This window comes from Somniosus microcephalus, chromosome 4 (genome assembly GCF_052327205.1).
Source record: "Somniosus microcephalus isolate GS21.2 chromosome 4, FLI_Smic_1.0, whole genome shotgun sequence".
Lineage (NCBI taxonomy): Eukaryota > Metazoa > Chordata > Chondrichthyes > Squaliformes > Somniosidae > Somniosus > Somniosus microcephalus.
The window spans coordinates 33,997,237-34,069,325 of NC_140990.1; the positions used below are offsets into that span (position 1 = coordinate 33,997,237).

The 72,089-nt window shown below is 46.4% G+C and overlaps 1 protein-coding gene across 1 annotated transcript; it reads left to right on the forward strand.

Annotated features, from left to right (window-relative positions):
- Nucleotides 1-22,019: 22,019 nt before the first annotated feature.
- On the forward strand, nt 22,020-24,078 carry LOC147118592 (uncharacterized). The gene is made up of 2 exons (XM_085984489.1): nt 22,020-22,124; nt 23,040-24,078. Exon 2 carries the CDS (start codon nt 23,317-23,319, stop codon nt 23,821-23,823), a length of 507 nt encoding a protein of 168 aa, XP_085840615.1. The 5' UTR covers nt 22,020-22,124; nt 23,040-23,316; the 3' UTR covers nt 23,824-24,078.
- The last annotated feature ends 48,011 nt before the right edge of the window (nt 24,079-72,089 follow it).

A 72,089-nucleotide genomic window follows, 5' to 3' on the forward strand; every position in this document is an offset into this window, starting at 1 on the left:
TTATAAATGTAAATTGTTATTGGTGTACAGAGTACTCTGTTGAAATTTAGTGAAATGATCGATAACCAAGGAAGATCATTTCTTTGTTTGGTTCTGTTAGTTTTCATAGAATCATGGAAAAGTACAGCACCAAGGAGGCCATTCGGCCAGTCGTGCCTGTGCTGGCTCTTAGAATGAGCACTCGTGCTTAGTCTCACATCCCTGCTTGTTGTCCGTAACCCTGTAAGATCCTCATCCTCAAGTACCCGCCCAACTCCCTTTTAAAATAATTTCAGGAAGAGCGTTCCAGATCCTGACAACTCTGAGTTTTATTCAATTGTTACCACAGTTACCTTCTGTGAAGGTTTAATAATAAACGCATTTTGCTGTGAAAGCAATTAAAACATTCCTAGTATATAAATAGACAGATGTGTCAAAATATTAAAATTGTGGGAGGGAGGGAGGGCAGTGCTCGCCCAGGGCCCAATAAACAATGGAATTCTTGTTTCCCAACCCAATGCTCAGAAGATGAAGTCCCAGAGCTGCCTCTGGCTCGGTTCCACCTGCCCTATTCTGACAAGCTAAGGTGTTGGACAGTGCACTGTGATTGCCCAGTGGGCAGAAAATAGCAAATCTAGAAATATGACCAAAATAACACATTTTAACCCCAAAGCTGTAAATCCCCATCCCACACACTCTCCCTCCTCCCTGTGCTGAAATCCAAACCCATCGCACCATCTCCAACATTTCTTTCCTCCACTCCCAGTTTTCCCCCTCCCTCTACTCTGGTTGGGTTCAGTTCCACACCCGCTGTGTGCAGAGTGAGAATAAAATCAATGAGTCAATGATTGTCTCTCCTGGTCACTGGGACCCTGAAGCCCCGCCCACTCTCTGTTCCTGTACCAAGATGGCAGCACATGCGCGTATGGGGACAATAGCCTAGTGGTAATGTCACTGGACTAGTAATCCAGAGGCCTGGACTAATGATCTGGAGACGTGAGTTGAAATCCCACCACAGCAGCTGGGGAATTTAAATTCAGTTAATTCAATAAATCTGGAACAAAAAGCTAATATCAGTAATGGTGACCATGAAACTATCGGATTGTCGTAAAAGCCCATCTGCTTCACTAATGTCCTTTCGGGAAGGAAATCTGCTGTCCTTACCCGGTCTGGCCTATATGTGACTTCAGACCCACAGCAATGTGGTTGACTCTTAACCGCCCTCTGAAATGGCCCAGCGAGTCACTCAGTTGTAACAAACCGCGACGACCTTCACCACTCGGACTGCTGCGGTTCAAGGCGGCGGCTCACCACCACCTTCTCCACGGCAACTAGTGATGGGCAATAAATGCCGGCCTTGCCAGCGACGCCACATCCCAGAAACAAATTTTAAAAATCCCTCCCTGCCCAAGATGGCGGCCAGTGACCCCTCTGATCCGGGCGGCCGGGCCTGTCCCCGCGGGTAAACCCGGGGCCTGTGGGCTCTTATTCGGGGCCTGAGGCCTACACCGGGTGTTTGTGAAGCTTCCCGACCCACCCGCGGCTCCAATTCCTCCTTCTGTCACCGGGAGAAAGCCTCACAGCCGCCGCCCCGCAGCTAGATGAACCCCGGGGACTGTTATTCGGGCCTAAGGCAGCAGCCCCTTTATTATAAAGCCGGCCTTGTGGTTTATTCTCCTACCGCGCCCGCCCTCTCCTACCGCGTCCGCTCTGTCCCGACCATCATCTTCCTTCAGGCGGGCCAGGAACCCGGCACTACTGCGCCTGCGCACCGGGGCCCCGTCACTCACAACCGCGCGGCATTCTGGGTACCCACAGCCGCCATCGAGGATGTGTAGCAATTCCTGATAATTGATTCCTTTTTACGCATCAGCGGCCTATCCTCTAAATAATATGACGGGTCTTGGGTGAATGGAATGGTTGAGGAACAGAAGAGGTGCATTTGGACCAGGAAGTGAGGCAAGGAAAACATATTAAAAATTATTTCATGGGATGTGGGCATCACTGGCAAGACCAGCATTTATTGGCCATCCCTAATTGCCCTTGAGAAGGTGGTAGTGAGCCGCCTTCTTGAACCGCTGCAGTCTGTGTGGTGGAGGTACTCCCACAGTGCTGTTCGGGAGGGAGTTCCCGGATTTTGACCCAGCGACGATGAAGGAACAGCGATATATTTCCAAGACATGATGGTGTGTGACTTGGAGGGGATGGTATTCCCATGCTCCTGCTGCCCTTATCCTTCTAGGTGAAAGATGTTGCAGGTTTGGGAGGTTCTGCTGAAGAAGCCTTGGTGAGTTATATATTAAAAAATAACCTGGTCGTTGACCTCTGCACCCCCGTTGACATCACAGTTACTATTGAGACTGGGCACTTTAGGGATCAGTGATAGACGTGAGGACTGTGGTCAGGGTGATACAGTCAGAGGTTGGGGTTAGGGATTACGTTAATGATTCGGGTTAGGATCTTACACTTAGGCTACCAAAGCTAGGAGAGGCTCTCTGGAAGATATGGGGAGCTGGGATTTGTCCATGAGGGTAACCAAATTTATGAGAACTTAAAAATTCCAGAGTAAGACAGGAGAAATGGCCCAAAAATGGAACAATCAGTAGCAGGAAATCCATTAGTCTCCTCTTATCATGGAAAAACCAAGGAATTGACACACTGTTTAAAACAAAGTTGATTTATTTGGCATATATCCAGAATCAGCATCACTGAAACAGATTATCTGGTCATTATCACATTGCTGTTTGTGGGAGCTTGCTGTGCCCAAATTGGCTGTCGCATTTCCTGCATTACATAGAAACATAGAAACACAGAAGATAGGAGCATGAGTAGGCCATTCGGCCCCTCGAGCCTGCTCCGCCATTCAATGAGATCATGGCTGATCATCCAAATTCAGTACCCTGTCCCTGCCTTCTCCCCATATCCCTTGATCCCTTTAGCCTTAAGAAATATATCTAACTCCTTCTTGAATATATTTAATGAATTGGCCTCAACTGCCTTCTGTGGTAGAGAATTCCACAGGTTCACCACTCTCTGGGTGAAAAAAATTCCTCATTTCAGTCCTAAATAGCTTACCCCTTATCCTTAGACTGACCCCTGGTTACAACAGTGATTACAGTTCAAAAAAAAAAGTATTTCATTGGCTGTAAAGCACTTTGGGATGTCCGGTGGTCGTGAAAGCCGCTATATAAATGTAAGTCTTTTAATATTTAATTCCACCCCAGTTAGAAGGGTTATTAACACCAGCAGAGTGAACATGGTTCAGTCCTGGATGTGATTAACAGCAGAAAAACAGCAGAATCCAACCCCTGCTGTCACACATGAACTCGCTGGTGTGCCAGCAGGTTGGATGACTGGGAGAATTCCTTCGCACACACGGAGCAGATGAATGGCCTCCCCCTCGTGTGAACACACTCGTGTGCCATAAGGTTGGATGAATGCCTGAACCTCTTCCCACAGTGAGAGCAACTAAAAGGTCTCTCGTCAGTGTGAACTCGCTGGTGTCTAATCAGATCTGCAACACATTTAAATCTGTTTCCACAGTCAGTGCAGTTAAAAGGTCTCTCGTCAGTGTGAACTCGCTGGTGTTTACTCAGCTCACCAGCACTTTTAAAGCTGTTCCCACAGACAGAGCATTGAAAAGGCCACTCCCCAGTGTGAACACGCTGGTGTTCAGTGAGATTCGATGAGTGCTTGAATCTCTTTTCGCAGTGAGAGCAACTGAATAGTCTCACTTCAGTGTGAACTCACTGGTGTCTAATCAGTCCCTCAGAGCTTTTAAAGTTGTTCTCACAGACAGAGCATTTGAAAGGTTTCTCATCAGTCTGAACTCTCTGGTGTCTTATCAGGTGACATGGCCAAGTGAATTCCTTCCCACACATGGAACAGGTGAACGGCCTCTCCCCAGTGTGACTGCATTGATGAGTTTTCAGCTGGGTTGGGGAACTGAATCCCTTCCCACAGTCCCCACATTTCCACTGTTTCTCCGTGGTGCGGGTATCCTTGTATCGCTCCAGGTTGGACGATCAGTTGAAGCCTCGTCCACACACAAAACACGTGTACGGTTTCTCCCCGCTGTGAATGGTGTGATGTTTTTTCAGGCTGTGTAACTGGTTAAAGCTCTTTCCACAGTTAGTACACTGGAACACTCTCACTCGGGTGTATGTGTGTGTCTCGGTGCTTTTCCAGTCACACTGATGTTTGAAATCTTTTCCCACAGACAGAACAGACAAACATTTCTCCTTCCACATTCAAAGGCTGATGATATTCAGGTCCTGATGAATGGAGTGACTCTGTCAGATCTTGACGTGATGTTTGGTTTGAGTTTCCTGACTGTGATTCCTGCCCATCTAATACCCTGTAAAAGGAGTTTACAAAAGTCATCACTAAGTGCAGGAAAGAAATTCAGAACAGACAATTCTAGTTTCTATGGAACATTGTTGTCTCTCTTGTTCCCCCAAAGCTGTAAATCCCCGTCCCACACACTATCCCTCCTCCCTGTGCTGAAATCCAAACCCATCGCACCATCGCCAACATTTCTTTCCTCCACTCCCAGTTTTCCCCCTCCCTCTACTCTGGTTGGGTTCAGTTCTACACCCGCTGTGTGCAGAGTGAGAATAAAATCAATGAGTCAATGATTGTCTCTCCTGGTCACTGGGACCCTGAAGCCCCGCCCACACTCTGTTCCCACCCAAATTAACCGTGCGTGCGCCGTGTCCCGGCCCTGTACAAGATGGCGGCCAGTGACCCCGCTGACCCGGGCGGCCGGGCCTGTCACCGCGGGACAAACACTGGGCCTGTGGGCTCTTATTCGGGGCCTGAGGCCTACACCAAGTGTTTATGAAGCTTCCCAGCCCACCCGTGGGTCCAATTCCTCCCCAAGCCCACAATCTCCTACCGCCACCCGCTGCCATATCTTCTGTTTCAGAACTGCACCATCACTGGCACTGCGCATGCTCAGAGCACACCCCAGTCCTGCGCCTGCGCACTGGGCTCCTGTTGTCATTGACAGGGCATTTTCTGCTGCGCGGGGGATTCTGGGGAACCATCCTGCCATTGAAAGCCCCAATTAGTGAGCGAACCTTTTTTAAATCATTCCATCGAGATTGGGGCCGGAGAGGCAATAAACAAAATCAATTAATAAATCATACAGAAACCCACATGCCCAGGCCCTCCACCATCGTGCGAAGTACGCTGGCCGCCACTTTTCAGTTACCAACTCCTACCTCAGGCCCCGCGCAATCTGGTTTAATTGCTAAATATTTACTAACTGTGTTTTCTAACTTCAGTGCAGACCTGTTATTTAGAGGGAAACTTTCGAGGCACCATTTTTTGTGCCCTACATAAGAAGCTGTTAATGGCTTTAATAAGCCATTGTGACTGCCCTTGACATCAAGGCAGCATTTGATCGAGTGTGGCATCAAGGAGCCCTAGCAAAACTGAAGTCAATGGGAACATAAGAACATAAGAAATAGGAGCAAGAGCAGGCCAATCGGCCCCCCGAGCCCGCTCCACCATTCAATAAGATCATGGCTGATCTGATCCTAACCTCAAATCTTCTATCACTCTGCATCCACCCGAACCCATGTGATCTCCCGGGAGAGGCGAAAAACCAGATAAAGACCCAATGGCCAATTTGGGAGAAAAAAATCTGGGAAATTCCTCTCTGACCCATCTAGGCGATCGAAATTCTTCCAGGAGATCACTCTGTCCCTATATTTTCTACAGTACTTACCTTCTGTAAAGGCGATCTCCACCCCAGCCAGGAACAGGAATAAAACCATCTCCTGAAATCTAACACAGAATTAGAACACAGTAGGAGCAGAACAAGGCTACACGGCCCCTGGGCCCACTCCACTACCCACAGGGCCATGACCATTCTGAACCTAGACTCATGTCCAACTTCCTGCCCGCTCCCCGTAACCCTTAATTCCCTTTACTTCTAGGAAACTATCTATTTCTGTTTTAAATTTATTTAATGATGTAGCTTCCACAGCTTTCTGGGGCAGCAAATTCCACAAACCTACCACCCTCTGAGTGAAGAAGTTTCTCCTCATCTCAGTTTTGAATGAGCAGCCCCTTATTTTAAGATTATGCCCCCTAGTTCTAGTTTCACCCATCATTGGGAACATCCTCACCGCATCCACCCGATCAAGCCCCTTCACAATCTTATATGTTTCAATAAGATCGCCTCTCATTCTTCTGAACTCCAATGAGTAGAGTCCCAATCTACTCAACCTCTCCTCATATGACCACCCCCTCATCCCCGGGATTAACCGAGTGAACCTTCTTTGTACTGACTCGAGAGCAAGTATGTCTTTTCTTAAGTATGGACACCAAAACTGTATGCAGTATTCCAGGTGCGGTCTCACCAATACCTTGTACAACTGAAGCAATACCTCCCTGTTTTTATATTCCATCCCCCTAGCAATAAAAGCCAACATTCCATTGGCCTTCTTAATCACTTGCTGCACCTGCATACTAACTTTTTGAGTTTCGTGCACCAGGACCCCCAGATCACTTTGTACTACAGTACTTTCCAGTTTCTTGCCATTAAGATAATAACTTGCTCTATGATTTTTCCTGCCAAAGTGCATAACCTCACACTTTCCAGTATTTTATTCCAATCAAGGGGAAAACTCTCCATTGGTTGGAATCATACCTAGCACAAAGGAAGTTGGCTGTGGTTGTTGGAGGTCATTCATCTCAATCACATGACATCACTGCAGGAGTTCCTCAGGGCAGTGTCCTAGGCCCAACCATCTTCAGCTGTTTCATCAATGACCTTCCCTCCATCATAAGGTCAGAAGTGGGGATGTTCGCTGATGATTGCACACTGTTCAGCACCATTCGAGACTCGTCAGATACTGACGCAGTCCGTGTCCATATGCAGCAAGACCTGGACAACATTCAGACTTGGGCTGACAAGTGGCAAGTAACATTCGCACCACACAAGTGCCAGGCAATGACCATCTCCAAAAAGCGAGACTCTAACCATCTCCCCTTGACATTCAATGGCATTACCATCGCTGAATCCCCCACTATCAACATCCTGGGGGTTACCATTGATCAGAAACTGAACTGGACCAGCCATATAAATATTGTGGCTACAAGAGCAGGCCAGAGGCTGGGAATTCTGCGGTGAGTGTCTCACCTCCTGACTCCCCAAAGCCTTTCCACAAGGCACAAGTCAGGAGTGTGATGGAATACTCTCCACTTGCCTGGATGAGTGCAGCTCCAACAACACTCAAGAAGCTCAACACCATTCAGGATAAAGCAGCCCGCTTGATTGGCACTCCATCCACCACCTTCAACATTCACTCCCTCCACCACCGGCGCACCGTGGCTGCAGTGTGTACCATCTACAAGATGCATTGCAGCAACTCGCCAAAGCTGCTTCAACAGCACCTTCCAAACCCGCGACCTCTACCACTTAGAAGGACAAGGGCAGCAGATGCATGGGAACATCACCACCTACAAGTTCCCCTCCAAGCCACACACATAAGAACATAAGAAATAGGAGCAGGAGTTGGCCAATCAGCCCCTCGAGCCTGCTCCGCCATTCAATAAGATCACGGCTGATCTGATCCTAACCGCCAATCTACTATCACAGAACCATCTCCTGAATCTAACAGAATTAGACACACGAAATAGGAGCAGGATCAGGCTACACGGCCCCTGGGCCCGCTCCGCTACCCACAGGGCCATGACTGATCCGAACCTAGACTCATGTCCAAATTCCTGCCCGCTCCCCGTAACCCTTAATTCCCTTTACTTCTAGGAAACTGTCTATTTCTGTTTTAAATTTATGTAATGATGTAGCTTCTACAGCTTTTTGGGGCAGCATATTCCATGGACCTACCACCCTCTGAGTGAAGTAGTTCCTCCTCATCTCAGGTTTGAAAGAGCAGCCCCTTATTCTAAGACTATGCCCCCTAGTTCTAGTTTCACCCATCATCGGGAACATCCTCCCCGCATCCACCCGATCCAACCCCTTCACAATCTTATATGTTCCAATAAGATCGCCTCTCATTCTTCTGAACTCCAATGAGTAGAGTCCCAATCTACTCAACCTCTCCTCATATGTCCATCCCCTCATCCCCGGGATTAACCGAGTGAACCTTTTTTGGACTGACTTGAGAGCGAGTATGTCCTTTCTTAAGTATGGACACCAAAACTGTACGCAGTATTCCAGGTGCGGTCTCATCAATACCTTGTACAACTGAAGCAATACCTCCCTATTTTTATATTCTATCCCCCTAGCAATGAAAGCCAACATTCCATTGACCTTCTTAATCACTTGCTGCACCTGCATACTAACCTTTTGAGTTTCGTGCACCAGGACCCCCAGATCCCTTTGTACTTCAGTACTTTCCAGTTTCTTGCCATTAAGATAATAACTTGCTCTACGATTTTTCCTGCCAAAGTGCATAACCTCACACTTTCCAGTATTGTATTCCATCTGCCAAATCTCTGCCCACTTACTTAGCCTGTCTATGTCCCCTTGCAGGTTTTTTATGTCCTCCTCACTCACTACTTTCCCTCCCATCTTAGTATCATCTGCAAACTTTGATATGTTACACTCGGTCCCCTCCTCCAAATCGTTAATATAGATTGCAAAGAGTTGGGGACCCAGAACTGACCCCTGCGGAACACCACTAGTTACTGATTGCCAGTCTGAGAATGAACCATTTATCCCAACTCTCTGCCTTCTGTTAGATAGCCAATCCTCTATCCATGCCAGAATATTACCCTCAATCCCATGATTTTTTATCTTAAGCAATAATCTTTTGTGTGGCATCTTGTCAAATGCCTTCTGGATGTCTAAATACACTACGTCCACTGGTTCCCCTTTATCCACACTATATGTTACTTCCTCAAAGAACTCCAGCAAATTTGTCAAACATGACTTCCCCTTCATAAAACCATGCTGACTTTGTCCTATTAAATTATGATTATCCAAATGTCCTGTTACTGTCTCCTTAATAATGGACTAAAATTTTACCTACCACAGATGTTAGGCTAGCCGGTCTATAGTTTCCAGCCTTCTGTCTACTGCCCTTTTTAAATAAGGGTGTTACATTAGCAGTTTTCCAGTCTGCCGGGACTTTGCCGAGTCCAGGGAGTTTTGGAAAATTATTTCCAATGCATCCACAATCCCTACAGCCACTTCCCTCAAGACCCTAGGATGTAAGCCATCAGGTCCAGGTGATTTATCCACCTTGAGTCCCATTATTTTACCGAGTACCACTTCCTTCGTGATTTTGATCGTGTTTAGCTCCTCCCCCCCTTTAGCCCCCTGTTTGTCCAGTGTTGGGATATTCTTAGTGTCTTCTACTGTAAAGACTGATATAAAATATTGATTCAGTGTTTTTGCCATCTCCATATTTCCCACCATTAATTTCCCGGTCTCATCCTCTAAGGGACCAACATTTACTTTAGCCACCCTTTTTCTTTTTATATAACTATAAAAACTCTTACTATCTGTTTTTATATTTTTTGCTAATTTACTTTCATAATCTATTTTCGCTTTCTTAATCAATCTTTTTGTTATTTTTTGCTGTCTTTTAAAGTTTTCCCAATCCTCTATCCTCCCACTAGATTTGGCTACCTTATATGCCCTTGTTTTTAGTCGAATACTATCCTTAATTTCTTTACTTAGCCACGGATGGCTGTCTTTTCTTTTACACCCTTTTCTTCTCAGTGGAATATATATTTTTTGGAAGTTGTAAAATAACTCCTTAAATGTACACCACTGATCATGTATCGTCTTACCCTTTAATCTATTTTCCCAATCCACTCTACTCAATTCCGCTCTCATACCTTCATAGTCTCCTTTATTCAAGCTTAGCACGCTTGTTTGAGATCCAACCTTCTCACCCTCTAATTGAATATGGAATTCAACCATGTTATGGTCACTCATTCCAACGGGATCCTTTACTAGGACATTTTTAATTAATCCTGTCTCGTTACACAGGACCAGATCTAAGGTTGCTTGCCCCCTGGTCGGTTCAGTTACATACTGCTCAAGAAACCCACCCCTAATACACTCAATGAACTCATCCTCAAGGCAGCCCTTCCAATTTGATTTGTCCAATTAATATGATAGTTAATGTAAAGTATGTGTCTATACTTAATTCAATAATGAAGAGACAGCTTGGAAGATTCAACGTAGGTCTTTACTTCATACCAACAGGCGGGAACTGAGGGGAAATCAGTGCCCACAATACTATTTATACCCCTATGGCCAGGGGTGGTACTACGGTTTCACTACGCCCTGCAAAGTAGTGCTGCCCTGGCCATAGGTCTAAAGCAACATACATATTACATACACAACATTCCTCCCCTTTTAATTAAAACGTACCCGTGCAATTAAGTCAATGGATGCCCCATAATTAGGGCTAATAACATTTGGTAACACAATCTGCATAACATATTTACATCAAGAGTTGTCTACTTATATACATATAAGCAGAAACAGGTTATAGATTCAGTCTCTGAGGAGGCCTCCTGTCTCGACTAGGATAACGTCTTTCTCTAGTCGGTCTCGGTGTAGGCGGCGGTACTTCCGCCACCCCTTCATCGCTGGACTCGTCGGTGTCTGATGGCACATCCTGTGCCGTGGAGATCACTGGAGTGCTGAACTCCTCGCAATCCTGAGACCTCTGTAACGACGAGCTGGGCTGTGATTCCGCTGTAATAATGTGCTGAGACGTTTGAGGTAGTGAATCAGTTGGGTTTCTGGACTCCACAAGTTGATCAGCATGTCGTCTGATTATGCCTTCCCCTGTCTCAACTGTGTACATCAAGGGTCCCTGGCGGGCTTTGATTGTACCAGACCGCCACTTTTCCTTCCTATAATCATGGGCCAACACTTGCTGCCCCACCTCGAAGCTCCGTGTCTGTCTGTCAGGGGCCCTACGAAATACTCGGTTTTCCACATCTCTCCGAATGTTTGGTTTGAGCAATTCAAGGCGAGACCTTAACCTTCTATTAAAGAACATGACGGCGGGGGCCTGGTTGGTCACCGTATGTGCAGCATTACGGTATGCGAATAGGAAGTTGTCCACCTTGTGTTGTAGTGGCAACCTTTTCTCTCCCATCGCCTTGATGGCCTTTTTAAACATCTGTACAAATCGCTCTGCCAGCCCATTTGTAGCCGGATGATATGGTGCGGACGTATAATGTCGCACTCCATTCCTTTTTAGGAATGCTTGAAATTTTTCTGCCACAAATTGTGGCCCATTGTCCGAACAGACTTGCTCGGGCACCCCGTTTCGGGCAAAAATGGTCCTTAAGACTGCGACCGCCTTTTCGGCTGTCGTTGATGACATCTTTATGACTTCCGGCCATTTTGAATGGGCGTCCACTACAATGAGGAACATCGCATCCAGGAATTGGCCAGTGAAGTCCACGTGGATCCTTTGCCACGGCGTTGAGGGCCACTCCCACGGATGTAGTGGGGCTTGTGGTGGTACGTTCTGTACCATCTGGCATCCTTGGCACGCTTTTGCTACTTCCTCAATGTCCCTGTCAATGCCGGGCCACCAGACGTAGGCTCTGGCGAGGCTTTTCATTTTGACACCCCCCAGATGACCTTCATGTAAGTCCTGCAACACTTTATGTTGTAATTTTTGAGGGACCACTACCCTGGCTCCGCACATCAATGTGCCCCGGCAGACGGACAACTGGTCCTTCCTTGCCGAAAACGCCGGCAATGATGCGTCACCCTGCGCCGGCCAGCCTTTCACGGTTAGTTCGTAAACCCTTGCCAATGTCGGGTCGTTCCGTGTTTCCCGCTCGATACATTGGCTGGTGATGGGCAAGTGTTCCATAGCAGCCGTATGATATATTTCCACGGGGTCCTGTACTATCTCTTCGATCTCGGTAGGCAAGGGTAGCCGCGACAGGCCATCCGCATTGCCATGCTGTTTGGTACCCTTATATTCGATAAGGTACTGGTGTGCTCCTAAGAACAGTGACCATCTCTGTAGCCTTTGGGCCGTCATCAGGAGCACCCCTTTTGTTGGATTAAATATCGACACCAACAGTTGATGATCCGTCAGTAGTGTGAAACGTTGCCCATGCAGGTAGTGGTGGAATTTTTTTACACCCCACACCAGACTGAGGGCCTCCCTGTCGATTTGCGCATAGTTTCTTTCGGCTGTAGTTAACGACCTTGAGGCAAATGCTATTGGCCTCTCCGTCCCGTTGGGAAATTTGTGTGACAACACTGCCCCTATACCGTACGGGGAGGCGTCACATGCCAACCTCATTGGCATTTTTGGGTCAAAGTGTGCGAGCACTTCCTTTGATGTGATGAGTTGTTTACCCTTTTTAAAAGCAGCCTCACACGTTTTGTCCCAATTCCAGGAGATTCCCTTTTGTACCAATGAATTTAGTGGATGTAAAATGGACGATAAGTTCGGGAGGAACTTATGGTAATAGTTTATAAGGCCTAAGAATGATCGTAACTGAGATACATTCTCAGGGGGCGGGGCCTTCACTACTGCCTTGATCTTTTCCGAGGACTTATGCAGGCCTTCCTTATCTATAATGTGACCACAGTATGAGATACGTTCCTGGAAAAACTCACATTTCTACTTGTTCACCCTGAGTCCGTATTGTTGTAACCGCAGAAGTACTCGCTCCAGGTTAGCGAGGTGGTCGTTATCCATTTGTCCTGTCACCAGGATGTCATCCAGGTAGCATTGCGTTCCTGGAATGCCCTGTAGGACCTGTTCCATGGTCCTCTGCCATATTGCTGGGGCGGACGCCACACCAAATACCAGGCGATTGTACTGGTACAATCCCTTGTGTGTGTTAATCGTTAGGAGCTTTTTCGAGTCCTGCTCCACCTCCATCTGTAAATAAGCTTGACAAAGGTCAATCTTCGTAAAGTGTCTACCCCCAGCTAACGATGCGAATATGTCTTCTATCCGCGGCAGCGGATACTGTACCGTGTGCAGGACTGGGTTAATAGTTATCTTAAAATCCCCGCAAATGCGAACCTTCTTTGGTTCCCCCGGTGTGTTATTTGCAGATTTCTTTATAACTGGGACGATGGGCATGGCCCACTCGCTCCACTCAATCTTTGTAAGGACACCTGCACTCTCTAAGGCATCCAGTTCTGCTTCCACCGCTGGCTGAATGGCATAAGGCACAGGTCTGGCCTTACAAAACTTGGGGTTTGCGTCTTGAGCAATAGTTATTTTTGCTCTAATGTCCTTTAAGGTCCCCAGCCCTTGTTGGAACACCTCTGGCATTTTTGCCAATAGTTTCGACAGCCTGCTTGCTTGTAATGGTTGTATCATCCGTGGTGGTCTCTACTTTTAACTCGTGTATCGACTTCCAGTCAAAGTGGATTTTTCTTATCCATTCCCTACCCAAAAGTGGTGGTCCACCGTTTGGTAGGACGTATAAATAAAGTCCTGGCACTTTTCTGCCGTTGTATTTAACTGTTACTTGCATTTTTCCCTTCGGGTAAACTTTTTGTCCAGTATATGTTTTTAATTTAATTTCCGTATCCTTTAAGGGAATGCTTTTGAACAGCCTGTTATAATCTTGTTCATTAATTACTGATAGGGCTGAACCCGTGTCCAGCTCCATATTAACTTTGACGCCTGCTACCATCATTTTAACCCACATTGTGCTGTGGTCCTCCGTTTTGTCTACACCATATAACTTGAGACATCCTAGACCTTTAGGCTCTGCTTTTGTGCCTTCCTGTGACTCGTCTGAGCTACTGTCAGACATCTTATGTATTGTTGTCCTTGCCTTGGTACTGCTCGGATTGCCCCCACAATTGGGTTTCGTACCAGACCGACAAACTTTCGCTATATGCCCCTTTTTCTCACACTGCCGGCATATTTTATCACGAAACCAACAATTACTTTGGTCGTGGGTGGTTTTGCCACAACGGTAGCATTTACCTTTGTGAAGTGTCACATCATGGGTGTCATAGCCGGTTGTGTTTTGTCGTATTTGGGCCGCACCCTGTGCTGCTGCTTCATGGGGAGATGCTATTTCAATCGCCTGATCTAGGCTGAGCTGTTTCTTGGCTAGCAACCGTTTACGTGTATTCTCATTTAACATGCCACAGACAAATCTGTCTCTGATCGCTTCCGTCAATATGGCTCCAAACTGGCAATGTTTGGACAACCTTCTGAGCTCAGCTAAATATGCTGCCTGTGACTCATCATTCCTTTGGTCGCGTCTGTAGAAGCGGTACCTTTCCGCTATAAATGGTGGCTTAGGGTTTAAATGTTCCCTTAACGTAGCAACAATTTGGGCGTACGTTTTGTCCGCTAGCTTTTCTGGAGTAAGAAGATTTCTCAGCAGCCCGTATGTTTTTGGCCCCATGAAATTTAATAAGGTTGCTACCTTTTGGTCATCTTCCACCTTGTTCACTATGCAATAAAGTTCATGCCTTTCGATATAGGCCTCCCATTCTTCTGTGTCCTCCACAAATGGTGCCAACCACCCGTCTTTAGACATTTTTAACTGTAGTGCTGGTCGATTTCTCTTGGTCGCCGCTGGGCTCTGCACCTCTCGAGTGTTGGTCGATTTCTCTTGGTCACCGCTGGGCTCTGCACCTCTCGAGTGTTGGTCGATTTCTCTTGGTCGCCGCTGGGCTCTGCACCTCTCGAGTGTTGGTCGATTTCGCTTGGTCGCCGCTGGGCTGTGTACCTCTCGCACTTGGAGTGTTGGTCGATTTCCCTTGGTCGCCGCTGGACCGTGCAGGCTGGTCTCTCTCCGTACTGCTGCCGTTCCTTTGTTGCACCGTGTACTGGTGAGTTCGAACGTTACTCATCGCCAGTGTAAAGTATGTGTCTATACTTAATTCAATAATGAAGAGACAGCTTGGAAGATTCAACGTAGGTCTTTACTTCATACCAACAGGCGGGAACTGAGGGGAAATCAGTGCCCACAGTACTATTTATACCCCTATGGCCAGGGGTGGTACTACGGTATCACTACGCCCTACAAAGTAGTGCTGCCCTGGCCATAGGTCTAAAGCAACATACATATTACATACACAACAGTTAAAATCCCCCATAATTATAGATGTTCCCTTATTACAAGCCTCAACTATTTCCTGATTGATATACCGTCCAACAGAGTTGCCACTGTTCGGAGACCTATAGACTACGCCCACTAGTGCTTTTTTCCCCTTATTATTCCTTATCTCCACCCAAACTGTTTCATTATCCTGATCTTTTGACCCAATATCATTTCTCTGTATTACGGTGATTCCTTCCTTTATTAACATAGCCACCCCACCTCCCCTTCCTTCCTGCCTGTCCTTCCTGATCGTTAAATAACCTGGTATGTTTAATTCCCAGGCATTGTCACCCTGCAGCCATTTTTCTGTAATGGCCACAAGATTATACCCATATGTAGTTATTTGTGCCATTAACTCATCTATTTTGTTACGAATGCTACGTGCATTCAGATAGAGAACTTTCAAATATGTTTTGTGACACTTAGTTCCTGCTTTTGCCCTTTTTATTACTTTACCTTTTACTCCATACCTTCTGCCCCTTCCTGACACGCTCTGGTTTTTAATTTCCCCACTGCTACCCAAGTCTATGACCTTCTCTGTTGTCATTTTTATTATTTGCTCTCTAGGAACCTCCCCCCGACTAGTTAGTTTAAAGCCCTCTCTACAGCCCTAGTTATATGATCCGCCAGGACTCTAGTCCCAGCACTGGCCAAGTGAAGCCCGTCCCAACGGAACAGCTCCCTCCTGCCCCAGTACTGGTGCCAGTGTCCCAGGAAGCAAAACCCATTTCTCCCACACCAGTCTTTGAGCCACGCATTTAACTCTCTAATTTTATTTGTCCTAGCCAAATTCGCTCGTGGCTCAGGTAATAATCCAGAGATTATTACCCTTGTGGTTCTGCTTTTTAATTTGGCCCCTAGCTGCTCAAACTCCCTCAGCAGTACCTCCTTCCTTGTCCTATCTATGTCGTTGGTACCAACATGGACCACGACAACTGGATCCTCCCCTTCCCACTCCAAGTTTCTCTCCAGTCCAGAGGAGATGTCCTTAACCCTGGCACCGGGCAGGCAACACAGCCTTCAGGACTCTCGCTCTCGGCTGCAGAGAACTCTATCTATCCCCCTAACAATACTATCCCCTACCACTACAACATTTCTTTTAACTCCCCCCACTTGAATGGCCCCCCGATCCACGGTGCTGTGGCCAGGTTGCTCAGCCTCCCCGCAGTCCCTGCTCCCATCCTCACAGGGAGTAAGATCCTCGAACCTGTTGGACAAGTGCAAGGGCTGCGGCTCCTCCAACACTACCTCCTGGATCCCCGTACCTGCCTCACTTCTAGTCACACCATCCTGACCCTGGCCACGGACTACATCTGAATTAATTAATCTAATTGGTGTGACTACCTCCTGATACACAAGAGTCCAGGTAACTCTCCCCCTCCCTGATGTGTCTCAGTGTTTGAAGCTCGGACTCCAGCTCTTCAACACGGAGCCGGAATTCCTCGAGCAGCCAACACTTACTGCAAATGTGATCACCGTGAGCATCAATGGTGTCCACCAGCTCCCACATATTGCAGCAGCAACACATCACCTGATCTCCCATTCTATGTAATTAAATTTATTAATATTATTCTTAAATACCCTCTGCCCCGATTCTAGATGATGAATATCACACCTTAGAAACTATAAACCAAAGAGATTTAAGCTCAAAAAGGGAGAAATACTCACCAACCAATCACTTACCTGCTTTCTGTTGACATCACACTTGGATTACTTTTTACCTCTCTCCTTCCCTCTGAGTTCCCAGACTGGAGACTGGTAAACCTTACCTGGTCTCTGGGGCCTTTTATAGCCCCGCTCTGCCGCTCAGGATTCCCGCCGACGCTGTGAGGCCTTACCTGGTCTCTGGGACTTTATAGCCCCGCTGCTGCCGCTGAGTTCCCGCCGATGCACTGGGGCCTTACCTGGTCTCTGGGACTTTTACAGCCCTGCTGCTGCCGCTGAAACACCCGCCGACGCACTGAGGCCTTACCTGAGTCTCTGGGACTTTTATAGCCCCGCTGCTGCCGTTGAAACACCCACCGACGCACTGAGGCCTTACCTGGTTTCTGGGACTTTTATAGCCCCGCTGCTGCCGCTGAAACACCCGCCGATGCACTGAGGCCTTACCTGGTCTCTGAGACTTTTATAGCCCCGCTGCGGCCGCTGAAACACCCGCCAACGCACTGAGGCCTTACCTGGGTCTCTGGGACTTTTATAGCCCCGCTGCTGCCGCTGAAACACCCGCCGATGCTGTGAGGCCTTACCTGGTCTCTGGGACTTTTATAGCCCCGCTCTGCCGCTGAGTTCCCGCCGACGCACTGAGGCCTTACCTGGTCTCTGGGACTTTTATAGCCCCGCTGCTGCCACTGAAACACCCGCCGACACCATCCTGACTTGGACCTGTATCGCCGCTCCTTCACTGTCGCTGGGCCAAAATCCTGGAACTCCCTTCCTAACAGCATTGTGGGTGTACCTATACCATATGGACTGCAGTGGTTCAAGAAGGCGGCTCACCACCATCTTCTCAAGGGCAATTAGGGATGGGCACTAAATGCAGGCCTAGCCAGCGACGCCCACATCCCATCAATGAATTAAAAAAATAATAATAAGCTGGCAGCAATTTTTTTCAAGGTGGAAAGAGGTGAAAAACGCCACTAGCGATCCACCAAAACACACGGGACAGAGAAATCCACTTCATCAGCGCATCTGCCACAATATCGATCCCCTCCAACATTGATGCAACATGTCTGCAGTATATACAGTCTACAAGATGACCAAGGTCAGGCTGTGTGGGGTCAACGGTCAGGTAACAGAATGGATGGAAAGACGGCCACAAAACAGAAATCAGAGGGTAGGATTTAAGGGTGTGGGTTAATGCTCGGGCCTATGGGGCCTTCCCCCAGGGATGGATTGATGTTCGGGACGACAGGATCCTTACCCAGGAAGTGGATTAATGCTCAGGCCGAGGGAGCTCTTCCCCGGTGGCGGTGGATTAATGCTCGGCCCTAGGGAGCTCTTCCCCGGGGGCGGTGGATTAATGCTCGGGCCTCCGAGACACTTATCCAGGGGTGGATTAATGCTCAGGACTACAGGATCGTTACCCAGGAAGTGGATTAATGCTCGGGGCTACAGGATCCTTACCCAGGAAGTGGGTTAATGCTCGGGCCTGGGGAGCCTTTACCCAGGGGGTGGGTTGATGCTCGGGCCTAGGGAGCCTTTACCCAGTGGGTGGATTAATGCGCGAGCCTCCGAGACACTTATCCAGGGGTGGGTTAATGCTCGGGCCTAGGGAACCCTTACCCAGGAAGTGGATTAATGCTCGGGCCGAGGGAGCCCTTACCCAGGAAGTGGGTTAATGCTCGGGCCTAGGGAGCCCTTACCCAGGAAGTGGATTAATGCTCGGGCTGAGGGAGCCTTTCCCCGGGGGCGGTGGATTAATGCTCGGGCCTACGAGGCCCCCGCCACTCTCTCATTCCCGAGCAACCACCTCCATCCCTTTCCTGCCGACTGTCTGAGGCTGAACCAGACTGTTCACAACCTCGACATCCCATTTGACCCTGAGCTGAGCTGCCGACCACATATTCTCTCTGTTACCAACACCTCCTCCTTCCACCTCCATAACATTACCTAACTCCGCCTCTGCCTCCGCCCATCTGCTGCTAAAACCCTCATCCCTGCCTTTGTTGCCTCCAGACTCGACTATACCAATGCTCTCCTAGTCAGCCTCCCATCTTTCACCCTCCGTAAGCTTCAGCTCCTCCAAAACTCTGCTGCCCCTCCCCTGACTCTCACCAAGTCTCGTTCACCCATCACGCCTGTGCTCACCCACCTACACTGGCTCCCTGTCCGGCAACACCTCAAATTTAAAACATTCATCCTTGTTTTCAATTCCCTCCATGACCTTGCTCCACCCCATCTCTAAAACCTCCTCCAGCCCTACAACCCTCCAAAATATCTGTGCTCCTCTAATTCTGGCCTCTTGTGCATCCCCGATTTTTATTGCTCCACTATTGGCGGCCGTGCCTTCAGCTGCTGAGGCCGCAGGTCTGGAATTCAGAAAACCTACCTGCCTCTCTCCTTCTTTAAGATGATCCTTAAAAACTATCTCTTTGACCAAGATTTTTGCCTGTCCTAATATCTCCTTACGTGGTTTGGTGCCATATTTTCTCTGATAACGTTCTTGTGAAGAGCATGGGAACATTTTAAGGCAGTAAAGGTGCTATATAAATGCAAGTGGTTGTTGTTGACTCAGGAGCAGGTAGAGAAGGATCATCCACTCGACACTTCTGACTGAAGAAAGTTACAAATGATTCGGCCTTGTCTTTTGCACTTATATGATGGTCTCCTCCTGTTAGTTGCATAATTGTCCACTCCCATTCGTGACTAGATGTGGCAGGACTGCAGAGCTTTGATCTGATGCTTTGATTGTGGGATTGCTGGGCTCTGTCTATAGCATGCTGCTTCCTCTGTTTAGCATGCATGTAGTCCTGTGTTTCAGCTTCACCAAGTTGGCTTCTCATTTTCAGGTACACCGGGTGCTGTTCCCAGCATGCACTTCTGCACTCCTCTTTGAATCAGGGTTGGTCCTCTGGTTTGATGATGATAGAGGAGTGAGGGGTATGCTGGGCCATGAAGTTATAAGAACGTAAGAATTAGGAGCAGGAGTGGGCCATACGGCCCTTAGAGCCTGCTCCACAATTCAATAAGATCATGGCTGATCATCGACCTCAACTCCACTTTCCCGCCCGAACCCCATATCCTTTGATTCCCCTAGAGTCCAAAAACCTATCTATCTCAGCCTTGAATATACTCAACGACTCAGCATTCACAGCCCTCTGGGATAGAGAATTCCAAAGATTCACAACCCTCTGAGTAAAGAAATTCCTCCTCATCTCAGTCTTAAATGGCCGACCCCTTATCCTGAGAATCTGCCCCCTAGTTCTAGACTCTCCAGCCAGTGGAAACAAGCTGTCAGCATCTACCCTGCCAATCCCCCTCAGAATATTATATGTTTCAATGTGATCACCTCTCATTCTTCTAAACTCCAGAGAGTATAAGCCCAATCTACTCAATCTCTCTTCATATAACAACCCTCTCATCCCAGAGATCAATCTAGTGAACCTTCATTGCACCAGCTCTAAGGCATGTATGTCCTTTCTCAGATAAGGAGACCAAAACTGTGCACAGTACTCCAGGTGTGGTCTCACCAGAGCCCTGTACAATTGTAATAAAACTTCCTTACTCTTGTACGCCAACTCCCTTGCAATAATGGCCAACATGCCATTTGCCTTCCTAATTGTTTGCTGTACCTGCAAGCTAACTTTTATAGAATCATGGAATGGTTACAGCACAGAAGGAGGCCATTCAGCCCATCGAGCCCATGCCGGCTCTCTGCAAGAACACCTCAGCTAGTTCCACTCCCCCGCCCTTTCCCCGTAGCACTGCAATTTTTTTTCTTTCAGGTACTTATCCAATTCCTGATTGAAAGCAGTGATTGAATCTGCCTCCACCACCCTTTCAGGCAGTGCATTCCAGATCCTAACCACTCAGAGTCATAATGGCACAGAAGGAGGCCATTCGGCCCATCGAGTCCGTGCCGGCTCTCTGTAGAGCAATCCAGTCAGTCCCATTTCCCCGCTCTATCCCCGTAACCCTGCAAGTTTATTTCCCTCAGGTGCTGATCCAGTCTCCCTTTGAAAACATTGAGTGTCTCCACTTCCACCACTTCCGTTGCTGTGTAAATAAAGTTTTCCCTCATGTCGCATTTGGTTCTTTTGCCAATCACCTTAAATCTGTGTCCTCTGCTTCTCGACCCTTCTGCCAATGGGAACAGTTTCTCTCTATCTACTCTGTCGAGCACCCTCATGACTTCCTGTGTTTCCTGGACGAGGACAACGAAATCTCTCTGAACACCAACATTTAATAGTTTCTCACCATTTAAAAAATATTCTGTTTCTCGATTCTTCCTACCAAAGTGAATAACCTCACATTTCCTCACATTATATTCCATCTGCCACCTTATTGCCCACTCACCTGTTTATATCCCTTTGTGTCCTCCTCACAGCTTACTTTCCCAGTTGCAGTTTGTGGTGGAATACATTCTGCAACTGCTGATTGCCCACAGCGCCTCGTGGCTGCCCAGTTTTGAGCTGTTAGGTCTATGTCACTTAGCACAGTGGTAGTGCCACACAATACAATGGAGGGTGTCCTCAGTGTGAAGACTTGGTCTCCACAAGGACCAACTTGGTATCATCTGCAACATGCCTCCAATTTTTGAGTCCATATAATGGTGAACAACATGGGTCCCAGCACGGATCTTCTCACTTTATGCCAGTCCGAGAAACTTCCCTTAGCTCTTACTCTCTGATTTCTGTTCTGTAGCCATCTTTTCACCAAAACATGCTACTTGGCCCTTGACTCCACACGGTCTGACCTTTGACTCCACACAATCTGACTTTTGGTCATCTTGTAGACCGTACACACTGCAGACAAAGTGCACCAGTGATGGAGGGGATCGATATTGAGTCCTGTGGCAAGTGTGCTGCTGAAGTGGACTTCTCTGTCCCGTGTGTTTTGATGGATCGCTAGTGGCGATTTTCACCTATTTCCACCTTGAAAAAAAAATTGCTGCCAGCTTATTAAAGCCATTAACAGCTTCTCAGGTAAGACTTACAAAAGAATGGGCCTCGCAAGTTTCCCCCTGAATAACAGGGCTGCACTGAAGTTAGAAAACACAGTTAGTAAACATTTAGCAATTAAACCGGACTGGACGAGGCCTGAGGCACGAGTTGGTAACTGAAAATCGGCGGCCAGCGTACTTCACATGATGGCGGAGGGCCCGGGCATGTGGATTTCTGTATAATTTATTAATTTTGTTGATTGCCCCACCGGCCCCAATATCGAAGGGATGATAAAAAAATGTGCTGTTGACCAATTGCGGGTTCAATGGCGGTGTGTTTACCCAGAATCACCCGCGGGGCAGAAAGTGCCCTATCAATGACCACTGGAGCCCAGTACGCAGACGCGGAACTGGACGGTGCTCTGAGCATGCGCAGTGCGGCGGCGCTGGTCTGAAGCGGAAGAGACGGTTCCGGGAGGCGGTAGGATTATGATATTATTTTAAAAGGCAGCTGGGCGGGTACTTGAGGATGAGGATCTTACAGGGTTACGGACAACAAGCAGGGATGTGGGACTAAGCTCGACTGCTCATTTTAAGAGCCAGCACAGGCCCGACGGGCCGAATGGCCTCCTTCGTGATGTACGCTTCCATGATTCTATGAAAACTAACACAACCAAACAAAAAAATGATCTTCCTTGGTTATTGATCATTTCACTAACTTTAAACAGAGTACTCTATACACCAACAACTTACATTTATATAGCACCATTAAAACATCCCAAGGCGCTTCTCAGTAACGCAGTCAGACAATAATCGACACACATACTTTGTGGTCCAGTGCACTGGCACAAAGTTCCTTCACAACTGTAACAATTTTGTTGTGGTTGCTGTGAAGGCTGCGCTCACTCTGCTCGTACACCTGGTCTCCAAAGGAGGCAAAACAGGACTAATACTGCTGAGCTCAGCTCTTTTTGATCAGAAAATATCAACTGTTTAGCCTCGCCAGGAAATGCACAAAAGAGGCAGCAGTGCTGATTGGCTGCCCAGGAAAGTCCTATTTAGATTAAACTCCTTCACCCAGAGAGTGCTGAGAATGTGGAACTTGCTGCCACAGGGAGTAGTTGAGGCGAAGAGCAGGGATGTATTTAAGGGGAAGCTGGATAAACACATGGGAGAATGGGATAGAAGGAGATGCTGATAGGGTGAGATGAAGAGAGATGGGAGGAGGCTTGTGTGGAGCATAAACACCGCATGGACCAGTTGGGCCGAATGGCCTGTTTCTGTGCTGTAAAATCTATGTAATTCTATGTAATAATAAAGGAAAGAATGTTCTATAGAAACTAGAATTATCTGTTCTGCATTTTACAGTGATGACTTTTGTAAACTACTTTTACAGGGAATATCATCAGCCTTTGAATATGGAAGGGGAAATGCTTGTCTGTCCTGTCTGTGGGAAAAGATTTCAAACATCAGTGTGACTGGAAAAGCACCGAGACACACAGACCCGAGTGAGAGTGTTCCAGTGCACTGACTGTGGAAAGAGCTTTAACCAGTTACACAGCCTGAAAATGCATTGCAACATTCACAGCGGGGAGAAACCGTACACGTGTTGTGTGTGTGGACGAGGCTTCAACTGATCATCCAACCTGGAAAGACACAAGGACACCCGAACCATGGAGCAACCGTGGAAATGTGGGGACTGTGGGAAGGGATTCAATTACCCGTCCCAACTGGAAACTCATCGACGCAGTCACACTGGGGAGAGGCCGTTCACCTGCTCCATGTGTGAGAAGGGATTCACTCACTCATCCAGTCTGCTGAGACACCAGCGAATTCACACTGGGGAGAGGCCGTTCACCTGCCCAGTGTGTGAGAAGGGACTCACTAATTCCTCCGACCTTCTGAAACACCGGCGCATTCACACTGTGGAGAGGCCATTCACCTGCTCCGTGTGTGGGAAAGGATTAATTCGGTCATTCCACCTTCTGACACACCAGCGAGTTCACACTGGGGAGATGCCATTCACCTGCTACGTGTGTGGGAAGGGATTCACTTGCTCGTCCAGTCTCCAGACATACCAGTATGTTCACACTGAGGAGAGGCCGTTCACCTGCTCCGTGTGTGGGAAGGGATTCACTCGGTCATCCAACCTGCTGAGACACCAGCGAGTTCACATGTGATTGCAGGGGTTGGATTCTGCTGTTATTGCTGCTGTTAATCACATCCAGGACTGAACCATGTTGATTCTGACAGTTGGGGTTTGTTTCTGCTGATGTTAATAACCGCTATAATTGGGCTGGAGTTTAATATTCTGGATATATAGCTGATTGACTTGTCGGGGCTGCAGTGTTCGTTTAAGAACCGCTGTCTGATCTTTCCCCTTACTTTCTGATGAGAGCCCCTGAATTATTTTACAATAAAATTATGAACTTTTACTTCAATCCTAAATTGATCTTTGGTACAAAATCTACAATTCAGTGTCTGAAAGGTTCCACTGATTAACATCCCCAATTGGAAAGTGCTGCTTAATCCTTGCTGACAATTCTTACTGACTTGCACATTACACACAGTGGCACCTCCATTATCCACCAGAAAGAAGGGGAATGGGAATTGGTGGAGAATCGAGAGTCCCCAAGTGTTGCCCCTCCTGTCTGGTACAGCAATCCCCTCAGCACGGGAATGGAGACAAGTCCAGTTATAGTGACGGGATGAGCTAAAGGTATTTACTCAGACGGGCGGAAGGTGGGAAGTGGTGTTCCACGGGGATCGGTGCTGGGACCCCTGTTGTTCATCATTTACATGAATGATTTGGACTTGGGAATCAGAAGTACAATTTCAAAATTTGCAGATGACACTAAATTGGGTGGTGTAGTTAATACTGAGGAAGACTGTGATAACATCCTTGTAGAATTATTCAGTTGTGTTCAGTAAATAGCAGCATCTTTTAATTTGCTTTGACTGATCACATCACTATATAGTTACGTGAAAAACAGAAATCATTAAAAGCTCCCAATTTGAGAATTGTCAGATTCAAACTCAACTTCTTCCAAGTACAATCTAACATTTCAAAAATTGTAATGGATGTAGGCAAGATATTAGGACTGTTGTCTAACACAATCCAAACACAGTGACACACAGACAGATGGGCAGGTGTAGCTTCACAGCGAATCCTTTCAAGCCTTACTAAAAAGTGGCAGACTGGCAATCCATTGTTCACTAATGGAGTTGTGATCTTTGTAAATTAAGAAAGGAAATGCATGGAAATGTGTCAAAGAGTTGATTAACAGAGTGGGGCACCATCTCCCTTTGATTTCTATTTCTGACACCAGGCAACAGAAAAAGGTCATTACAACATGACATAAACAGACTCTTCAGGTGTGAGACATCAGACTTCAGAACAACACGTCTGCCAGCTCTGGCCACAAAGCTCAGTACAGTCAACCTTTCAGCAGCTGCAGCCCTGATTAAATAACTAGTAGTTTAACATGTCTAGTAGAGCTTTTGTATCAAAATAGAAGAAATGTATTTGTGACACACACACAATTAATAATTACATCACAATGTGATTGTGAGGATCGATTATCGCCTCTTGATACCTTCCGTGCCCACCATTCGAGGAAGGTATCAAGTGAACCGGTGGACACCGCCTGCTCTCTCTCCAGGGCCACCTGGGCAGGGACAAGACCACGGGAGAGAGGCAGGCAGCCAGAGTGACCCCCCCATGAGCCCCGCCTATCCTGGACCTACAAATTGCTGTTTTCACCAGGCCCAAGAGCAGGTCCAGGAGAAGATCCTCCAACTTACCCACCCCCCTCCGCACCGGGCAGCCAAAGATTAGGAGCGTGGGGCTAAAGTGTAACCAAGAGTTGAGGAGCAGCCCCTTCAGGTAACTATACAGGGGCTGGAACCTCTCACACTGAATATATACACGGCCCATGGAGCCTCTAGGCCACAGAAAACACATCTGGCCTTGGAGTCCGGAAAGGAGTTTAAAAACTGTTTAGCGACAGCTCCCTGCAACAGTCTCCACCCCAGATCCTCAATGGTGCAGGGAAGGACCCCCGCGTAGAGAGCCCTCCACTGGGGAACCTCGCCTCCGCCGGACAGCAAGATGACCCGCCCGTCTGATTGACATTGGCCAATAAACTAAATTAATCAATAAATGATACAGAAACCCGAGTCCCCGGGTCCTCAGCCCTGGTGTGAAGTACGCTGGCCCCCAATTTTCCATTACTGACTCGCACCTCAGGCCCCGCCCAGTCTGGTTTAATTACTAAATGTTTTCTAACTCGGGCTCAGGCCTGTCATTGTGAGGGAAACAAGGCCTCATTTATTGGTGTGTCCCACCCGAGCGGCTGTTAATGGCTTTAATAAACTGGCAGCAAGGTTGTTTTAAAGGTGGAAAGTGGTGAAAAACACCACTTGCGATGCCTCAAAACTCACGGACAGAGAAATCCACTTCATCAGCGCCCCTGCCACAGGACTCAATATCCACCCCCTCCACCACTGGTGCACTGTGTCTGCAGTATGTACGGTCTACAAGATGACCACGGTCAGGTCGTGTGGAGTCAAAGGTCAGGCAGCAGAATGGATGGAAAGATCGCAACAAACTTCCCTTAACTCCAACCCTCTGATTTCTGTTTTGTAGCCATCTTTCCATCCATTCTGCTGCCTGGCCCTTCACTCCACACGGCCTGACCTGGGTCATCTTGTCTATCTTACAAACTGTTTATGGATAGCAAGCTGGTTACAAAACAGGAAACAGAGAGTAGGGGTTGGGAGTAGCTACTCAGACGGGCAAAAGGTGGGAAGTGGTGTTCCACAGGGATCGGTGCTGGGATCATTGTTGTTCACCATTTACACAAACGATTTGGACTTGGGAATCGAATTTAAAAATTTGTCGATGACACCAAATTGGGAGGTAGAGTTAATTAATAGGATTACACAGGATATTCGGCCCAACCAGTCCATGCTGGTGTTTATGCTCCACTCGAGCCTCCTCCCGTCTTTCCTCATCTAAATCTATCAGCGTAACCCTCTATTCCCTTCTCCCTCATATGCTGTCCAGCCTCCCCTTAAATGCATCGATACTATTTGCCTCAACCACTCCCTGTGGTAGCGAGTTCCACATTCTCACCACTCTCTGGGTAAAGAAGTTTCTCCTCAATTCCCTATTGGATTTCTTGGTGACTATCCTATATTGATGGCCTCTAGTTATGCTCTTCCCCACAAGTGGAAATTCTCTCTGTATCCACTCTATCAAAACCTTTCATAATTTTAAAGACCTCTATTAGGTCACCCCTGAGCCTTCTATTTTCAGGAGAAAAGAGACCCAGCCTGTTCATCCTTTCCTGACCTGTACACCCTCGCATTTCTGGTATCATCCTTGTAAATCTTCTCTGCACCCTCTCCAGTGCCTCTATATCCTATTTATAATATGGCGACATAGCGGCAGTGGCGGGAACTCGAGCGGCGGCAGTATAAAAAGGTAAGCCCGAGCGTGGGTAGGCCTCAGAGCGGCAGCGGCCGTAACTCGAGCGGCGGCAGTATAAAAAGGTAAGCCCGAGCACGGGGAGGCCTCAGAGCGGCAGCGGCGGGAATCCGAGCGGCGGCGACCTATAAAAGGTAAGCCTGAGGTGCGGGTAGGCCTCAGAGCGGCAGCGGCTGGTATCCGAGTGGCAGCGACCTATAAAAGGTAAGCCCGAGGCGTGGGTAGGTTTACTAATCTCCAATCTCAGGGAGGGAGAGAAGTAAAAAGTAATCGAGGTGTGACGTCACCACAAAACAGGTAAGTGATTGGTTGGGAGTATTTCTCTCTTTTTTAAAACTTTAACTCTGTGATTTATAGTTTTTAAGGTCTCTGTGGTGTAGTGGGGACAGTTTGTAAACTAGAGCCCTTAAATATATCATTTAACTGTAGTGAAATTGGTGGGATTCATCGGTTTAATTTAATTGCAATTAATTAAAGGGTAAGTCATGGCAGGACAGCCCGGTGCCGTGGTATGCTCCTCCTGCGCTATGTGGGAACTCAGGGACACTTCCTGTGCCCCTGACAACCATGTGTGCAGGAAGTGTGTCCAGCTGCAGGTACTGGCAGACCGCATTACGGTGCTGGAGCAGCAATTGGATACATACTGGACCATTCACGATGCTGAGGACGTCGTGAATAGCACGTCTGATCAGTTGGTCACACCGCAGGTGAAGTGGGCACAGGCAGAGAGGGAACAGGTGACCAACAGGCAGAGTAATAGGTGCAGGCAGGTAGTGCAGGGGTCCCCTGTGGCCACCCCCCACTCAAACAGATATACCGCTTTGGATACTGATGGGGGAGTTGGCTTACATAGATACATAGAAGATAGGAGCAGGAGTAGGCCATTCGGCCCTTCCAGCCTGCTCCGCCATTCAATGAGATCATGGCTGATCATCCAAATTCAGTACCCGGTCCCTGCCTTCTCCCCAAATCCCTTGATCCCTTTAGCCTTAAGAAATATATCCAACTCTTTCTTGAATATACTTAATGAACTGGCCTCCACCGCCGTCTGTGGCAGAGAATTCCACAGGTTCACCACTCTCTGGGTGAAGAAATTCCTCCTCATTTCAGTCCTAAATGGCTTACCCCTTATCCTTAGACTATGACCCCTGGTTCTGGACTCCCCAGCCATCAGAAACATCCTTCCTGTATCTAGTCTGTCCAGGCCTTACCAGGGGAAGGCAGCAGCAGCCAACTTCTTGGCACCGTGGGTGGTTCTGCTGCACAGAATGGGAGGAAAAAAGACTGGGAGAGCTATAGTGATAGGGGATTCTATTGTAAGGGGAACAGATAGGCTTTTCTGCGGCTGCAAATGAGACTCCAGGATGGTGTGTTGCCTCCCTGGTGCAAGGGTCAAGGATGTCTCAGAGCAGCTGCAGAACATTTTGGAAGGGGAGGGTGAACAGCCAGTTGTCGTGGTGCATATAGGTACCAACGATATAGGTAAAAACTGGGATGAGGTCCTAAAAGCTGAATATAGGGAGTTAGGAGGTAAATTAAAAAATAGGACCTCAAAGGATTTCTCTGCCTGCCACTTTTGTTTTTCTCCTTCCTGTCTTTTGCTTTTATCCTTGTTTCCCTTTCCTCTGTCTCCCTGCACAGGTTCCCAACCACCTGCCATTTTAGTTTAAACCCTCCTCCAGGGCATTAGCAAACACTCCCCCTAGGACATCGGTCCTGGCCCGGCCCAGGTGCAAACCGTCCGTTTTGTACTGGTCCCACCTCCCCCATGGCCACAGTAAATAATAATTCTAAGAGAGTTAAAAGAACAAGCCTGAAGGCTTTGTGTTTTAATGCAAGGAGCATTCGTAATAAGGTGGATGAATTAGCTGCGTAAATAGAGGTAAACGAATATGATATGATTGGGATTACGGAAACATGGCTCCAGGGTGGCCAAGGCTGGGAACTCAATATCCCGGGGTATTCAATATTCATGAAAGATAGGCAAAAAGGAAAAGGAGGTGGGGTAGCATTGCTGGTTAAAGAGGGGATTAACACAATTGAAAGGAAGGGTATTAGCTCTGATGATGTAGAATCTGTATGGGTAGAACTGAAAAATACCAAGGGGCAGAAAACGTTAGTGGGAGTGGTATATAGACCTCCAAACAGTAATGCGGAGGTTGGGGATGGCATTAAATGGGAAATTAGAGAAGCGTGCAATAAGGGCACAGTAGTTATCATGGGTGACTTTAGTCTACATATAGATTGGGCTAACCAAATTAGTAACAATACTTTGGAGGAGGAATTCCTGGAGCGTATACGGGATGGTTTCCTGGACCAATATGTCGAGGAACCAGCTAGAGATCAGGCCATCTTAGACTGGGTTTATGTAATGATAAAGGATTAATTAGCAATCTTGTTGTGCGAGGCCCCTTGGGTCAGAGCGATCATAATATGATAGAATTCTTCATTAAGCTGGAGAGTGAAATAGTTGACTCAGAGACTAGGGTCCTGAATTTAAATAAAGGGGACTACGATGGTATGAGGTGTGAGTTGGGTAGGATTGATTGGGGAATGGCACTTAAAGGGCTGACGGTAGATGGGCAATGGCAAGCATGGATGAACTACAGAATTTGTTCATCCCAATTTGGCATAAAAATAAAACAAAAAAGGTGACTCAACCGTGGCTAACAAGGGAAATTAGGGATAGCATAAGATCCAAGGAGAGGACATATAAATTGGCCAGAAAAAGCAGTAAACCTGAGGATTGGGAGCAGTTTAGGATTCAACAAAGGAGGACAAAGGGATTAATTAAGAGGGGGAAAATAGAATATGAGAGTAACCTTGCTGGGAACATAAAAACTGACTGTAAAAGCTTTTATAGATATGTGAAGAGAAAAAGATTGGTGAAGTCAAGCATAGGTCCCTTGCAGTCAGAATCAGGGGAATTTATAATGGGGAACAAAGAAATGGCAGACCAACTAAATACAAACATTGGTTCTGTCTTCACAAAGGAGGACACAAATAACCTCCCAAAGATGTCGAGGAACATTGGGTCTAATGACAGGGAGGAACTGATAGAAATCAGTATTTGTAGGGAAATGGTGTTAGGGAAATTGACGGGATTGAGGGCCGACAAATCCCCAGGGCCTGATAATCTACATCCTAAGGTACTCAAGGAAGTGGCCCTAGAAATAGTTGATGCATTGCTGATCATCTTCCAGAACTCGATAGACTCTGGAACAGTACCCATGGATTGGAGGGTGGCTAATGTTACCCCACTATTCAAAAAAAGGTGGTAGAGAGAAAACGGGGAATTATAGACCGGTAAGCCTGACATAGGTAGTGTGGAAAATGCTAGAGTCCATTATAAAAGATGTAATAGCAGAGCACTTGGAAAACAGTGACAGGATCGGACATGGTCAACATGGATTTACAAAAGGTAAATCGTGCTTGAATAATATACTGGAATTTTTTGAAGATGTAACTGGTAAAATAGATAAGGGAGAACCAGTGGATGTGGTGTATTTGGGATTTTCAAAGGCTTTCGATAAGGTCCCGCATAAGAGATTAGCGTGTAAAATTAAGGCACATGGGATTGGGGGCAAGGTATTAACTTGGATGGAGAACTGGTTGGCAGACAGAATGCAAAGAGTTGGAATAAACGGCTTTTTCTGAGTGGCAGGCAGTGACTAGTGGGGTACCGCAGAGATCGGTCCTAGGACCCCAGCTATTCACAATATATATTAATCATCTGGATGAGGGAACTAGATGTAATATCTCCAAGTTTGCAGATGACACAAAGCTGGGTGGGCGTGTGTGCTGTGAGGAGGATACCGATAAACTCCAGTATGATTTGGACAGGTTGGGTGATTGGGCAGAAGCATGGCAGATGCAATATAACATGGATAAATGCGAGGTTATCCACTTTGGTGTCAAAAACAAGAAGGCAGATTATTATCTGAATGGCAATAGATTGGGAGAAGGGGAAGTGCAACGAGACCTGGGTGTCCTTGTGCACCAGTCGCTGAAAGTAAGCATGCAGGTGCAGCAGGCGGTTAAGAAGGCAAATGGTATGTTGGCCTTCATAGCGAGAGGGTTCAAGTACAGGAGCAAGGATGTCTTGCTGCAGTTATACAGGGCCTTGGTGAGACCACATCTTGAGTATTTTTGCAGTTTTGGTCGCCTTATCTGAGGAAGGATATTCTTGCCATGGAAGGAGTGCAGCGAAGATTCACCAGGCTGATACCTGGGAAACAGGAACGACGTATGAGGAGAGATTGGGTCAATTGGGCTTATACTCGCTGGAGTTTAGAAGATTGAGAGGGGATCTCATCGAAACTTATAAAATTCTAACAGGACTAGGCAGACTAGATGCAGGAAGGATGTTCCCGATGGTCGGGGAGTCCAGAACCAGGGGTCACAATCTAAGGATAAAGGGTAAGCCATTTAGGACAGAGATGAGGAGGAATTTCTTCACCCAGAGAGTGGTGAACCTGTGGAATTCTCTACCACAGAAGGCAGTGGAGGCCAATTCATTAAATATATTCAAGAAGGATTTGGATATATTTCTTAAGAATAAAGGGATCAAGGGATATGGGGAGAAGGCAGGGACAGGGTACTGAATGTGAACGATCAGCCATGATCTCATTGAATGGCGGAGCAGGCTCGAGGGGCCGAATGGCCTACTCCTGCTCCTATCTTCTATGTTTCTATGTTTCTATGACCAGAACTGTACGCAGTACTCCAAGTGTGGCCTGGCCAAGGTTCGATACAGGTTTAGTATAACTTCCCTACTTTTCAAATCTATTCCTCTAGAAATAACCCCTAGTGCTTAATTTGCTTTTTATGGCCTTGCTAACCTGTGTCGCAACTTTTAGTGATTTGTGTATTTGTACTCCGAGATCCCTTTGTTCCTCTACCCCACCTAGACTCGCACCCTCCAAGTGATAAGTAACCTCCCTATTCTTCCTACCGAAATGTAATAAGTCACATTTATCTGTGTTGAACTTAATTTGTCAATTATATGCCCATTCTGCAAGTTTATTAATGTATTCCTGTAACTTGTTGCAGTCCTCTTCAGTATTGACTATCTCCCCAATTTGGTGTCATCCGCAAATTTAGAAATTGTGTTTTTGATTCCAAAGTCTAAATTGTTAATGTAAATTCTGAACAGCAGTGGTCCCAGCACTGATCCTTGTGGAACACCACTACCCACCTTCTGCCACTGTGAATAGCTACCCTTTACCCCGACTCTCTGCTTTCTGTCTTGAAGCCAGCCAGCAATCCATTCTGCTACTTGTCCCCTGATTCTGCATTCTCTGATCTTGTTCATCATAGTTAGGCTAAATACGTGGCTTGAGCAGTGGTGTAAGAGGGAGGGTTTTAAATTTTTGAGGCATTGGAACCAGTTTTGTGGTAGGTGTGACCTATACAAAAGGGACGGTCTACACCTGTGCAGAGATGGAACTGATGTTCTCGGGGTAATTTTTGATAAAGCAGTTCGGGAGCATTTAAACTAGTATGGCAGGGGGCTAGAAACCTATGTAGTGAAATAGAGGAAAGTGAAAGGCAGACAGAAATAAATGATAAAAGGGTGAGGAACAAAAAACAAAGGGCCAAACTAATTCATAAAAAATGTGAGCATAAAAAAAGCCTGAGGGTTTTATACCTTAATGCGAGAAGCATCAGGAACAAGGTAGATGAATTAGCTGTGGAAATAGAGGTTAATAATTATGACCTAATTAGGATTACGGAAACATGGTTGCAGGGTGAGCAGGGCTGGGAGCTTAACATACAGGGGTATTCAGTATTTAGGAAGGATCGACAAAAAAGAAAGGGAGGAGGGGTAGCATTGCTAGTAAAAGAGGGGATAAATGCAATTGAAAGGAAGGATATTAACTCAGTTAATACAGAATCTATATGGGTGGAGCTAAGAAATAGCGAGGGGCGAAAAACATTAATAGGAGTGGTATATAGGCCTCCAAATAGTAAAATAGAGGTTAGGGAGGGCATCACGAGGGAAATTAGAGAAGCGTGCAATAAGAGCACAGCTGTCATCATAGGTGACTTTAACTTACATATAGATTGGACTAGCCTAATCAGTAAAAATAATGAGGAGGAGGAATTCCTTGAGTGTTTGAGGGATGGTTATCTGGATCAATATGTCGAGGAACCAACTCGGGAACAGGCTATATTGGACTGGGTACTGTGCAATGAGAAGGGACTAATCAGTAATCTTGTTGTACGGGGACCCTTGGGTCAGAGCGATCATAACATGATCGATTTCTCACTCGAAATGGAGAGCGAAGAAATTGACTCAGAGACTAAGGTCCTGAATTTAAACAAGGGGAATTATGATGCCATGAGACGGGAACTGAGTAGGTCTGATTGGACAACGTTCCTGGGAGGACTGGAGGTAGATAAACAATGGCAAACATTTAAAGATAGAATGACAAAATTGCAAAAATTGTTTATACCAATCTGGCATAAAAGGAAATCTAAAAAGGTGACTCAACCGTGGATAACAGGGGAAATTAGAGACAGCATAAAATCCAAAGATAGGGCGTATAAAATAGCCAAAAAAAGCGCCAGAGCGGAAGATTGGGAACAGTTTAAGATAGAGCAAAGGAGGGCAAAGGGCATAATCAAGAGGGGCAAAATAGCTTACGAAAACAAGCTGGCGGAAAATATAAAAACTAACTCCAAAAGCTTTTATAAGTATATCAAAAGGAAAAGACTGGTGAAAACCAAAGTTGGTCCATTGCAGTCAGATACGGGGGAATATATAATGGGAAATAAGGAAATGGCAGATCAACTAAATGCATACTTTGGGTCAGTCTTTACGAAGGAAGACACAAAAAACCTCCCTGGGATATCGGGAAAAATAGGGACATTGGCAAAGGAGGAACTGACGCAAATCAATATCTCTAAGGATATGGTGTTAAGGAAGCTAAAGGGATTGAAGGTGGACAAATCCCCAGGGCCTGATAACATGCATCCTAGGGTACTGAAGGAGGTGGCCCTAGAGATAGCGGATGCACTAAGGATGATTTTTCAGAATTCATTAGACTCGGGAACAGTGCCGATGGATTGGAGGGTAGCTAACGTTACCCCACTATTCAAAAAGGGGGGTAGGGAAAAAGCAGGTAATTACAGACCTGTAAGCCTTACATCAGTTGTGGGCAAAATGCTGGAGTCCATCATTAAGGATGAAATAGCGGAGCACTTAGCAAATGGGGACAGGATAGGACAGAGTCAACATGGATTTACAAAGGGTAAATCGTGCTTGACTAATCTATTGGAATTTTTTGAGGGAGTAACTGGTAGAATAGATGGGGGAGAGCCAGTAGATGTGGTGTACCTGGACTTCCAAAAGGCCTTCGATAAGGTCCCACATAAAAGATTAGCATGGAAAATTGAGGCTCATGGGATAAAGGGGAAAGTTTTGGCGTGGATAGGGAACTGGCTGTCAGATAGAAGACAGAGAGTTGGAATAAACGGCTCATTTTCTGAATGGCAGGCAGTAACAAGTGGGGTACCACAGGGATCTGTCCTGGGCCCCCAGCTGTTCACAATTTACATTAATGACCTGGATCAGGGAGTCGGATGCAGCATTTCCAAATTTGCAGACGACACTAAACTAGGAGGGGGGGTGGGCTCAGAGGAAGAGACCAGGAAGCTCCAGAGCGATTTGGACAGACTGGGCGATTGGGCGGATAAATGGCAGATGCACTATAATGTGGACAAGTGCGAAGTTATCCACCTTGGGTGCAGGAACGGGAGGGCAAATTATTATTTAAATGGCAATAGATTGGGAGAGGGGGAAGTACAGAGAGACCTGGGTGTTCTTGTACACCAGTCACTGAAGGCGAGCATGCAGGTGCAACAGGCGGTCAAGAAGGCAAACGGTATGCTGGCCTTCATAGCAAAAGGGTTAGAATACAGGAACAGGGATACCTTGCTGCAGCTGTACAGGGCACTGGTGAGACCACACCTCGAGTACTGTGTACAGTTTTGGTCGCCTCATCTGAGGAAGGATGTTCTTGCCATGGAGGGGGTGCAGCGGCGATTCACCAGGCTGATACCAGGAATGGCGGGAATGACCTATGAGGAGAGACTATGTAGTTTAGGGATGTACACACTGGAGTTTAGAAGATTGAGAGGGGACCTCATAGAAGTGTATAAAATTCTGACAGGTCTAGACAGACTGGATGCAGAAGGAATGTTTCCCTTGGCGGGTGAGAACAGAACTAGAGGACATAATTTAAGGATAAGGGCTAAACCATTTAGGACAGAGATGAGGGGGAATTTCTTCACTCAGAGAGTGGTGAACCTGTGGAACTCATTGCCACAGAGGGCAGTGTACGCCAGCTCATTAAATATATTTAAGAGGGAATTAGATATATTTCTACGGGCAAAAGGGGTTAAGGGTTACGGAGAGAAGGCGGGGACGGGATACTGAATTAAAGGATCAGCCATGATCTCATCGAATGGCGGAGCAGGCACGAAGGGCCGAATGGCCTACTCCTGCTCCTATCTTCTATGTATCTATGTATTAATACTGAGGAAGAGTGTGACAAAATACAAGAGGACATTATCAAGCTTGCAGAATGGGAGGGTAATTAGCAAATACATTTTGGTAGGAATAATAGGAAGGCCACATACTGCTTGGAAAATAAAAGTTTAAATGGGGTAGAGGAGCAAAGGGATCTCGGGGTCCAGATACACAAATCACTAAGAGAAGCGACGCAGGTTAATGAGGCCATAACAGGAGCAAACAATGGACTGGGGATCATTTCTAGAGGGATAGAACTGAAAAGCAGAAAAGTTATGTTAAACTTGTATAGGACATTGGTTAGACCACACTTGGAGTACAGTGAACAGTTCTGGTCACCATATTATAAAAAGGATATAGAGACACTGGAGAAGGTGGAAAAAGGCTTTGCAAGGATGATCCTAGAACTGAGAGGATATACTTAGCAGGAAAGGCTGAACAGGCTGGGGCTCTTTTCTCTAGAATAAAGAGAAGGCCGATGGGTGACCTGATCAAGGTCTTTAAGATTATGAAAAGGTTATATCGGGTGGACCTGGAGAAAATGTTTCCACTTGTGGGGGAGTCCAAAACTACAGGTCATAAATATAACACAGTCTCTAATAAATCCAATGGGGAATTCAGGAGAAACTTCTTTACCCAAAGAGAGGTCAGAATGTGGAACGTGCTACCACAAGGAGTAGTTGAGGCGAATAGCACAGATACATTCATGGGGAAGGTAGATAAGCCCATGAGGGAGAAAGGAATAGAAGGATATGCTAATAGGGTTAGATGAAGAGTGGTGGGAGGAGACTCGTGTGGAGCAGAAACACCGGCATTGACCAGTTGGGCCGAATGGCCTGTTCCTGTGCTGTAGACTCTGTAATTCTATGTAACTCTGTGTAACTGTGTCTTCTGACTCCTGACATAGCTGGAAAAGCTTTTACTATTATTACCACAATTGTACATCATCTTCCAAAAGATCTCCGAGCTTTTCTAATGGCTGCTTTTGACTCCCTCAACTGTGGGAGATATTTGTCTCTATTCTCCTATAAACTAAACTCACCTTGATCTGAACTGGGTTCAATGTAAGACAGTTCGGGGAGTCAGGAATCATTCACCTCGAGACCTACGCTGGCCGGTAAAATCCCAGACGGTTCCTCAGTAAGGATTCCTCTTGTTCCTCGCCATATATTTGTCAGGATACTGAAGCCCAGCTTTCTTACTGTCCACTCCTGGAGGCCCCACTCCCTGAGCCTACAACCTTCAGCAGGGTCAGTGGTGGAGTTCCGCAGTGGGAGTGACCCCAGAGTAACTGTCGGGATCGCACCCCCGTGGATGTTCCGGGTCGTGTATTTTTAGTTATCCTGGTGTCTAACACACACATCAATAAAACAGGGAATTCCTGGAAACATGCTGCAGGTCCTGCTTTATCTGGAGATCAAATGTCTGTTGTATAATTGTACCAGCAGTTAACAGGCTCCTGTGAACTCCTCCTTCTGCTATTTTAATGCAGACTTTCACCAATCTATTTTCAAAGGGTGCATTTTAAATGGGTTAATGCCTGCCTTAAAATAGTAGACTCAGGACTGTCACACAAACTTGTTAAATCTCCATAGAATAATTACCACAGTCATTTTTAGACTGGAAACTTAAACCTGCCATTTCACTTTCAGTCAGGAACTGATCGCAGTTTGACACCAATCTCTGATTTGACAGCACGTTTCCAGCATTCACCGTTGTTCTTCCAGACTCTAAACACAGTTGTAAAGGAGCCTTCTGTTCTGTGCCTAGGAGCACTGGACCTTGGAAGAGAGCGGCTGGGACACATTTCTCACAGGCCTCAAGATTAACCCGCACGGGGACTTTGCTGTCAGTGAAGAGAGACGAGAAAGACAAAAGTGCCATTTGCCCCTCTCAGTGTGGCCCTGAAGGACTGTGTCCAGGCTAAAGTTCTGTTCCTGCCGTACGATCCTCCCCCAGATTGTCCTTTCTGAGCTCCAGCCAGGTGATGCTAAACACTCAGGTGGGAAAGAAGAAAATCTACAACAATGTGTTTAAAACAAAGCTGGTTTTTTGACAGCTATCCAGAATATTAATAACCCCTATAACTGGGCTGGAGTTTAACATCAGCAGAAACAAACCCCAACTGTCGCAATGAACATGGTTCAGTCCTGGATGTGATTAACAGCAGCAATAACAGCAGAATCCAACCCCTGCAGTCACTTGTGAACTCGCTGTTGATTCAGCAGGGTGGATGACCGAGTGAATCCCTTCCCACACAGAGGGCAGGTGAATGGCCTCGCTCCAGTGTGAACTTGCTGGTGCCTCAGCAGATGCATTTTGCTTTTAAATCTCTTCTCACAGTCAGGACATTTAAAAGGTCTCTTATCAGTGTGAGCAAGTTGGTGTGTCAGCAGGTTGGATGAACGACTGAATCCAATCCCACACTCAGAGCAGGAGAATGGACTCTCCCCAGTGTGAACTCTCTGGTGTGTCTGAAGGTCGGATGACTGAGTGAATCCATTCCCAAGCTCAGAGCAGGTGAATGGCCTCGCCACAGTGTGAACTCGCTGGTGTTTCAGCAGGGTGGATGACTGAGTGAATCCCTTCCCACATATGGAGCAGGTGAACAGTGTGGGCGCACTGGTGTACAGTGAGCTCAGATGATTGACCCCAGTCCTGCAGTGAGAGCACCTGAACGGTCTCTCATCAGTGTGAACACGTTGATGGCACGTAAGTTCCCCAGAACTTTTATAGCACTTCCCACAGTCCGGGCATTTAAAAGGTCTCTCATCAGTGTGAGCGCACTGATGATTCAGCAGGTTGGATGACTGAGTGAATCCTTTCCCACATTCAGAGCAGGTGAATGGCCTCTCCCCGGTATGAATTTGCTGGTGTATCAGTAGGTGGGATGAATTAGTGAAACCCTTCCCACACTCAGAGCAGGTGAATAGCCTCTCCCCAGTGTGAATGCACTTGTGTGTTGATAGGCCAGAGGATCGGCTGAAGCCTCGTCCACACACAGAACACGTGTATGGTTTCTCCCCGCTGTGAACGGTGCTTTTTGCTTCCATGTTTAGAAGCCGATGATGTTCAGATCCGATGAGCCGAGTGACTCTGTCAGATCTTGACGTGATGTTTGGTTTGAGTTTCCCGTCTGTAAATCCTCCCCTTCTAATGCCCTGTAAAATTAATATAAAACAGGGAGCGTGAGAGAGAACCCACAAGAAAACAAAGGCAGGTTGTGAAATTTAGCTCAATGAACCTGGTCATTTGTGGGGCCGGCACTAGAAAAAAGTGACCATGAAAGCTGCCGGATTATCATAAATACCCAACTGGTTCACTGATGTCCTTCAGGGAAGGGAATCCGCCACCTGGTCTGGGCCTACACACGACTCTGGCCTCTATGGGAGGAAAGAGAGAGAGGTGGGAGTCGGAGGGGGGAGGGGGCGAAGGAAAGGAACTTTATACATCTGCAACACGACCAGAACTTTGACACAACATCCCAAACCCGCAACCTCCACCACCTAGAAGGACAAGGGCAGTTGTTGCATGGGAGCACCATCATCTCCAAGATGCCCTCCAAGTCACACACCATCCTGACTTAGACATATTCATCGTTGCTGGGTCAAAATCCTGGAACTCCTTACCGAACAACATTGTGGGAGTACCTTCACCACACGGACTACAGCAGTTCAAGAGGAAGGCTCACCAACCCCTTCTCAACAAGAAACTGGGGATTGGCAATATATAGGCCAAGGCTGGGAACTCAACATCCAGGGGTATTCAATATTCAGGAAAGATAGGCAAAAAGGAAAGGGAGGTGGGGTATAATTGCTGGTTAAAGAAGGGATCAACACAATTGTAAGGAAGGATATTAGCTCTGATGATGTGGAATCTGTTTGGGTAGAACTGAGAAATACCAAGGGGCAGAAAACGTTAGTGGGAGTGGTATATAGACCTCCAAACAGTAATGTGGAGGTTAGGGATGGCATTAAAATGGAAATTAGAGAAGCGTGCAATAAGGGCACAGCAGTCATCATGGGTGAGTTTAATCTACATATAGATTGGGCTAACCAAATTAGTAACAATACTATGGAGGAGGAATTCCTGGAGTGTTTACAGTATGGTTTCCTGGACCAATATGTCGAGGAACCAAGTAGAGATCAGGCCACCTTAGCCTGTGTATTATGTAATGAGAAAGGATTAATTAGCAATCTTTTTGTACGAGGCCTCTTGGGTCGGAGCGATCATAATATGATAGAATTCTTCATTAAGATGGAGAATGAATTGTTGACTCAAGAGACTAGGGTCCTGAATTTAAATAAAGGAAACTACGATGGTCTGAGACGCAAGTTGGGTAGGGTTGATTGGGGAATGTCACTCAAAGGGTTGACGGTGGATAAGCAATGGCAAACATTCAAAGACCGCATGGATGAACTACAGAATTTGTTCATCCCAGTTTGGCATAAAAGTAAAACAAAAAAGGTGACTCAACCGTGGCCAACAATGGAAATTAGGGATAGCATAAGATCCAAGGAGAGGGCATATAAATTGGTCAAAAAAAGCAGTAAACCTGAGGATTGGGAGCAGTTTAGGATTCAACAAAGGAGTACAAAGGGATTAATTAAGAAGGGGAAAATAGAATATGAGAGTAAGCTTGCAGAGAACATAAAAACTGACTGTAAAAGCTTTTATAGATATGTGAAGAGAAAAAGATTGGTGAAGTCAAGCATAGGTCCCTTGCAGTCAGAATGAGGGGAATTTATAATGGGGAACAAAGAAATGGCAGGCCAATTAAATACATATTTTGGTTCTGTCTTCACAATGGAGGACACAAATAACCTCCCAGAGATGTCGGGGAACATAGGGTGTGATGAAAGGGAGGAACTGAAAGAAAATCAGTATTTGTAGGGAAATGGTGTTAGAGAAATTGACGGGATTGAAGGCCGATAAATCCTCAGGGCCTGATAATCTACATCCTAGGGTACTTAAGGAAGTGGCATTAAAATAGTAGATGCATTGCTGATCATCTTCCAACATTCGATGGAATCTGGAACAGTACCCATGGATTGGAGGGTAGCTAATGTTACCCCACTATTCAAAAAAGGTGGTAGAGAGAAAACGGGGAATTACAGACCGGTAAGCCTGACATCGGTAGTGGGGAAAATGCTAGAGTCCATTATAAAAGATGTAATAGCAGTGCACTTGGAAAACAGTGACAGGATCGGACAAAGTCAACATGGATTTAGAAAAGGTAAATCTTGCTTGACTAATCTACTGGAATTTTTTGAGGATGTAACTGGTAAAATAGATAAGGAGAACCAGTGGATGTGGTGTATTTGGACTTTCAGAATGCTTTTAATAAGGTCCCGCATAAGAGATTAGCGTGTAAAGTTAAGGCACATGGGATTGGGGGCAAGGTATTGACTTGGATAGAGAACTGGTTGACAGACAGAAAGCAAAGAGTTGGAATAAATGGGTCATTTTCCGAGTGGCAGGCAGTGACTAGTGGGGTACCGCAGGGATCAGTCCTTGGACCCCAGCTATTCACAATATATATTAATGATCTAGACAAGGGAACTAGATGTAATATCTCCAAGTTTGCAGACGACACAAAGCTGGGTGGGCGTGTGTGCTGTGAGGAGGATGCCGAGAAACTCCAGTATGATTTGGGTGGGTGATTGGGCAGAAGCATGGCAGATGCAATATAACGTGGATAAATGCAAGGTTATCCACTTTGGTGGCAAAAACAGAAAGGCAGATTATTATTTGAATGGCAATAGATTGGGAGAAGGGGAAGTGCAACGAGACCTGGGGGTCCTTGTGCACCAGTCACTGAAGGTAAGCATGCAGGTGCAGCAGGCGGTTAAGAAGGCAAATGGTATGTTAACCTTCGAAGGGAGAGGGTTTGAGTGCAGGAACAGGGATGTCTTGCTGCAGTTGTAGAGGGCTTGGTGAGACCACATCTTGAGTATTGTGTGCAGTTTTGATCGCCTTATTTGAGGAAGGATGTTCTTGCCATGGAGGGAGTGCAGCGAAGATTCACCAGGCTGATTCCTGGGATGGCAGGAATGACGTATGAGGAGAGATTGGGTCGTTTGGGCTTATACTCGCTGGAGTTTAGAAGAATGAGAGGGGATCTCATTGGAACTTATAAAATTCTAACAGGACTAGACAGACCAGATGCAGGAAGGTTGTTCCCGATGACGGGGGAGTACAGAACCACGGGTCACAGTCTAAAGATAAGGTGTAAACCATTTAGGGCAGAGATGAGGAGGAATTTCTTCACCCCGAGAGTGGTGAACCTGTGGAATTCTCTACCACAGAAGGCAGTAGAGGCCAATTCATTAAATATATTCAAGAAGGAGTTAGATATATTTCTTAAGGCTAAATGATCAAGGGACATGGGGAGAAGGCAGGAACAGGGTACTGAATTTGGATGATCAGCCATGATCACATTGAATGGCAGAGCAGGCTCGAGAGGCCGAATGGCCTACTTCTGCTCCTATCTTCTACGTTTCTATGTCCCCAAGGACCCTGGTCTGTTACAGGATAAGGGAGATGGGTCTGTGGGGGTCTGTCCCCAGGAACCCTGGTCTGTTACAGGATAAGGGAGATGGGTCTGTGGGATCTGTCCCAGGAACCCTGGTCTGTTACAGGATAAGGGATTTGGATCTGTGGGGTCTGTTCCCAGAAACCCTGGTCTGTTACAGGATAAGGGAGATGGGTCTGTGGGGTCTGTCCCCAGGAACCCTAGTCTGTTACAGGGTAATACATTTGGATGATCAGCCATGATCTCATTAAATGACCGAACAGGTTCGAGAGGTCGAATGGCCTACTCCTGCTCCTATCTTCTATGTTTCTATGTTTCTAATCAGTCCAGTGCCTGGAGCCAGCAACAAGAAGCAACAAAAGCATGGAAGGCACAGAATCCAATAGCAAGGAAGTTATGATGAACCTTCATAAAACACTGGCTCGGCCTCAACTGGAGTACTGTGTCCAATTCTGGGCACCGCACTTTATGAAGGATGTGAAGGCCTTAGAGAGGGTGCAGAAAAGATTTACAAGAATGTTTCCAGGGATAAGGGATGAGGGACTTCAGTTACGTGGATAGACTGGAGAAGCTGGGGTGGTTCTCCTTAGAGCAGAGAAGGTTGAGAGGAGATTTGAAAGAGGTGTTCAAAATCATGAGGGTTCTGGACAGAGTAGATAGAGAGAAACTGTTCCCATTGGCGGAAGGGTCGAGGACCAGAGGACACAGAGTTAAGGTGATTGGCAGAAGAATCAAATGCGACATGAGGAAAAACTTTATTACGCAGCAAGTGGTTAGGGTCTGGAATGCACTGCCTGAAAGGGTGGTGGAGGCAGATTCAATCACGGCTTTCAAAGGGGAATTGGATAAGTATCTGAAGGAAATAAATTTGCAGGGTTACGGGGAAAGGACGGGGGAGTGGGACTAGCTGAAGTGATCTTGCAGAGAGCTGGCATGGGCTTGACAGGCCGAATGGCCTCCTTCTGTGCTGTAACCATTCTATGATTCTAAGCTTATATGGTGGTTAATAACAGACAAACCCTGTTCTTTCCCCTGATCTGATTACAGATTCCAACCAGTCGATTCAGTGAATGGAATGTCTTATCAGTGTTGCCATGGCGACCTGTCTGCAGTGAAACGCCTGTTTGAGTTTCTAACTCAGACTAAACTTCTCTTTCCCATAATACACATTATATCAGACATGTTATCTCAATGTATTTTTACCATGTTATGTTAATATCTTTAAAATTTACAGGGAGATCAGATCCACAAATCTTTAAAAGTTGGAGGAGAAGTTTATAAAGTGGTTTAAAACTGTTACCGAGGTTTTTTATAAATGGGGCGCAGAAAACAAAACCATCGGTTCGGCTGCAGTTAGAATAAGTTTTGGGAATCTTACACTGGGAAGGATGTCGGGGCCACAGAGAGGCTGCAGAATAAATTCACTGAGGTTATACCACGGATGAGAGGCTTTAGTTATCAGAGAATCATAGAATGATACAGCACAAAAGGCAGCCATTCGGCCCATCATGCTTGTGCCAGCTCTTTGGGAGAGCTATCCAATTAGTCCCACTTCCTTGCTCCTTCCCCATATCCCAGTAAATGTTTTCCCTTCAAATATTTACCCAATTCTCTTTTAAAAGTTACTCTTGAATCTACTTCCACCACCCTTTCAGGCAGTGCATTTCAGATCATAATAACTCGCTGGGTAAAGAAATGTTTCCTCATGATGACCTGTCTGCAGTGAAGCGCCTGTTTCAGTTTCTAACTGAGGTGAACTTCTCTTTCCCAGGAGGAGAGACGAGTGAAACTGGGGCACTTCTCATTAGAACAAAGCAGGGTGAGAGGAGATGTGAGCGAGGTGTTTAAACTTGAACAACGACACCGACCAAAATATCAGAGACACTCCCTGTCCCTCAGGACCTGTGTCCAGGGGAGAAGCTGATGGGTTTATCAGATCATCTTTGGGTTAAATGTTGTGCTCGTGGAGCTGAGCCCCTAGTGTCAGCATCAAACACGCTCCAGTCGGGTACAGCACAGGTTAGATACAGAGTAAACCCATCAGCCGCTCCCCGACACAGATACCGAGGGACAGGAAGTGTCCGACAATGACATTTCTCACTCAATAAGGTATAAATTGATCCTGCACCTCTCCCCATTAATCCTGGGCTCCACACGGGGCGAATCCTGCTCCTGTTTCCCTTCCGGTAACAGCACTGAGCTAAACCCAGCCCATAATGAGCAGGACTCAGGGAGGCTGGTTGCTAGGCACTGCAGTGATGTCATAAAACAGGGCCATTCAGCCCAGCTGGTCGTCTCCTTGTCCCTTTAAAGGTGGAGAGCCGGGACACCCTGTCTCCAAACACATCCCACCTGTTCATACTGAGAATCCCCGGGGAAGGCCCAAGGCCCAGAGTGTGGAACACAACCAAGGGGAAAGAGGAGGAGAGAAGGGGAGGTAAATCAAGGAGTCGGGACTGAGGGACACCAAGCTTCAGTTTTAGAGCCTGGAGACTTCAGGAGGGGAAAACTGAGTTTAGTAGTTTTAGGATCCAGGGAGAGAACAAGGAGCAGATGGGGAGACTGGTGTGGATTCCAGCACAGTGAGGATGTAGGGGGAGAGAGATTGTGTCGGGCCGTGTATTAGGGGTGTAGGAGGGACAAGAGAGGAAAGGTCAGAGGAGCAATTACTGCAGCAGTGCCCATAAATAGTGAGAGAGAGAGAAGGTGGGGGTTCAAGTGGACCAGGGACAGTCTGTTAAACGCTCTGTTTACTGTGACCAGTTTTCATTCGGTTAAAAATGGCCTCCTGTAGCCCAGTGACACAAACAGCCCATTAAACTCCACCAATGGTGTTGTGTATTTTGAATGTGTATTAGAATTGTCCACAGGGGATACCGTAGTTGTGATTTTGTGGTAAACCACTGTTATACCTGCCTGTGTGTGTGTTTGTATTCCACTGTGTACATGTCTCGGCTGACTCCTCCCACGAGTCCAGGTATAAAGGTGACTGCTTCACAGTCCCTCTGTATTCTGGACTGGTCGACCACTCGAGGCACACCTTCATTCCCTTGTTAATAAAAGCCTGTTAGTTACTCGCTTAACCTCAGTCTTTTGAGTAATTGATAGCGCATCAATTTTATTAATGATGCGCTATTAATTACTCATAAAAGACGGAGTTAGGAGAGTAACTAAAAGGCTTTTATTAACAAAGAACAGAGCATGCCTCTCGTGGTTGACTGGTTTCCAAGAAGGCAGGGGGCTGCAGAGCAGTCAGCTTTATACCTGGGCATGTGGGTGGAGCCAGGGGCGGAGCCAGCTGAGGCATGCATAGATACAACAGTGTGCAACAACAGCAACAACGGTGAACAACAATAACAGTGGTTTACCACATTCACCCCTTGTTTAAAATTGAGTCCGGTGGGGTGAAGTGTACTAAAGGTTCGTGTAAGTAAGTCTATCAGGTGGCCTTGTATGCCGTCCTGATCGTCGTGGTGGCGGCGGTGATGGCGCAGCATCCAACGTTGAATCTGGCGTCTCATTGAGTGGTTGGGTGGTCAATGACGGGTCCTGGGGCTGCAGCATGCCATCTACAGGGGTTGGGTTGTGGGTAGTGGTGGATGGCAATGGTAGTGTTTCAGGTAGTGTTTCAGGGGCACCCGAAGGTGCGAGGTCTCGTATGGAGACTGTGTCCTCCCGCCCGTCCGGGTACGCCACGTAAGCATACTGGGGGTTGGCGTGGAGGAGGCTCACCCTCTCGACCAGGGAGTCTGTTTTATGGGACCTCACGTGCTTCCGCAGTAGGACGGGTCCTGGAGACATCAGCCATGTTGGTAGCGAGGTCCCCGATGTGGACTTCCTGGGGAAAGTGAACATTTTTTCATGGGGGGTGGCATTGGTGGCCGTACAAAGCAGTGACCGAATGGAGTGGAGCGCCGCAGGGAGGACCTCCTGCCAGCGAGAGGTCGGATGGCCCTTAGATTTTAAGTTTAAGAGGACGGCCTTCCAAACTGTCGCGTTCTCTCTTTCCACCTGGCCGTTCCCCCGGGGGGGGTTGTAGCTGGTGGTTCTGCTTGTAGCAATACCTCTCGTGAGCAGGTACTGACGGAGTTCATCGCTCATAAAGGATGAGCCCTGGTCGCTATGGATATAGCTAGGGAAGCCGAACAAGGCGAAAAGGTCATTCAGACATTTAATGACCATGGTACTGGTCATGTCTGGGCAAGGGATGGCAAACGGGAAACGGGAGTACTCATCAATTATGTTGAGGAAGTACACGTTGCGGTCAGAGGAGGGGAGGGGCCCTTTAAAATCGACGCTCAGGCGCTTGAAGGGGTGAGTGGCCTTGATCAGGCTTGCTGTGTCTGGCCTATAAAAATGCGGTTTGCACTCGGCACAGATTTGGCAGTTCCTGGTCATGGTCCTGACCTCCTCGATGGAGTAGGGCAGGTTACGGGATTTGATGAAATGGAAGAACCTGGTGACCCCCGGGTGGCAGAGGTCATTGTGGAGGGTCTGCAGTCTATCAACCTGCGGGTTGGCGCATGTACCACGTGATAGGGCATCTGGGGGCTCATTGAGTTTCCCGGGCCGGTACAAGATATCGTAATTGTAGGTGGAGAGTTCAATTCTCCACCTCAAGATCTTGTCGTTCTTGATTTTGCCCCTCTGCTTATTGTTAAACATAAAAGCTACTGAACGCTGGTCAGTGAGCAGGGTAAATCGTTTTCCGGCCAGGTAATGCCTCCAATGTCGCACCGCTTCCACAATGGCCTGGGCCTCCTTTTCGGCAGAAGAGTGTCGAATCTCGGGGCCCTGGAGGATCCTTGAGAAAAAGGCCACGGGTCTCCCCGCCTGGTTAAGGGTTGCAGCTAGGGCGAAGTCGGATGCGTCGCTCTCCACTTGGAAAGGGATGGACTCATCCACTGCGTGCATTGTGGCCTTCGCAATATCTCTTTTTATGAGAGTGAAGGCTGCACATGCCTCTGCTGTCAGTGGGAAGGAGGTGCACTTGATGAGGGGTCTGGCTTTGTCCGCATAGTTGGGCACCCACTGAGCATAGTTGTACACACTCAGGCACTCGTCACTTTCCTGTTATACACACTCAGGCTCTCTTCACTTTACTGTTATACAAATTCAGGCACTCTTCATTTTACCGTTATACACATTCAGGCATTCTTCACTTTAATGTTATACACACTCAAGCACTCCTCACTTTACTGTTATGCACACTCAGGCACCCTTCACTTTACTGTTATACACACTCAGGCTCTCTTCACTTTTATCTTATACATACTTCACTTTACAGTTATACACACTCAGGCACTCTTCCCTTTAATCTTATACACACTGAGGCTCTCTTCACTTTACTGTTACACACTCAGGCACTATTCATTTTACTGTTATACACACTCAGGCTCTCTTCACTATACTGTTGTACACACTCAGGCACTCTTCACTTTACCATTATAAACACTCAGGCACTCCACTTTACTGTTACACACACTCAGGCATTCTTCACTTTACTGTTATACACACTTCACTTTAATCTTATGCACACTCAGGCTCTCAAGGTTATACACACTCAGGCTCTCTTCACTATACTGTTATACACACTCAGGCACTCTTCACTATACTGTTATACACACTCAGGCACTCTTCACTTTACTGTTATACACACTCAGGCTCTCTTAACTTTACTGTTACACACTCAGGCTCTCTTCACTTTACTGTTACACACACTCAGCCTCTGTTCACTTTATTGTTATACACACTCAGGCACTCTTCTCTTTACTGTTACACACACTCAGGCACACTTCACTTTACTGTTACACACACTCAGGCTCTCACTTTACTGTTATACACACTGACGCACTCTTCACTTTACTGTTATAAACACTCAGGCACTCTTCCCTTTACTGTTATAAACACTCAGGCACTCTTCACTTTACTGTTATACACAATCAGGCACTCTTCACTTTAATGTTATACACACTCAGGCACTCTTCTCTTTACTGTTATTCACACTCAGCCACTCCACTTTACTGTTATACACAATCAGGCACTCTTCACTTTACTGTTATAAACACTCAGGCTATCTTCACTTTATTGAAATACACACTCAGCCTCTGTTCACTTTATTGTTATACACACTCCGGGGCTCTTCACTTTACTGTTATACTCACTCAGACTCTCTTCACTTTCCTGTTATACACACTCAGGTACTCTTCTCTTTACTGTTATTCATACTCAGGCACTCCACTTTACTGTTATACACACTGAGGCACTCTTCACTTTACTGTTTTCCACACTCAGGCACTCTTCACTTTACTGTTATACACACTCAGGCTCTCTTCACTTTACTGTTATACACACTCAGGCTCTCTTCACTTTACTGTTATACACACTCAGGCTCTCTTCACTTTACTGTTATACACACTCAGGCTCTCTTCACTTTTCTGTTATACACACTCAGGCACTCTTCACTTTTCTGTTATACACACTCAGGCTCTCTTCACTTTACTGTTATACACACTCAGGCACTCTTCACTTTAATGTTATACACACTCAGGCTCTCTTCACTTTACTGTTATACACACTCAGGCTCTCTTCACTTTAATGTTATACACACTCAGGCTCTCTTCACTTTACTGTTATACACACTCAGGCTCTCTTCACTTTACTGTTATACACACTCAGGCACTCTTCACTTTACTGTTATACACACTCAGGCACTCTTCACTTTACTGTTATACACACTCAGGCTCTCTTCACTTTACTGCTATACACACTCAGGCTCTCTTCACTTTACTGTTATACACACTCAGGCACTCTTCACTTTACTGTTATACACACTCAGGCACTCTTCACTTTACTGTTATACACACTCAGGCACTCTTCACTTTACTGTTATACACACTCAGGCTCTCTTCACTTTACTGCTATACACACTCAGGCTCTCTTCACTTTACTGTTATACACACTCAGGCTCTCTTCACTTTTCTGTTATACACACTCAGGCACTCTTCACTTTACTGTTATACACACTCAGGCACTCTTCACTTCACTGTTATACACACTCAGGCTCTCTTCACTTTAATGTTATACACACTCAGGCTCTCTTCACTTTTCTGTTATACACACTCAGGCTCTCTTCACTTTAATGTTATACACACTCAGGCACTCTTCACTTTACTGTTATACACACTCAGGCACTCTTCACTTTAATGTTATACACACTCAGGCTCTCTTCACTTTACTGTTATTCACACTCAGGCTCTCTTCACTTCACTGTTATACACACTCAGGCTCTCTTCACTTTAATGTTATACACACTCAGGCACTCTTCACTTCACTGTTATACACACTCAGGCTCTCTTCACTTTAATGTTATACACACTCAGGCACTCTTCACTTTAATGTTATACACACTCAGGCTCTCTTCACTTTAATGTTATACACACTCAGGCACTCTTCACTTTACTGTTATACACACTCAGGCACTCTTCACTTTACTGTTATACACACTCAGGCTCTCTTCACTTTACTGTTATACACACTCAGGCACTCTTCACTTTACTGTTATACACACTCAGGCTCTCTTCACTTTTCTGTTATACACACTCAGGCTCTCTTCACTTTACTGTTATACACACTCAGGCTCTCTTCACTTTACTGTTATACACACTCAGGCTCTCTTCACTTTTCTGTTATACACACTCAGGCACTCTTCACTTTACTGTTATACACACTCAGGCTCTCTTCACTTTTCTGTTATACACACTCAGGCTCTCTTCACTTTACTGTTATACACACTCAGGCTCTCTTCACTTTACTGTTATACACACTCAGGCTCTCTTCACTTTTCTGTTATACACACTCAGGCTCTCTTCACTTTACTGTTATACACACTCAGGCTCTCTTCACTTTACTGTTATACACACTCAGGCACTCTTCACTTTACTGTTATTCACACTCAGGCACTCCTCACTTTTCTGTTATACACACTCAGAGATTCTGTCTCCAACTTCCCTGTTATAAATACAGACTGTCGATCTTTCCTGTTACACATTCACTCTTTCTTTCCACCTATTCTGTTAGATACGCACACAGACACCCAGGGCAGAGAGGAAAGGAGAGATTGTATTTGTGGGAGAGGAGATGAGGGATCACGTGGTGTCCTCAGGTATATTTGGTCACCGCTGGATTCAGGTTGTCTGATATTCGGACATAACCAAATTCTGATGGAATATCAATCTAGTTTTGTTCAGGCCAAGTGAGTGAGTGTAGCCCTCCTCTCGGGGAGGGTGCTGTAGAAAGTATTTTTCGTTTTGGATTAGCCCCTTTAATAGAGACCCGAGTCCAAATGTTCCACACAGACCAATAAAAGAGTCGGCCCAGCACTGGGGTAACCACTTGCAACCCTTCTCCAATCTGAGCCACACCCATTTACCCTGGCCCTCTGTCTCCTGTATCTCTGACGGCCTTTCTTGTTGTGTCTGTGTATAATAAGACACAGACTGCAGGAGAACGGTACAACAGGTGTTTACTGAACGTGGCTCACACGGGAACTGATCTGTACAGATTACTACTCAGTGCTATATACAGGTGTGGTCACTGCCGGTACTGCAGTATACATGAGCTGTAAAAGATAGTTCCCCCCTTAAAGGTATATACATTACATTTCTCCCAGCTCTGCTCCATTCCCTCTTGTACCATCTCAATGAACTCAGTGAACATCACTGCTGTGTACAGCCAGTGACCTTCAGATCTCCGATCCATGTTGTTTTGCTCCACGTCCTTAACCGGATCCTCGGACTCTTTCGGTGCCTCCCTGCCCCGGGAACATCTCCAGAGGTTTCTGGCCCGACCCGAGTATCTTCCGGCATTCGCCTTCTGAAGCAGTTCTGCTTTCCCTCTGAACTCCTGGAGTCCAGGCGCGAAGTCTCCTGTGGTTGAATATATGATCGGGTTGAGGGACGGAAGAATTGGGCGGCCCTTCTGAAGGGCTGGGAAGGCAGTGTGGCAATGGTTTGAGTTGTTTAAACTATGTCTCTGCCCCAATCTCTCTCCCTCCCCTCAAAGCGACAAATACCTTCAGCCACCATCGCTGTGTCTCCCGCCTCTGTATCCTGTCCCCAGGCTCCAAGAAAATCGGGTGGTGCAGGGCCCATTGAAGACTTTCCGAGCTGAACCCCGTGGTCACAGACCTGAGTCAGAGGTCACAGGCTGCACATACGGGGAATCTTTAGCGCTGAGCGGAGCCCGGAGACCGCACGTGACCTCTGACCCTCAATGAATGTGAAAAACAGCCAATCGCGGTGCTGTGACATGCGAAAAGCATTGTGGCGTCATCCAGTGCAAGGCAAAGCGGCGGCGGCCATGTTTGTGTGACGTGAGGTGTGACGTATGACTTCAATTCCCACCAAAGAAACGGTCTCCCTTTCTTAATAAAAAGCAGAAAATATGCGACAGATATAAAGATACAGACACCGACAATTCAAGTGGTTGGCGAGTTGCGCATGTGCGAACAGTGTTCCCAAGGATAACAACAGAAAATGCTGGAAAACCTCAGCAGGTCAGGCAACATCCGTGGAGAGAAATTTGAGTTGACGTTTCGGGTTGGACAACCCGAAACGTCAACTCAAATTTCTCTCCACGGATGTTGCCTGACCTGCTGAGGTTTTCCAGCATTTTCTGTTGTTATTTCGGATTTCCAACATCTGCAGTATTTTGCTATCGTACGAGTGCTCCCAAGGAGTAGCCCGGCCCGTAGTCTACATAGGGCCTATTCAGACCCGCTGTGCATTGTGGGAATCTCTGTCCTTCATGGCTGCTTAAATCACTGACAGGGTGTGAGCCAACTGAACCACTGAATGGTAATTTATTACCTCCCTAGGGGAAACTGCCATACAGTCAGAGTTGTCCTTACAGGCCAATCGCACTTCGTCAGATTTATTGCAGGTTAACTAACGCCTGTGTCCAGTGGGGTACCGCAGGGATCGGTGCTGGGTCCCTTGCTGTTTGTGGTCCACATTAATGATTTGGATGTGAATGTATGAAAGGTATGATCAGTAAGTTCGCAGATGACATGAAAATTGGTGGGGTGGTAAATAGCGAGGAGGGTAGCCTCAGTCTGCAGGACGATATAGATGGGTTGGTCAGATGGGCAGAACAGTGGCAAATGGAATTTAACCCTGAAAAGTGTGAGGTGATGCATTTTGGAGGGACTAACAAGGCAAGGGAATACACAATGAATGGTAAGGCCCTAGGAAAGACAAAGGATCAGAGGGACCTTGGTGTGCATGTACATAGATCCCTGAAGGCAGCAGAACAGTTGGATAAGGTGGTTAAAAAGGCATATGGAATACTTGCCTTCATTAGCCGAGGCATAGAATATAAGAGCAGGGAGGTTATGATGGAGCTGTACAAAACGCTGGTTAGGCCACAGCTGGAATACTATGTGCAGTTCTGGTCGCCACACTGTAGGAGGGATGTGATTGCTTTGGAGAGGGTGCAGAGGAGATTCACCAGGATGGTACCTGGGCTGGAGCGCTTCAGCTATGAAGAAAGACTGGACAGGCTGGGGTTGTTTTCCTTGGAGCAGAGAAGGCTGAGGGGGGGACCTGATTGAGGTGTACAAAATTATGAGGGGCATAGATAGGGTAGATAGAAAGGAACTTTTTCCCTTAGTAGAGAGGTCAATAACAAGGGGGCATAGATTCAAGGTAAGGAGCAGGAGGCTTAGAGGGGATTTGAGGAAGATCTTTTTCACCCAGAGGGCGGTTGGAATCTGGAACTCACTGCCTGAAAGGGTGGTAGAGGCAGGAACCCTCACAACATTCAAGAAGCATTTGGATGAGCACTTGAAATGCCATAGCATACAAGGCTACGGACAAAATGCTGGAAAATGGGATTAGATTAGACAGGGCCCGATGGCCGGCATGGACGCGATGGGCCGAAGGGCCTCTTTCTTTGCTGTATGACTCTATGACTCCGTGAACGCACGGAAGTTCAATGAGGCAGCCAGTGACCGGAACAACAAGAATAGCGAAAGAGTTCAGAAATCTCTCTATTTTCTCCACAGATCTCCCAAAACATTCAACTAATTTTCTCTTTCATGTCCTCTCCCATTCGGTTGTAGGTTTCCAACACCTCTGTTTTCAAGCTTGGAAAGTGGCATCTACATATGGTGAAACTTAAATAGAGTAATGGGTCGGAGGATTTGCCGAGCACCTCAATACATTAATTTCTTGGTTTTGAAGGAATACACGAGATGAAATAACACACACAGGCAGAATATGGGAACCAGATCCTGTCCCATTAATGGAGCGACCAGCAGACGGTTCCTGGCGCTGTCAGCAACCTCTTACTCGGAGCTGGTCTTAAAATTATTCACTGACCTGTCTGCAGTTTCTGTCTATGGGAAGCTGGGTTAGAGCGACCCTGAATTAATATGCCGTGCAGCAGTAAAAGTTTTACATCGTTAAACTAAAGACTGGAAGAAGAAAGTCCATACGATTAGTAAAGAGTGGAGACAAGGGATGAGAATGGACAGGCAGGCACGGAAAATGCATCGAAAGACAAAAGGTGAGTTGTGGCACCACAGTCATGATTGCTGAAGTTCATTTTTAGTATAAATGCGAGTTGAAATCACAAACTAATATAATTCGGCCAGGGGACCTCACCTGTTCTTGTTGAGTGCTGCGTTTTTTTGTACTTTTAAGAAGGTTCCTGTGACTCTCATTGTGGAGGCTGAATTATTGCTTGTGGTTATCGGTGTGAGAGCGCCCTCTCAGTGTGGGTTTTTGTACACTAGGGACGTTGAATAGTCACAATTAATGCTCATTGATGTTCCTTCCAGATTTTGGGCTTCTGTTGGCCACTGCTTCAAGGAGTTTCCAGAACTCAGTTCTGCAGAAAACATTCCTGGTTTCCCATGGAAACAGAATGAAATTGAGAGTGACTGCCCTTGATATCATGGCAGCATTTGACCAAGTGTGGCATCAAGGAGCCCTAGCAAAACGGAAGTCAATGGGAATCAGGGGGAAAACGCTCCACTGGCTGGAGCCATACCTAGCACAATGGAAGATTGTGGTGGTTGAAGGTCAATCATCACAGCCCCAGGACATTGCTGCAGGAGTTCCCCAGGGCAGTGTCCTAGGCCCAACCATCTTCAGCTACTTCATCAATGACCTTCCCTCCAACATAAGATCAGAAATGGGGATGTTCGCTGATGAGTGCACAGTGTTCAGTGCCATTCGCAACTCCTCAGATAATGAAGTAGTTCATGCCCGCATGCAACAAGACCAAGCAATGACGATCTCCAACAAGCGAGAGTCTAACCACCGCCCCTTGACATTCAACGGCATTACCATCGCCGAATCCCGCACCATCAACATCCTGGGGGTCACCATTGACCATAAATCTAACTGGACCAGCCACATACATACTGTGGCAGCAAGAGCATGTCAGAGGCTGGGTATTCTGCAGCGAATGTCTCACCTCCAGACTCCTCAATTCCTTTCCTCCATCTACAAGGCACAAGTAAGGAGTGTGATGGAATACTCTCCACTTGCCTGGATGAGTGCAGCTCCAACAACATTCAAGAAGCTCGACACCATCCAAGACAAAGCAGTCCTCTTGATTGGCAACCCATCCACCACCTTAAACATTCACTCCCTCCACCACTGGCGTACCGTGGCTGCAGTGTGTACCATCTACAAGATGCACTGCAGCAACTCGCCAAGGCTTCTTTGGCAACACCTCCCAAGCCTGCGACCTCTTCCACCTAGAAGGACAAGGGCAGCAGGCGCATGGGAACATCACCACCTCCAAGTCACACACCATCCTGACTTAGAAGTATATTGCCGACCCTTCATCGTCGCTCGGTCAAAATCCTGGAACTTCCTCCAAAGCAGCTCTGTGGTAGTACCTTAACCAATCGGACTGCAGCGGTTCAAGGCGGTGGCTCACCACCACCTTCTCAAGGGCAGTTAGGTACGCCCACATCCCATGAACGAATAAAAAAACTACGGATGACAGACAAATAGACGGACGGACAGAACGTACTGATAACACATTTTTATTTCTTTACGATATTATTTTTCTATTCCTCGGTTTATACACAGGGTGACGAAGAGAAAGGAAGAGAAAAGAACAGAGTAATGACAAGACATTAATATATAGACGGGTGGAAATAGAGATACAGAAAGACAGAGAGACAGACAGTCTGATAAAAAATTGTGCAGGCAGAGACATCAATGAATGGAAGACAGTTGTGTAAATAGTGGAATGGACAGACAGACACAGATGTATAAATAAATAAACCAGCCAAATAACAACGTTGGAATGGCCCAAATAAGGAAAACCCCAAACTCCATAATGGCCGCAGTCTCCCCACACTGGGAGCCCGCACTTCTCCCGGTGCCTCCTCTCAGTGGCAGCTTTCAGACTGAAGGGGAGAATTGGAAATGTTTCTGTCAGCACACGGAGTCCCCGTCATTTCCTGAGTCAAACCAAGCGCCTGGTTTCAATGAGCTGCCGGTGATCATTGAGACTGTCTGTGTTTATCATCACTGCCCGCGGCCTCGGCACACAGGCTCCCGGACATCTGATCATCCGATCCCGGGAATGGGGGCGGATTCTGCCTGACTGTTACCGGCCTCACCCACAATGTCATGGACAGAAATAAACCCTTCGATGAAGGTTATTCTTCAAAAGGATTCCCAATTTAACTGTGTTTTGAAACCGATGCTCACATTTAATGAGGAATCGATTTCAGGTGTTCTTGCTGATAAAACAGAATCCATTTTATAGACATGGAAATCTGAGACGATATTGTCGCAATGTCTCTACCTCAGAGTAATCCATTAACGTCAGTTTACTCTCGAAATATTTTGCCTCTGTCTATGACTGTGTTTATCTGTCTGTGTGCCTGTGTGTTTATGTGTCTGTGTGTCTATGGGTGTGTTTATCTTTCTGTGTGTCTATGACTGTGTTTATCTGTCTGTGTGTCTCTGTGTGTGCTTATGTGTCTGTGTGTCTATGGGTGTGTTTATCTTTCTGTGTGTCTCAGTGTGTCTTTATGTGTCTGTTTCCATGTGTTTGTATCGCTCTGTGTGTCTTTGTGTGTGTTTATCTGCCTGTGTGTCTATATGTGTGTTTATCTATCTGTGTCTGTGTGTGTTTATCTGTCTGTATGTCTGTGTGTGTGTTTATCTGTCTGTGTGTCTATGTGTGTGTTTACCTGTCTGTGTCTATGTGTGTGTTTATCTGTCTGTGTGTGTGTTTATCTGTCTGTGTATCTATGTGTGTGTTTATCGGTCTGTGTGTCTATATGTGTGTTTATCTATCTGTGTCTGTGTGTGTTTATCTGTCTGTATGTCTGTGTGTGTTTTTACCTGTCTGTGTGTCTATGTGTGTGTTTATCTGTCTGTGTGTGTGTTTATCTGTCTGTGTATCCATGTGTGTGTTTATCGGTCTGTGTTTCTTACTGGGGACTGTCTCTCCTGAATCATTGCCACCTTCCTCTTCAGACTATTGATTGTTGCTCCTTTGCCTGTTTTCTGGACAGTTTTCTCTGAGTTTGCGCACCAGCTGGGGAATGGGAATCTCGTGGGGTCACAGTTCAGCCGAGACTTCTTTATTAGTCTTGGGGCTCCGACAAGTAATGGAGCAGATTGGCTGTGGTGGGAACGAAGTGATACCGGGGACTGAATTGCTTTTGATTATTTTTCGCTTTTCACCTTACTGAGAGAGAGAAACAATAAGGGAGGGAGTGAGAAAGATACCGAGTTAATCAGCAAATGTCACCGAAACAAAGACACAGAGAGAGGGAGAGAAAAGGAGAGAAAAACACCGAGCTAAATAGCGTGAGCGACAGCAAGACACAGATAGAGAGATGCAGAGAGCGACAGAGAGAGAGAGAGACAGAGACAGAGGGAGCGAAAGACTCACTCACATAGCTCGGCAAGGAAAGGGTTTGCAGGGAGACATCAGTCATTGTTCCACAACTAACACTGATTGGTGCACAGCTTATGTCAGTCCAGAGAGACCAGCCAATCCTGTCCCTGGGAAACGCCCCACCCCCCCACTCTCCCAATAAGTGACGTCTCTCCCATATCTGAGTTTACTCTTTCATGTCAGACTAGAAGGGCCAACATAATTAACGCGATCTGGTATTTTATGTCTAAATCTAGACCAGACACCATGTGCTCCCAGTGTTCCTTACTGATAATAATGGTCGTGCTGCCCGGTGAGTACATGTGTAAATGGTCATTGTGTGTTTCACGGATTATATTTACACCCAGACTTTTGACACATTCTGTGTTTTGTTTCAGGAACGAGTGGCAAAGAATCAGTGTCCCAGGATCCGTCTGAATTAACGGTTAAGGAAGGACAGACCATAATACTGAACTGCAGTTACTCGGTAGCTGCTGCAACTCTGTTCTGCTACATCCAGAAACCAGGGGAAGGTCCGAGATATTTACTGACGATATATAGCTCGGGGACGGTAGACCAGTATCCAGAATTCCCAGGCCGGTTCTCTGCTGTTTTGCACAGAGACAGCAAAACGGTTCCTTTAAATACCACCGGAGTTCTTGTCTCCGACACCGCCGTGTATTTCTGTGCCATGAGCCCCAGAGATTTAGCGGATCCCGTAGAAAAACCCACACTGAGAGTTCCAGTTAGTGCTCACCAGAGGGCGCTCTCACCCCGATAAACAGCAGCAATCATTCAGCCTCCACAGTGAAAATCATAGGGAGATTCTTAAAAGAGCGACAAGTCACAACACTCAACAAGAACAGGTCAGGCCCACTGGGGAATTTTTAGGTGATTTCAACGCGTATTTATAATAAAAATGAATTCACAAATCATGTGTGTGGCGCCGTACCTCCTCTTTTCTCCTTTCTCTATTGTGTACAATTCTAAGCAGCACACTTTAGGAAGGATGTCAAGGCCCTGGAGAGGGTGCAGAGGAGATTGACCAGGGTGGTACCAGGGATGAGGGAATTCAGTTATGTGGAGAGATTGGAAAAGCTGGGATTGTTCCCCTTAGAGCAGAGAAGGTTAAGAGGAGACCTAATAGAAGTATTCAAAATTATGAGGGGTTTTGATCAAGCAAATATTTCCTCTGGCAAGTGGGTTGATAATCAAAGGGAATAGATTTAAAATAATGGGCAAAAGAACTAGAGGGGAAATGAAAAGATATTTCTTCACAAAGAGTGTTGTTAAAATATGCAATGCAAAGCCTGAAAGGGTGGTGGAATCAGATGTCATGGGAACTTGCAAAAACAATTGGACATGTACTTGAGGACTAATTTGCAGGGTTACGGAGAAAAATCTGGGATGTGGGACTAAACAGGCACGATGGGCCGAATGCCCCATTCTGTGCTGTAAGATTCTCTGAATCTATGATGCTCCTTCCGTGCCTGCCGGCAATATTGTGCAGCCCTTTACTCAACTCCCTGTCAGTGACCCGGACCCATTGATCGCGGCCTGTACACAGGGTTTATTTGATCAGAGTACGTTGCTGGGCCAGAGACAGTTTATACACAAGAATCAGATTTCACAAGATAGTGATTGTGCTCTTTAAAACAATGCCCAAGCACAGAGTTCCCCCAATGTCCATTGTCCTTCAGAATGTCTCTTTAATGCTGGAATGTTTTCTGTCACCATTAACAATCCTGGGTTTCCGGGTTCCATTAACCAGACAAGGGTTTCGTTCGCACCCCCGGTCTCTAAAAGCGGAACCATTCCCCTATAAGGACACTGACTGTAGCCCAGCTCGGGATGTTTCCATTCACTGGCAGCCAGCTCACCACCTACCGGTCTCACAGCATCACTGGGGACACCAGGAAGTGAGGGGAGAGCATCCTGAGACACGACAGCAGCTTATTGAGGGCGGGGATTAGAACGGGTGTCTTCAAATATCCAACCCCCCTTTTACAGTGCGGACAGCGACAATGCGGCTACTCAGCATCTGGGCTGTGTGGGAATATTTTCTGACAGGTAATTGTGGACCAAACACATAGAAACATAGAAGATAGGAGCAGGAGTAGGCCATTCGGCCCCTCGAGCCTGCTCCGCCATTCAATGAGATCATGGCTGATCATCCAAACTCAGTACCCTGTCCCTGCCTTCTCCCCATATCCCTTGATCCCTTTAGCCTTAAGAAATATATCCAACTCCTTCTTGAATATAATTAATGATTTGGCCTCAACTGCCTTCTGTGGTAGAGAATTCCACAGGTTCACCACTCTCTGGGTGAAGAAATTCCTCCTCATCTCTGTCCTAAATGGCTTACCCCTTATCTTTAGACTGTGACCCCTGGTTCTGGATTTCATCTTTTCCCTCATTTCCAAACATGTTTTGAATCTAAATTTTAAGCACCCGCCGGTCTGATCTTTTCCTGTTTGAACATGTTTTTCAGATCTGAGTCTTGGAGATTCTGTCACTCAGCCGCTGTCCTCAGGAGTTAAGACAGAAGGAGAATCGGTGACTTTAAACTGCAGCTGTGACACTAAATGGAGCACCTTTAATTGTTTATATTGGTACCAGAACCACCCAGACACAGAGCCCGAGTTTGTACTGTGGAAGAATCATGATGGTATTGAGCATAAAGCAGAATTTGATAAAACCCGTTTTTCTGCAGAAATCCAGACCTCGACTAAATTCACCCGTTTAACCATCTCGGGGCTGCAGCTGACCGACACTGCAGTTTATTACTGCGCCCTGAGACCACACTGATAGAAACCAGTTAAACCCTGGTACAGAACCCCCCGCCGCTTTGTAGATCAGAGGCTCCGTCTGCAGAAGCCGGATATAAGGCTCACTTTGTGCTGTTTGCGGTGCCGGCTATCCTGAGAACTGTTCCCAACGTCTCTATTTTTCCGGATGGGTTCAGTCTGTGCAGTTTCCGCGTTGTTTTCCCTGTTACTCACTGGGGACTGTCTCTCCCGAATCATTGTCACCTTCATCTTCAGACTATTGGCTGTTGCTCCTTTGTCTGTTTTCTGGACAGTTTTTTCTGAGTTTGCGCACCAGCTGGGGAATGGGAATGTCGCGGGGTCACAGTTCAGCCAAGACTGCTTTATTCTCAAGGTGTTTGACTCCTCAATGGTTTATGAAATCGTTACTGAATGTGTTCCCTCCGGTCAGTACATTTCCTGCCGACTGGAGCACCAGGTCTGAGTGCGATTCTGACACTGAATGAGAACTGGTTTTATATTTGTTTGAAAGTTGAGGTGCCCATTACATGAAAAGGGTTTGGAAGCACCGTCCCGTCGAATATCTATTATGAAATTAGCAGCACGATTATTTTTATTAATAATGAACATGATGTTTCCTGTTCCGTGCTGTCAATTGGATTGTTGCTGGTTTCTCTATTTTTATATCGACACTCTCCTGTGAGAAGTACTGACAGTCCCCGTTTCTCACCACACTGCCCGCTGTCCCGTTGAACTTGTCACATTCCGGCAGTGTGTTTGTACGGGGCTCCCTCTGGTTCACTCTCTGTATAGAGTTAAAGGCCGATCACCTTTACTGTGTATCAATGAGGTCTGTTCCATGTACTCCACTACGGAGTCTCGTGGTTACTCGATACTTGTCCTTGTGAACCAGAGGAGAAAGGATGTTGACTGCTGACAACCACCTCCCCGTGTGATTAATTTCCGCACCTCCTGTTGGTTTCAGGCAGACTTTAATCTAACGGGTTCAGCAGATATTTAGGGAAGGGCCTCATATTCCCCTCCCACCTATTGCCAACATGGTCGGATGATGGTGATAAGATATTTTCTCGAAATGACAATATATCGGTTTGAATGTAGATGTTCAGTTTATTTCACTCACTGTCACTAATCAGACTGAGGTGGTTGACGGGGGTCGGGTTTGATTAACTTTCTGATGGGGACACACGAGGGGAAGATTTCCTCTGGTCACTCTGTGGAATTCTCCTCTGAAATTGTTTTAACGAAATCGCAATCTCCTTCCTTTAGAATGCATTCATTATATCGTTAGAAATAGCGACCAGAAGAAACCTCAACCACAGTGTGGACACCTCGGTGTAAACACGAATGTTACAGGAGAATGAAGTTAATGTTCTCGATGAGTCGTCACACACCAACATAAAATAAACACTCAGTGTGACAGTTTCGGCCCCGGTGAATATAATCCCACAATTAAGCAATGCTGAAGTTTTCCTCCCAGCAAGGAATGCCCTCACTGAGTGACTGGCTCCACAGGTCCATACTTTATGCTGTGACTGTCAGTATCTCGCTCAAACCCGCTTTCAACTGGAAATTATAGAGACAAACCTTGCGGTAACACTGCCTGCGGCAGCCCCGCCCACAGCTTCCGTTCGCTGCTCTCGCTCTGACCCGCCTTGCCAGCCCTGTGTTTTTGGAGAGATTGCTGCAGCTGTTACGGGGCTGTAAACAGGAGGGAGGTTTTTGTACAGTGACTGCCGCGTTTCCTCTCAGTGTGCGGCTGTGTCGCACAGTAATACACCGCCGTATCCGCGCTCTCCGCCCTCTCAATGACCAATTGGCCGCGTTTGTCCGCAGTGGAAAGATCCAATTCAAATCGGTTCCTTCTCTCCCTGCCAGCCGATATTCGCTTTATTACCCACTCCAGTCGCTGACTGGGTTTCTGTTTGTACCAGTGCATGGCGCCAATGATGGACATGTCATAGCTGCAGTTTATCTGCACCGAATCCCCGCTCCGGACTGTTGTCGCAGCGGAAGACTGCAGCACTCGGTCCGAGAGACATCGACCTGTAAAAACATTCAGATAATAAAACACCGGAGCAACGTGAAAATGAACACTGCTGGTTATTGAGCTCAGCTCCTGTACCTACATGGTAGCAGCACCAGAATAACCAGTGATAGATTCACTTGTGCCGAGTAATACATCCTTGTAATAAAATGTCAAGAGGAAAGCGGCAGACAGCTCGCATCAGAAGACCCCGCACCGAGTGACAACATTGAACAGGCGGCTGATTAAAGTCAGCGCCGCCCAGTTAAAGTCTCAGTCACGTGGGTTTGCTGTGCTTGGATTGGCTGGAAATGGAGATTGTTCACCCGCGGTTCACATCCGGTCATGTCAGTTGTGTAATGACCAGCAAGTTCACCTCTTCCTTGTGGAGAGAAGTGAGGTGAACCCCATCCCTTTGTGATAGTTTCTCTCTAAAGGGAAATTCCTGGCGCTGGGTGTTTGTAACCAAGTCAAGCTCTATATAACCCTTTCCTTACAGGATGGATGGAGCCTGTGGAACTGTGCCCCACAAAGAAGTCAACACATCCAGGACAGTCTGATTAACCCTTTCTTTACACAATGAATGGCGCCTGTGGAAATGTACCCCACAAAGATTTTAACACATCAAGGACAGTCTGATTAACCCTATCTTTACACAATGAATGGAGTCCGTGGAACTGTACCCCACAAAGAAGTTAACACATCCAGGACAGTCTGATTAGCCCTTTCCTTAGAGGATGGATGGAGCCTGTGGAACTGTACCCCACAAAGAAGTTAACACATCCAGGGCAGTCTGATTAACCCTTTCCTTACACAATGAATGGAGCCTGTGGAACTGTACCCCACAAAGAAGTTAACACATCCAGGAGAGCCTGATTAACCCTTTCCTTAGAGGATGGATGGAGCCTGTGGAACTGTACCCCACAAAGAAGTTAACACATCCAGGACAGTCTGATTAACCCTTTCTTTACACAATGAATGGCGCCTGTGGAACTGTACCCCACAAAGAAGTTAACACATCCAGGGCAGTCTGATTAACCCTTTCCTTACACAATGAATGGCGCCTGTGGAACTGTACCCCACAAAGAAGTTAACACATCCAGGGCAGTCTGATTAACCCTTTCTTTACACAATGAATGGCGCCTGTGGAACTGTACCCCACAAAGAAGTTAACACATCCAGGACAGTCTGATTAACCCTTTCTTTACACAATGAATGGCGCCTGTGGAACTGTACCCCACAAAGAAGTTAACACATCCAGGGCAGTCAGATTAACCCTTTCTTTACACAATGAATGGAGCCTGTGGAACTGTACCCCACAAAGAAGTTAACACATCCAGGGCAGTCTGATTAACCCTTTCTTTACACAATGAATAGCGCCTGTGGAACTGTACCCCACAAAGAAGTTAACACATCCAGGAGAGCCTGATTAACCCTTTCCTTAGGGGATGGATGGAGCCTGTGGAACTGTACCCCACAAAGAAGTTAACACATCCAGGACAGCCTAATTAACCCTTTCTTTACACAATGAATGGAGTCTGTGGAACTGTACCCTCACAAAGAAGTTAACACATCCAGGACAGTCTGATTAACCCTTTCTTTACACAATGAATGGAGCCTGTGGAACTGTACCCCACAAAGAAGTTAACACATCCAGGACAGTCTGATTAACCCTTTCTTTACACAATGAATGCAGCCTGTGGAATTGTGCCCCGACAAAGGAGTCAACACATTCAGGAGAGCAGTGGAGTGGTGTGGAGATTGTCTGTTAGGAACCTGCAGGAGATATTGTAATGGAGCGCTCAGCCTTTGTCACACGGTGCCTCATTGCACAGTAATACACGCCAGCGTCTGATAGCGCGCTACTGTCCATACCGAGAATGTTATAACTTCTTGTCGGGTCGATGAAGAGTTTGAATGCTCCGTCAGTGGCGTTGCCCTGGAGAGCAGATATGATAAATTTCGGGCCACGGTTCTGTAGTTGTCTGTACCAGAAGATATTGTCAGAGCCTCTGGTGGTCGCGTTGCACTGGATTTCAATCGATTGTCCCTCTTGTGCAAACACCTGCTGTGATTGGTGGATCACAGCCTCGCCGCCGATAACTGTCGACATAACAGAGACGGAAAATTAGACAAGAGAAATATATTTTAACTGCGAACGCTTTTCTGCAACTAACACTCACCGAAAATCAAAAAAGTGAAAGTTACAATTTCATTCATTGCGTTTTCCTGAATCTGCGCTCGGTAGATCAAGAATATTACTGGAAAATCGATTTAATTCCGGGCAATTCTGATGTGCAATCAATGATATTACATTCTATCAGGATGATGGTTAAGTATCTCTTATATCCTCACTGAGGGCCGGGGAACAATGCAAGTGCTGACGCTTTATTCGCCCTGAAACGCCCTCTGGTGGCCCGGTTTCTCATTTTACCTCTTGAATAAAATCCACCAGGTTACCGTTAACCCATGGAGTACTGCCGGGGCAGTGAGTCAGACATTGACCTTTCACCTCTGGGACCTGGGGTCCAATCCATGCCAGGCAGAGGGCGATGAAGGTCTCCTCTCTCTCTGATGGGGGACTGGGTGGGTCAGTGTGTCAGACACTGACCTTTCACCCACTGGGACTTGGTTTGGAATCCAGTGGAGTCAGAAAGGATGGGGATCTATTGTATCTGATGGGGACTGAGCAGATCAGTTGGTTTAATGTTAATATTTCTCCTACATTCAAATAGAGCCCATAAAATGAGTAAAGGGCGCATTTGGTTTTGGATGGGAAGGTCTTGAAATTTACGGGGGAGTGTTTGAGGCTTGTTCTGGCAGGGCCGGGATATACCTGACTTGTGCTGTGTGCACTGGCTGCACAGTATCGACTACTCTCGCCTTCTAACCGTCGCCTAATCGAGTGTAATCTCCCGGGAATGGAATCCAAAAGAAGCACGTGGATATTTTCACTGCAATGAAAACTAGCAACGCATCAAAGCACCCTCTGTTCGAGTAAATACTTGTTATTCAAATCTGCCATGGAGGGAGAAACAGGGAGAGAAAATGAGGGAGAAACAGGGAAATCAACAGATGGAGATACAGGGAGATAAATTAAGGGAGAGACGGAGAGAGAAAAATGGAGAGACAGTGAGACAAATGAGAGAGAGAGACAGGGAGGGAAATTTACAGGGAGACAACAGAGGGACAGATGATAAGAAGTGGGAGAGAAACAGAGGGAAAGGCAGCGAGAGAGAGACAGATGCAGCAACAGGGAGACATACAGACTGAGAAGCGAAGAGAAACAAATGAAGGCACAGTGAAAGAATCAGAAAGAGAAGGAAAGAGAGAGAGAAACAGACGTAGAGGCAGCGAAAGAAATGGATGTATTGACAGCGAGAGAAACGGATGTAGAGACAGTGAGATAAACAGAGAGCGACAGTGAGAGTAACAGATTTAGAAAGTGAGAGAAACAGATTAAGAGTAAATAAGAAGAACAGAGAGAGACCATGAGAGAAGAATTGTTTATGAATTCCAGGAAAAAAACAAATTACATAAATATATAAGATAGCACGTGATATGGAAAAGAGTTAATGCAGAAAATAACTTAAATTAAACAGTGGCAGTAGGACAAGTGTGCAGAGGTTCAAACTAATAAATGGTAACTTTAGGACTGAGATGAAGAGATTGTTGGTCACACAGAGAGCGATTGACTTGGAATGGACTCTGGGCAAAGCGACAGAATCCAAGGGATGAGTTTAGTAACAAATAAAGGAAATTGTGGGGTGGGATTTTCTGGAAGGATAAATTAAAATGGGCTGAATGGCGTTCCTCATCCGCGAGTGCCATGTAATCTTGCGATGAATCTGCCGCAGTGAACAGGCAAACACGACCAGGGTGCTCCCTCTGGTGGCGATGTGAGGTAATCGGCCCTCAGTTTGGGAAATCGTTTATTTCGCAAATTACTGATGGATGTTCTTGCATGATTACCTCACATTTTTCTTCTTCTTATTAGACACTTTAATGCAGATAATCATATACACGGTGTTAATGACAACTTTAGTGTAAATCCCGGTGATTCCCTGTGTTTATTTTTAATATCCAAGACATAACTGCTGAATGAATTCGCTCAAAACGATATGAAACCACACAGATTCCAACTCTGAGGTACCGCGTCTCATGATTCCTGCCTGTCTAATATACTGAGAGATTTGTTTAGTAACTGCTGCCATTTCAAACATGTCTCTGAGCTGCGGTAATCATATATTATCTATTATAACTGCAAATATTAATTGAGAATTTTGTCGTGTTGAAACGGGAGATTGAGAGAAATTGGTTTTCTACACATTGCAACTTCATGGAACACGATAGAGAGAGAGAGAGACAGAGAGAATGGCAGAAAGAAAGAGACAGACAGGCGAACACCAGAGACAAAGAGAGAGAGAGACAGAGAAACAGAGAAAGCCAGCGAGACAGAAAGGGAAACAGACAGAAAAAGTAATTGGATCACAACTAACACTGATTGGTGCCCAACTGTCGCCTGTTCTGAGAGACCAGCCAATCCTGTCACTGCGAAACGCCCCTCAGTTTCCCAATAAGTGAAGCCTGCCCCTGACCTGAGATTACTCGATAATATCAAACTAGAAGGATCAACATAGTTAAAACATTCTCTGATTTCCTGTCGAACTCTAAACCAGACACCATGTGCTCCCCGTGTTCCTTACTGATAATAATGGTTGTGCTGTCCGGTGAGTACATGTGTAAATGGTCATTGTGTGTTTCACGGATTATAGTTACACCCAGACTTTTGACACATTCTGTGTTTTGTTACAGGAACGAGTGGCAAAGATTCAGTGTCCCAGGATCCGTCTGAATTTAAGGTTCAGGAAGGTCAAACCGTAATACTGAACTGTAGTTACTCGACAACCTACACAGCCCCAACTCTATTCTGGTACATCCAATATCCCGGGGAAGCTCCACGATATTTGCTGAGGAGATATAACCCGGTGACGGGAGATAAGGCTCCAGATTTCACAGGGAGGTTCTCTGCTGTTTTGCACAAAGAAAACAAAACGGTTCCGTTAAATATCCCCGCGGCTCTTGTCTCCGACAACGCCGTGTATTTCTGTGCCATGAACCCCACACTGCTGCAGAGATATAGCGGATCCTGCACAAAAACCCACACTGAGAGTTCCAGTTAGTGCTCACCAGAGGGCGCTCTCACACCAATAAGCAATAATTCAGCCTCCACTGACAGCAACAAAACACAACACTCAACAAGAACAGGTGAGGTCCACTTGCGGAATTATATTAGTTTGTGATTTCAACTCGCATTTATAATAAATTTAACTTCACCAATCTGATGGATGTTCTTGCATGATTACGTCACATTAAGGGGAGCCTTAAATCCCCTTATATACTTTAAAAAAGAATGAAAGACTTCCATTTGTATAGCACCATTAAAGACCACCGGACGTCCCAAAGCGCTTTACAGCCAATGAAATAATTTTGAAGTGTTGTCACTGTTGAAACGTCGGAAACGCGGCAGCCAGTTTGCGCACAGCAAGCTCCCACAAAAACCAATGTGATAATGACCAGATAATCTGCTTCAGTGATGCTGGTTGAGGGATAAATATTGGCCAGGACACAGGGGATAAGTTCCCTGCTCTTCTTCGAATAGTTCCATGGGATCTTTTACATCCACCTAAAGGGAGCAGACGGGGCCTCGGTTTAAGTCTCATCCGAAAGATTTTCCAGTGCCTGTCTGCAATATTGTGCAGCCCTTTACAGAGGGTTTATTTGATCAGAGTATGTTGCTGGGTCAGAGACAGTTTATACACAATGACCATATTTCACAAGGTTGTGATTGTGCTCTATAAAACAGGCCCCAAGCACAGAGTTCCCCCAATGTCCATTGTCCTTCAGAATGTCTCTATAGTGCCGGAATATTTTCTGTCAACATCTACAATCCCGAGTTTCCGTTTACAATAACCAGACAAGAGTTTCATTCCCACCCCAGTCAGTAAAAGCGGAACCATTCCCCTATAAGCACATTGATTGTAGCCCAGCTCGGGGTGTTTCCATTCACTGGCAGCCAGATCACCACCTTCCGGTCTCACAGCACCACTGGGGAGACCAGGAAGTGAGGTGAGAGCATCCTGAGACACGACAGCAGATTATTGAGGATGGGGATTAGAACGGGTGTCTTCAAATATCCAACCCCCTTTTCATAGAGCGGACAGCGACAATGCGGCTACTCAGCATTTGGGCTGTGTGGGGAGCATTTCTGGCCGTTAATTATGGATCAAACGCATTTAATCTGCTTTCCTTTCCAACAGAGACACTGGAGCAGTCAGAGATCTCGGGCGTTGTGGGGCTGGAGGAGATTACAGAGATCGGGAGGGGCGAGGCCTTGGAGTGATTTGAAAACAAGGATGAGTATTTTAAAATCGAGGCGTTGTCAGACCGGAAGCCAATGTAGGTCAGCGAGCACAGGTGCGATGGGTGAACAGGACTTGGAAGGAGTTCGGATACAGGTATCAGAGTTTTGAAAGTGCTCAAGTTTACAGAGGGTGCAAGGTGGGAAACCGGCCAGTAGAGCGTTGGAATTGTCGAGTCTCGAGGTAACAAGGACACGGATGGTGGTTTCAGCAGAAGGTGAGCTAAAGTAGGGGCGGATTTAAAATGCTGTCACCCAATTAATGCTTTCGGTCCCTTTTAGTAGGAACAGACTTGCACGAGATACTTCCTCGCCTTCTGTTATACATTCCTTTAGAACAGTGTCTTACTTTACTCAGTGTAGCTTATTGCAACGGGAAATAGAACTGTTATTCCAAGGGATTGTTGGTGGAGATATAATAGAGCCCACGTCGCTCCGTCACCTCGTTATATTGTGGCTGGTGTTCGGTAGGTATGACCATGCCTTGTGTCTGTTTGCACTAATGTGATGTTAGTAGACTTTCTATCTCAGTATTGTATTCAACCCTCAGTTAACTTTTATTCAGGGGAGATTCAGGCAATTTCAGTGTCACTGAAGGAGATGGTGTGAAAATAGACTGTAGCTACACAACAAAGCTCAATAACCCCGACCTGTACTGGTACCAGCAGCACGGGAACCATGTTCCGTGTTTTATTTTGTATCGGGATAAGAGTGAAAAACTAAGGCGGATTTTGCGAAGGGAAGGTACGAGGCCGGCCAAACCAATACAGAAAGTAACTTATTTAACGATCACTTGAGCAGAAATGCAGGATTTTTGTCGGCTGAGCAGCACAGAGTTTAACATTAATCTGTCGCTGTTGAAAACCTCGACGAAATAAAACTGCCACAGACAAAGCCTCCAGTTCAAGGGAACCCGCCCTTGTCAATAAGAATCATGCACACACCTATACACACACACACACATATATGACCATACATATACACACACACACGCCCATTCATGTACACACACACAGGCAACATAACCCAAGATAAACACAACTGGTTGACATGTTGTGGAGGATCTTTATTTATATTCAGCTGTGTTGTTTGAGACGGAAGATCTTTAAGAAGTGTTCAGACAGCGCCCTCCTGTGTTCCTACAACCCTCACATAGAGCATTGGAACAACAAACACAGAGAAACACACATACTGACATAGACACAGAAACTCATAGAACATAAGAACATAAGAAATAGGAGCAGGAGTAGGCCAATCGGCCCCTCGAGCCTGCTCCGCCATTCAATAAGATCATGGCTGATCTGATCCGAACCGCCAATCCACTATCACAGAACCATCTCCTGAATCTAACAGAATTAGACACACGAAATAGGAGCAGGATCAGGCTACACGGCCCCTGGGCCCGCTCCGCTACCCACAGGGCCATGACCGATCCGAACCTAGACTCATGTCCAAATTCCTGCCCGCTCCCCGTAACCCTTAATTCCCTTTACTTCTAGGAAACTGTCTATTTCTGTTTTAAATTTATGTAATGATGTAGCTTCTACAGCTTTTTGGGGCAGCATATTCCATGGACCTACCACCCTCTGAGTGAAGTAGTTCCTCCTCATCTCAGTTTTGAAAGAGCAGCCCCTTATTCTAAGACTATGCCGCCTAGTTCTAGTTTCACCCATCATCGGGAACATCCTCCCCGCATCCACCCGATCCAACCCCTTCACAATCTTATATGTTTCAATAAGATCGCCTCTCATTCTTCTGAACGCCAATGAGTAGAGTCCCAATCTACTCAACCTCTCCTCATATGTCCATCCCCTCATCCCCGGGATTAACCGAGTGAACCTTCTTTGTACTGACTCAGGCAAATAAACATACACAGACAAACAAGCACAGATAAACACAGACACACACACTGAGACACAGACAGAGACAGATAAACACACACTGAAAAACATGCAGAGATGAACACAAACAGCCAGATAAACACATAGAGAAACACAGACTGAAACGTTCGAGAGTAAACTGCGGTTAATGGGAAATTCTGAGGTAGTGATAGATATTGTGACAATATCGCGTTCGATTTTCATTTCTACAAAAGGAACTTTTCTCATCGATTCCTCATTAACTGTCTGCATCGCGTTCAAAACACGGGTAAAATGGGAAATCTTTTGAAGAATTAACTTCAATCGAAGGGATTTCTTCCTGCTGAGGAGTAGTTCCGGGAGGTGCCCAGTACATTGTGGGTGAGGCCGGTAACGGTCAGACTGAATCCTCACCCATTCCCGGGATCAGATGATAAGATGTCAGGGACAAAGCAGAACAGCACAGGGAGCCGGTGTGCCGGGGCTGCAGGCAGTGAAACATTTGCAGGGATTTGGGCAAAGAGCTGGGGAGTGGGACCAATTGATTGCTCTTTTAAAGAGCGAGTTAGACGCGATGGGCCGATTGGCCTCCTTCTGTGCTGTATCATCTATAATTCTATAAGTCACTCGCCAAACGGAATTTGACATATATCGCCGTTCCACCTTTATCCCTGGGTCCAAATCCTGGAACTCCCCACCTAACAGCACTGTGGGAGCACCTTCACCGCACGGACTGCAGCGGTTCAAGGAGAAGGCCCACCACCGCCTTCTCAAGGGCAGCTAGGGATGGGCAATAAATGCCAGCCTTGACATCGACGCCCACATCTCAAGAATGGATACAGAAAACGAAGAGCAACAGCGGGTGGATTAGGACAATCACCATGTGAAATCTTTCTTGGCTTCTGTCATTCGTTCTTTCTTTCACTATGACTTTATTTTTCTCTTCCGTTTCTTGTTCTTTCTCTATTTCATTCTTTCTCTCCTCTCTCCCACGTTCTATCGTTCAATCAATTTCATTACTTCAATTTCTTCTTTCGCAATATTAAAACCGTTCAACAGTTAAATTGCATCACGCGAATATTTTCTTTTTTTGAACAAGCTGGGTGAGTTTTGAAGGGAGGGGTGAATTACCAAAGAGAAAACCCGCCCAGAACAATATTCTTCCTCTCCTCCTTTACTCTACTGAGTGACATTCTGAGTGATGCGGCTAGATGACGTAGGACGAAGTAGAGAAACTACATCTGAAGAGTCATCGCTCCTGTTAAAGTGCTGTTCGCCAATTAATGCATTCAGTACCTTGACTGGGCAAAGAATTGCACGAGATACTTCCCTCACCTTCTTTTATACCTTCCAGTCGAACACTTGCTCACTTTACTCCATATAACAGATTGCAACAGGAAATATAAATGCTGTCCCAAGGATTGTTTGTGAATATACAATAGAACCCATGCCATGCCGTCACCTTGTTATATTGTGGCTGGTGATCGGTAGGTATGGCCAAGCCTTGTATCTGTTTGCATAAATGTGATGTAATAGACTTTCTAACTGAGCAGGAACGTGCGAATTGATACATTTTGGTGGGAAGAACGAGGAGAGGCAATATAAACTAAATAGCACAATTCTAAAGGGGGTGCATGAACAGAGAGACCTGGGGGTATATGTTCACAAATCTTTGAAGGTGGCGGTTGAGAAAGCGGTTAAAAAAGCATACTGGATACTGGGCTTCATAAGTAGAGGTACAGAGTACAAAAGCAAGGAAGTTATGATGAACCTTTATAAAACACTGGTTCGGCCTCAACTGGAATATTGTTTCCAATTCTGGGCACCTCAAATTAGGAAGGATGTGAAGGCCTTAGAGATGGTGCAGAAA

Excerpts from the sequence above, each read along its gene's own strand:
- LOC147118592 (XM_085984489.1), top strand. The coding sequence starts at position 23,317 with ATGGAGCAACCGTGGAAATGTGGGGACTGTGGGAAGGGATTCAATTAC.